Here is a 72,089-nt window from a genome sequence, read left to right as displayed (position 1 = left end):
GACTGTGTTTTTTCAACCCCATGGTGAATTAACTCTTGAGCAGCAGTCTCAGTAGCTGCAAAACAAAACGAATTCTCCAGCGTGGCACGCTGCCTTGGTGCCTCCTAAGGTCTCTATTCCAATCTTTTCTTGTTCAAAATAAATTAGGAAATACGGGCCCAAGTCTTGAGGCTTGGCTCTTGTGCAACGCAAACAGAAATGACCTGGCAGCAGAGCAAAACCAGCATGGCTGTGTATTCACTTTTATCAGATTTCTTTGGGGAGATGAGGCTGATTGGGTTTTATACATATGTACTTCTGACAACTCTGCGGCCATTTGGGTAACTGGTAAGCACCAGCCCGTGCTGGAGGTGATGCAGAGCTGTGCAGCGGCAGCAGGGCTGCTGGGAAACTCGCTTCCGTGGGGATTTGAATGCCTTTTCCCCGCTGCAAGGGGTGATGCACGCCCATCTACTGCTGGCCAGCAAGGCAATGAAAACACCAATCCGTGGCTTTCTGAAGGTAAGCATCTATGGCCAAAAGGTGGATGGCTCCCTGGTGGGCTTGTGCCTAATTTCCACGTGGGTTAGCCAGAAGCACGGGTTAAGGGGAAGGACGCGCCCTGCTGTCCTATCCCATGTCTATCTGTGCCAGCCTCGGCACTGCCACCACTGTGGTGTGGAGACAGTTCCGTGGCCCTTCAAGTTTTGCACCTCTGACCGAAGCTGGTTTTCACTCTCCTCAGACCGACTTCCCCTCCGTTCTGCACCGAACAACGATACTTGCCTGACACCCCTCAAAACACTTGAACCAACCTGACTGCGGCAATCTCAATTTACATACGACCCAAGAAGCCGATGCGCACCAATGTGAATCACAGCATTCTGCGACATCCCCCACGCTGAGCTCCAAAGTTACATACCAACCTAGATTTTTTTTTGACTGCAACCTGCCCCAGCCTGGATAGGATGCCTGTCAAAAAGCAAAAGTGCTATGAAATGAAATTCATAGCACTGAAAGGCATCGCACACAAGCTGTCGTCCCCTCTCACATTTTGCATGAGCAATTTCTGCTCGTTTGTGTTCTCTCACACACGATGTCCTGAAACAGTTACGTAAAATGAATATTTAACTTACAATAGTCAGCTGTATTGAACTGCACTTAATTGCTTATTAAGTGCAGTAAATTATCCTTACCATATTCATCAGAGGTGAAAAACCTACATATATGGCTACATGTAGTGCATTCATTAGTTTACAGACCCCAAATCCCTTGGAAAGTATCAGATATCTACACGGTGTCCCATGGTGCGGCATTTTGTATTTGGATGTCTCAGCTAGCTTGCAGATATGTAAAATCATATACAAACAGACATCTCCCTATTGATTGCCTCTGTGATGAGGCTCGTTTACTCCTGCAAACATTTTCTGCAGTGTATTTCGATCACGGAATCTTCTTTTAAAAATAGAGTTGAATAAGAATATGCAAAATGTGGTTTTGGATAAAACAAGTTACTTTTCGTCAAACTACCCGCAGCGTTATGCCTAAGTCCCTTTCACAGCTGTACGTCTGTTTTGACTAAGATGCTTGTACAGCCGAAGTACCTGCACACACACTCGCTGATGTGGCCCTGACAGTCACTTCAGCTCGCCCCTTGGTGCCAGATGAGTCACACAGAGGTAAAATGCTGGAGGAAAATTATGTAGTAAAACCCAACAAAACCATTTGGCATGATGGTTTTTTTGGCATGATGGTTGATGAAGGGTGAACGTGACGGCTAACGAGAATAGTCTTTCACTTCTGGCTGCCACGAGGAATCCTAGCTGGTTGCAATTGTAATAGACGGGTGTCCACCTTCCCATAAAAGATCACGGCAATGAATATTAATGGATTAATCACATAAACCTTACTCTGTAGTTGCACAGTCTCTACCTGCTATGTGGACAAGACGAGTTCACTTCCTAAATGTATCAGTATTGCAACTTCCACAAACACTATCTATATGTTATTTAATATAAGCCAATATTTTTATGACTATGGATTTTAGAACTACTTCAAATAAAAAGCTTCAACTTAAAGCATTTTGTGGACTATATCCTCTTCCATCCCTAACAGTAGACTAGATCCTTGATGAGTCATGCTCATAATTTCCATGTGGCAGCTACAGCCAACTGCTTCCACAAAAAAGAACAAACAAAAAAATGTAATAGAACTTTATATAATAATATTTAATGCAATTAGGCAGCTGGAAGAAAGGAGGAAAGCTGGCATCTTAGGATCAGCCAAGTTGCCTATGTCATAAGTGTAAGTTCAGCAAGTCACTGATTTCACAGTTTTCTCCCCAGAGGTATAATTTTAAGACCTCTCATGTGAAGATGTTAAATGTGGGACATGGGGAGATGAAAAAAGAGTGGTTCCTGTTAAAAACCTGATCATCACAGCGCTAGATAACTCCTAGGCATGAGACAGGCATATAACCGTTCCCTGAAAGAACAGTTGGTTGATAAGCAGTAATTTTAGGGATGTGTCTGAATAGAAGCTCTATTAATTTAACAGTATGTAAACCATGACCCCCAGACATATAAATCAGTAGAGCTCCAGTTACTTCTACTTGTTAAAAGCAAAGTAACGCCAAGTTGTCTCCAAAATGTTTTGCGATGTTGCTGACTTCCCTTTCTTGACTCCTTCCAACCACCGCATTCCTCTCCCAATCAAAAAAAAAAAAAAGGATGCTTTTAGAAATAGAGAAGTTTAATCCAACAATTCTGGGTGAGGATGAATTTCACACAGCCCAAGCAAAGCTGCACATAAAGGTAGAGAACAGTCTGAACCCTTGCAGTTAGCACTACGGAAGGATTATTCTGGCACTAATAGCTAGAGCTTAGATGCTCGCGCTGTTGAGCTCAAACCGCAGTGACTTGTTATACAGGAATACTTCATCAACGGGACAAGAAATCATCTTTTTCTTTTACCTGGTAGTATGAATAAAATCTACTGATAAAAATTGAAAACATGGAAGAGTTTAAGTCTAAGGAAATGGTTAGAACTGATTGATGACTTGAACTATGTCAAACTTTCATTATGAAACCCAAAACCACATGAAATGTCCTGTTTCCAGTTTCATTGTTAACTCAGAACTCTGCCCAGGTTCTGCTACACTTTTTCTAAGGTTCAAAACCTTTTAAGTAAAACTGTGCATCTAATTACAGCCAAACTTGACAGGAGTCAATATTCATTGTACATAAAATACATGCAAAATGTGTGGTTTTGGTGTAAAACAAATTGAAAGTTGGTGGTTTGGGCCGAATTTGCTTTTTCTTCTAGGGCTCGTTCCAATCTCAAACTCGGGATGATTCCACAGTAACAAAGACTAAACGAATGAGTTTTTCACAATTCTTTTCAGGAACAATTAGCTGTTAATATTCACAGCTCTTTTAAGGAATAAGGTACCTGTTAATATTCAAGTGCTAACATAAAAAAGGTAAAGGTCATTTATACATGTGTCAGAGTATGCTTAGTTTAAATGCAAACAACATAAGGCAAAAAGAAGTCACTTCAAAATGTTACTCCAAGTACCCTGTAAATGTTCAAAATACTTGTCCTGATTTAGAAAGCCAGCAAAAAAAAAAAAAAAAAAAAAAAAAAAAAAGAAATTAACAAAAATGTATTCAAGTTTTTCATGTATGTATTTGCTAAAGCAACTGCATTTCTAGATTTCCTGCAATGGAAACAAACTGAGATTGACAGCAGCAGTTGGTAGCCCACTAGTATATAGTATTTTTAGGGCAAAATGAGGTTAATATTTATGATAGCTCATTTATACTCATGCAAGCCCTAGAAGGAAATGCCTGAATAAGTGTGTAAAAATGAGTTCCTGCATTAAATACAAAAATTTGAGGGAAAAGTGTGTATTTTACATTGACATAAGAATAGCTGAGTAGGAAGAAACTGAGGCACAAACATGAAGTTTCCTAGCAGAGCTTCAGCTGTGATAGAAGAAATAACATTTGAAACTAATTATTTTCACAGCATCCGTGTTCATTTCCTGAGGACCTCTTCTATATAATTTATTTCTGGCAGGTTATACTACAAACCCCTTCCTGTATTAGAGTTTTTTCTTCAGAAGTGTTGGTAAGATGCTCACGAGAAATTTTGAGATATTCTGCTCTTGAAAAAGATGTGGTGCATTCTCTCGACTCATTTTTCTTTTCTAGGTATACAGATGGAAAATCTCTCTGCACCACACTGAAAACGTGCCGCTTCAAAGGTGGGTGGGGCCAGGTGAAGAAATGCTCCAAATTATTGCAGTCATAGAAAAGTAATGTCCAAATCAACTCACCCCCGTGTTTCTGAAACACAGGACACCTTCAAATACAAGAATCCCTCAATACTTTTCCATGAATGAACTACACAAAACCCTGTCATCCAAGTCCATGCTTAAATCTCTTTCACTTTTTGGTTTGGTTTTTTTTTGTGTGTAAAAAGAAAAAGAAAACATTTTAACTCTTCTTTTACTTCACACCAATTCGTTGTTGCTGTGGGCATACCACAAAGAGTTATCGTCTTTTTTGCTTGATTTAGGTCTGTGAAAATCTTTCCATGACCAAAAGAAACACTGTGCCCAGTCCATACTGAACTTTTTAATAAAAAGCAGTAAAGCAATCTGCTTCATTGTCAAATGATTGAAAGAAATTTAATTAATGCCTTTGGAGGGAACGCCTATATAAGTATCACAATCACAAGAATGTGCGTATATGAATACATATGTGCATACATGAATACATATGCACAGCCACAGTCTACCCTGTTGCTTTAATGTCAATGCGCTACAGGCCATGAGGAACTGAAGGCAGAAGTGAACTCATACAATTTTAAATATTTTAAGGTTAAATGACATTGTGTAATTTATTAGAAGACTAAATGCTGGCTGCATTGCAGGACAATTTAGCCCTAGAAAGGGAAGGCAGTACAGAAATGCCAGCAGAAAAACAAATTAAAAATGGTAAGTTAGAAACAGGGTAAAATGAGTTTATGCCACACCGACAAAACCAAAAAGAAACAAAAAAAGCCCAAACCCAAAAAGCAAAAAACACAAAGATGCATGAAAAGCAGTATGCTATGTTAGATGTTTATCTATACATAAGAGACAGGTGTCACAAAAACAAAACAAAAAAATCACGAAGCTAAAGAGAAACTTTAACTCACCAGTTTCCATCTGTTATATCTGAATTCATGCATAATTGATTATCCATGACTGGTAAGTTCTTTTTTTTCACTAGCCTAACACAGTTTTCTAAACATTATGTGTTAAATCACCACCAAAGTAAAGGGTGTTTGAGAAACCGTAAGGGCAGAATAAAAATTTTTTAATGAAAAATAACATGTCAGTTAATAATAGAGCTGACCTATGTTTAAGAGAGAAATTTTAATCATGTGCATATTAAATATTAATAACCTATTCTGTTATTGTTATAATAAGGTTAAGTAAGCTTCTCCATGCTTAAGGAAAGAGAAAAAGTAGGAACATGTAACAGTGAAAAAAAGCGCTGAGAAGCAGAGACATAAGGAAAATGTGTCAACAATAAACAAGAGGAAATGAGAAAGAAGGAAAAGATGAAGGTGGAAACTAATCTCTATGTGTCATTATGACTGCCAGAGTACTGGCAAAGAAGCAGCATCCTTTTATTTCAATTTTAATCATTTCTGAATTTTAATACCCTGCTCCTTTTGTAATTCTCCTGGCATTCCCTATATGCATCCATCCCAGCCAAAACACCAGTGTAAATTAAATGGCACGCAACCACACCACTGATGTAGTTCTCCCGGTAGAACCAATTGAGTGACCAAAAAGCAGAGAAGGTACGACTACTTTGTGTCCCCACAGACCACTGGCCAATTAAGTGACTTAATGTTCTTCAATTCCTTTAATTTTGAAAAGAAGGGCAGTGGTTAGGTAACCCAGCAATATAGAGCCATTAAAAAAAAATAAAGCAAGCCAGTAGTAATACAATAATCAGTGACCATCAGGGCCTGGAAAAATGAGTTTGCTCTCACTGGCACTAAGGAGCATCACATGATTATTTAATTACAGCTCTAATTTTTGTCTCGTGGATGGCAACATATCAACAATTAATAGGGCAAATAGAGGAGACTGCATTTTTAAAGAGACAGAACCTATATGAAATACTGCTTGAAAATGCAATTTATCAGACAGTATAATGCTTCTTAAGGCATATCTGTCATCATGCCACACATATAAAAAAATCCTACTGATTCAGTTTTCCTGCATAGTATCTATAAAATTCCTCTGGAATGCCTAGAAAATAATAACTACACCTATGAGTATCCTAACTGTCATTTTAAGTGGCAATGCAGAAGCCAGTTTTTCATAGGACATGAAGAAGAAAGTAGTGGAATCACAAGTTTCGAATATAAAAATGTTATTATAAAATTATTACACTCTTTATCTTAAAAAGATTATAACAAAATTCTTTAGGAATGGCCAAAAGGCTTATGGTAGTCAGTGAGTCAAGTGAAGAAAAAAAAGAAAGAAAAAGAAAGTCAATAAAATACAGTCAATGGGACAGAGATTGATTTTGATTGATTGATTTTACTGTGAGATTTTCTTACAAAGCATACCGAAACTAGGGGCTCAACAGCAATATTGCACTGTTCCTGCACAATACTGCTAGTTAAGAAGCGAAAAACAAAACCCGAAAGAGGACACACATATGATCGATTGAAAAGCTCTGCTCTAAAATGCTTGGATGTGGTTCCCTTCGTGCCTTGTCCTGCAGTGACCGCAGTGCAAAACACGAGGAACTGTGGGAAGTTCAGTATGTGGAGGAGCACTTTTCACAAGCTGCACAATTACAGGAATCTGCAGATGTATCAGAAGAAAAACTCTCATTTTATGCACCTGATTTTCCTTGCAAATGTACTCGCTTTTCCACAGCAAAGTGAGGACCAAGTTAGGAATCCCATAAATTTACATTATCCAGAACATGTTTCTGACAATATTCAATATCTGACATGGGAAAGACAAGCTCCAAATTTCCTGTAAACATTAGGCTGTACATGTGAAAAACCTACCAAACCACTCTTAGATTTATTTTTTTTAAATCTTACTTCTCAATATACAACTTAAACATTTTCATTTGGTGTTCTAAAACCTATCATTTGAACGAGCAAAGAAACGCTGAGTTTGGGCCCTTGCACAGAAAAAAACCAAACCCGGCTAAACAACACTTCAAGTATTATTGCAAAAAGAAGTTTAACTACTGAAGAAATACTATTACAATAAATGCCCCATTCCTCCTGAAAATGGTGTAAAATTAAGTTGTTTTCATTGAAGACATGAACGTTCTGGATTGGAGATCTTAATCTATAACCTTAAAAAGAAAGCTGGCAAGCAAGAGCTTGTATTTAAAAGTATATATCATTCTTTTTATGCACTGGTTACTATACAGATAACATGTCTCACAAAGACTGTAATTAAATGTCTAGTGCAGAAGTAACACTAAGAAGCATACAGTAATTATTACATTACAATGAATCCTTAGAAGCTAAAACCGTCATTTTTTAAGTTTTAAGATGCCTTTAATTATTCTTGAGACTTCTTACATTTATCAAGGAAGCCCACCTAGGATGAAAAGCGTTAATGATTAAAAATCTTTCTAATACGGCTCTCCACAAAAATATTAATTTAATCTTTGATTATAAACATTTTAAAACTCACTCCGCATTTTCTCTCCACTTCATTTTTTGCCTTTGGTCCTTCTGTGAGTTTGCGTGCATGCACACTCTCTCACTCTCTCCCCCCTCCTCTTTTTCTGTCTTTTATTGAATGTATTAGAATTGGGGATATGGGGCACGTATGATATTTAGAATTTTTATCCTGTTCATTGCAAATGTTTTTAATTACCTGGCTGTTACAAACAGACATATATTCTATGTGCAGTTACTGAAAAGGAAATACCTTTGTCGTGGTACCTTTGCATGTGGGTTTGAGTTCAGAGCAGCAATTCTTTGCACTTGTGCTGTACAATGTTTTCCACCCTGGGACTGATTTACAAATATAAAGAATTAATTAATCCTTCAGTGTTCTATGAAACATATATATTACTAATTTTATAACTGGGTAAATTAACGAGGGGTATATTAAGGCCACATTTATAGAGGGGTTGTGTACTGCAGCTTCCTTTTCTTTCATATGAAGTTGTGAGTGCCGAGCACTTCCAACATCAGGCTTACGGCATTAAGGATTGCAAACATGGCACGGGCAGTTATTTACCGAAGACCACACATTTTTGTCATGGCTGAAAACAGAACCAGGACTCCAGACACTAGAAAAGATTATGAGACAATCCCCCAGGTACATATGATCCACCACTTCTAGCGAGCAGCAAGTGGAACGACACACAAATGATTGCTGCTGGCCAAATAAATCCTGTCAGAGCAGGATCCTGGGAAGATGAGATGCACTCGAGGTTTAAAGCACCTCCCTCATCTCCTCAGGTCATATCATGTCATATAAGATGCCAAGGGAAAGAGATAGAGCAGATAGTTGCTGGGAGTTATGCAAGGCCAACACAGCTGATAGACGTGGCCCATCCTGATGTTCTGCACCCAGGTGCAGTTGGGGTGACTGAGGTCCATCTGCAGGCGAGCAGACTCCTCTGCCTATCTAACCTGCAGTTCACAACAGAAAAGCACCAGGTGGCAAGAGATAACTCTTGTGAACCTACAGAGGTGGAGACAAGTTTCCAGCGATGCTTTACAAGAGCCCAGAGAGAGGAGCTAGCCTATGCTCCAGTGAAAGGAAGCCTTCTTACAGCCTGTCCTAACCCCAGCATACACAAATGCACATGGTCTCACAGGAAGACTGATCTCTAAAGAGATGGCTGCGTATTTGTGTTCTAAATAAATAGCTAAAAGGTAACCCTGGCATAAATACTAAGTGTTAGCATGTCCCTCAGCCCATCTGAACACCTGACACCGATCCCCTACCAGGACTGTGAACACAAAGGTCTACCAACCTCTGCAGTGATACACCAGTGAGCAGGGGAGGAAAGTCAGGCCCAGCAAGTTTAAAAGGAGATATTTACAATTCAGACGGTGCCTGAGGTATGTTACTACGCTCTACTACTGTACTCTACTATTACTATGCCATTCCTACTATATTGCACCAGATTACAGAGATTAAGGGTAGATTACAGTTTGTACACGGCACGAGGACCAGATCAGAGCATATGAACAAAATCAGTACTGGCGAGTCTCTTTAAAAATTAATCTCTATCAAGGTTTATACTTACCGAGAGCAATGCAGTGCAGAAACCATTAGAAAGTCGTTTGCAAAGCAACAAAACGGATATCAATTAAGTAATGAAGTGTTGGTGATAACTGTGGTAAACTTAGGTGCCACAGGATGGCAAATGTGCAAAAACACCTACATTTTTGAAGGCAACACTATAGCGTACCATTTTTGAAGTAACAGTTACAAGTTGTGGTTGGGGCTGTTGAGAGTTCATCATACCGCTCACATGGGAACTGACACAGAAGCTATGTTAAGTATAACAGTTTCAGAATTTGAGGAAAATATGGACCTCTTGGGTAGAGGTTATTACTGGAATCCTCCGATGGAGAATTTAGGGAAGCTATCCGCAAACTGTGGGTTATTCTGACTGCGTTTATCGCTAGTTCAAATGCCAGCTACTTGGACGCATTAGTCCAAAAAGTAACATCAATTGGGGTTTCTGACATGGACTTTACAAAGTTGCAAAATTTCAGTACAACAAGCAATAAGAACTGTAAGTTACTCTTTAACCATCAAACTGTTTTACTTTTTTTTTTTTTTTTTTTTTTTAGAATCAGTAGCAACTTTGTGACAACTAAAGTTTAAAAAATGCACTTGATTGCATAGTGACAGATTTGCAGAACATTTTTCATCACACACACATATGTGCTTTCAGTTATTAATAAAATGCTTCTGCCCTTAATCTGCCGTTGCCTGAATATACAATTTCAGTGACTTGGATAGACAAATACTGTTAAGGAATTCTGTTTTCCCTGTTTGAGATGCAATTCAAATACATCAAGTAGAACTGAATGCTATGTCTTTAAAACTGGCTTCTGCATGCCACAGAAAGGAATACCGAATCACTTTTCTATTAAGTTCCTCTTGAAGTGGAATGATAACACAACTAGCTTTTCTTCCTCACCCCCCCTTCCTTTTTTCCTCGTTTTAAACAAGGAAGAGCCAGCTGCCCTGGATAACACCACAGGTAGATATTAAAATGGAGACAGCCATTATTTAGTGGCGACAGGAATATAAATATATGCACTAACCTATAAACTGGTGTTTACTTCAGGAAAGTAAGCCATATTTTTCTTCTGATTGCTGTGCTGTCAGTTTAATGCAGCGTAAATAAACAGTAGGTGCATGATAGCTTTAAGTAGAAAGTGTTCATTCCACAAGAGGAGCGGATTACTGAAGCCTGATGCCTATAATGGCAAAAGCAGAACTTCCATTTTACCTGAAAATATAGCCTCCCGTGCTAAGAGACTTGTGGCTTTTCTATTAAATTAATTTGTCAGAATTCTATGACAAATATTACATACTCAAAGAACTTTACCAAAACCAGTCATTTTTGCAGCCCTCAACTGGATCCATTTGAAAAAAACAAAAGCCAATCACTCCTCTGTAATTTCATCATCCCATCGCTCTAAATGAGAGCTTTATATAATCAACCTAATATAACAGAAAATAAAGTGATATATAGAATTGCCTATACTTTGAGTTATTTTGTTCTTATAAATATATTCCCTGACTGAAAGTAAAAAAATTCCCCTTTGGAAAAAGCAATGATTTCTGAGAAGATTGTATATACACTCTACATCTATTAACATAAATTATAAGAAAGTAAAATGTTCCAGATGTGTTTAAACTGTTGTAGAAGGAAAGTTTGTGGCTTCATTGGATATATATTAAATATATCTAGAGAGAGCAATGGCAGTTATATACAAGAAGGCAATAAAATGCTTCAGTAGTATCTGTGTTTAAATAGCACAGTTCCCAGAAATATGACTGAAACATTTCAGAAGTCATATTTCCTCCAGTTTTAATTCAGAAATCTACTTTTAATATATTTTTTCTATATATTGCAAACTATTTTATTAATAAAATAATATCCTTGATTTTTTTTTTTTTTTAATGCAACTGGAAACCTTAAGAAGGACTTCAAATTTACCTGACAATGCTTAGATTAAAAAATATGTGACAATAAAAAGGTGACAATACTTCCAAAAATCGAGTAGTTGATACAATTAAAAGATTTGGGATTGGTTGTTTTTTTTTTCCAAGAACACCAGACTTCAGCTGATCATCTTCTGAACGGCAGTCGTGCACATTTAAACCCCTCTCTGTCCCAAACCTGAAATGTGGGCTGAGTTAGTGCTTATTCAGGACTTTCCTACTCTCACGCTGAAAGGGTGTATGTGCCCGTGTTCCCCGCAGGACTGAAGGTGGAGGTGGCCGTGGGATGCTGACAGGCAGGGCTGCAGGCAGGGGAAGCACAGCAACCAGAGGGCAGATGCTCATCAGCCGACCTGCTGGGCCTGTGCTGCAAATCAAAAATGTGCCCTGCTCCAGTACAAACCCGGGCTATGGTGGCAGACCCTCTCTGTCTCCCATTCTGCCAAAGCAGCACCGTCCCAGGAGCAAGTTATAGATCAGCTCTCTCTGCTGTACAGTGCTTTCTCAGGAGCGCGCAGCAGCAGGTTAGGATTCATGTGTATCGCTAAAATAACAGGAGAGGAGAAACTGCGAGAGTTACTTTCCTATTTAAAGTATTAAGAACAAAGAATATAAAAAGGAAACGGCCAGTTTTTCAAAGTGTACACACAAAAAGCATTCCATTTAAATATTTTTTTGTTCCAGTAAACTCTTTTGCATACAAAGGACTTATTTATTACATATTTGAACTTGTGGGAAAAAGGGAAGGAATGCACTGATTCCTGAAATAACTCTACAGTCTTTTTGGAGACTTCACTCTTCTGTGCTCTTGTTCTACTCAGAACAGTTTTATTCCAGGGACAGAGGAATTCCTTGGAGTCAGTTGTTTCTTTTCCACTAGCTGTTTGTATTCAAGAGTGGGCATACATAGCATACTAGCCAGTGATTTTAATTTCTCTTCTGTTGCCTTATTATGTGTGTGTGTGCGCTGTTTAGACGCATGCTTGTATGTGAACACGTTACATTTTTTGCCTGCTCATTTTGTTACCTATTCTACGTTATTACACATTTCTGTGCAAACTATTGCGACTTGAAAAGCAAGGTATTACCAATAACAATCTCAAATAGAAAATGAATTAGAAAATGAGTGTATGTATAAACATATTAAAGAACACATAGGAATATGGGGCTGAAAAGAGCACTCTAAATTTCTACAAATAGTACTGCAGAGTAATTAGAAGATACAAATTGCAGAGAACATCCTACATTCATGTCTTTACGCTTACTGTTTCGAGTTGTTTTTGAATAGTGCGCCTGATTTGACACATTTCTATCTGGTGATTGTGTTAAATGCTTGAAGAGATAGTGAAATATCCAAGCATTCCTTGTGCTAACTACAGCTGAAATTTTACACTTATTGTAACCTTTTCTAACAATGTGAGAAAAACAGAGTAAATATATTAAATTTGTTTCACAACAGATGCTTAGGTTGTTAATATTTAAGATGCCTATTCATGCTATTCCTGTCTGCACATTTGTCAAAAATGTAAGCTTGAATGCTAATGTTTGCCAGCAGACTACAGCAGACAAATATACGAATGCAGCGTACCAAAATAATACAAAGTAGAAATAAGGGACTGTCGCTAACTCTCACCCAAGTAGCACGGACCAGAACGAAAGGGCACTACCAGATCATACGCCCCGGAGTCTCTGCATCTGAATTTGTGAATTATTTTCACAGAAGCGCTGCGGTGAGTTGGGCTCCCTAAAACCGGCGGAGAGCTTGCGTCAGTTCCAACTCAATTTCAGCTTAGGAGCTGCTGCAAAGTATTTCATCAAACTTGCATTTTAGCGAAGTTTCTCTCGCAGTCAGAGAAGCCTGGGGACTGGCAGAGGGAAACCCCGGCCCGGGCAGGTGCCTGTCAAGAGCGCTCCCCCGGCCACCGAGCGGAGACGGCGACAAAAGGACGACGGTTTTGAGCAAAAACCTCGGGTGGCGGGTTTGGAGACGGAGCGGAAAATAAAAATCAAAAATAAAATCCTGGAGCACAGAGGCGAGATCCTGGCACTGCTCCCCGTGACAGCAGCAGCGCCGGGTCGTGCCGCAGGCGGGCGGGTGTGTGTGGGGGGGGGAGTTGGGACGTGAGACCCACCGCCACCGGCGCGCCCCCGGCGGGGCGATCCACCGCCGCCGCCGTTCGGGGGGTGCGCGGCCCCGCGCCGGCTCCCCGCGGCCGCCCGCGCAACCCCCGCGTCCCGCGGAAGCGCCACCCCACGACCCCCCCTCCTCCTTCTGCGTCCCCCCACCCCCGCTCCGACCCGCTGCTTCGCCCCTCGCCCCCCGCCGTCGGGGGTGCTGCCGCCTCGCCGCCCAGCGCCCGCCGCTGCCGGGAGGCGCGCAGGGCCGGGGAAGAAGTTTGCCAAACTTTTAGGTTTTCTGTCGGTTTTTTTCTTCCCCCCATCTGCCCGCCCCCCCTTCCCTCCCCGCTCCCCCCCGTGCCGGCGGCGGGTGAGGCGGCGGAGGGCAGGGGAGCGGAGCGGGGCCGGCGGCCGCCCCCGGCGAGGCGGCAGGTGTGTGCCCAATGCCGGCCGGGAGGCTCCGGCAGCGGCAGCGCCAAGCGGAGCCCCCCCCCCCCGCCCCGCGCCTCCCCCCGCCCTCCCGGGTCGGCACCGTAAATCACCACGGCGGGTGCCCCCGGCGCGGCCCCGTCCCCCGTCCCCCCCCTTGTCCCCGAGGAGCGACGCCGAAGGAGCGGGACCGACTCACTCATGGGAGCGCGGCGGGCGAGGCCGGCGACACCTCCGGCTTCCGAGGCGCCGGCGAAGTTAATTGCACTGAAGTTCAAGTTGTCTTTTCACCCATCAGGAGTGGGCGTTTAAAGGAAGGAGAGCGAGGAGGAGGAGGGGGAGGGGGAGGGGGGAGAGTCTCTCTCGCTCTCGCTCGCTCTCGCACACACACACACACACACACACACGCATGCACACACACACACACAGAGAGACACACACACGCGCGCACACACACACACAACCCCCCCGCCCGCTCGGCTCCGCTCCCGAGCTGCCTCAGCAAGGAGGAGCCCGGACGGAAAACACCAGGGCAGCAAGGTACCGGCGTGGGGCAGCCCTGCCTCTGTGTGTCTGTCTGCGTGTCTGTCTGTCTGTGTGTCCGTGTGTGCCCGCAGGTCCCCCCCCGCCCGCTGCCTCGCACGGCCCCTTCGGGCGGGGAGGTGCGCGCTGCCCCCGGGGAGGGGGCGGCGGTGCCGTCGGGGCAGAGCGGCGGCGGGAAGCCGGCTGCGGCCGGGGGAACGGGGGGGGGTGAGGTGGGGGGGCTCCGCGCCCTGCGCCGCCGCCCGCTCCGCGCCTGCTGCCTCCTCCTGCCTGCGCGGCGGCGGGGGGCTGCGGCGGAGAGGGGGGACGACACCGATCGGCGGCTGGAGAGCGGCGGCTGCGTGCGTGTGTGCGTGTGTATGTGTGTATCCATCCCTGCCGACCCCCCCCGCCTTGCATTCCCCCGGGCACCGCTCCCTCCGGCCCCCCCCTCCCCGCTTTCCCCCTTCCTCCCATCCTTCCTCCGCTCCTTTCTTTCCCCACCTGCCCCCGCGCCCCCCGCCCGCTACTCCCCGCGCCCCAGCGGCGGCCCCTTTCGTGCAGGCAGCGCCCCACGGCCACCAGCGATTTAAGGCGGCTGAGGCAGCAGCTCCGCGGCCGCGCTGGCGGCCTCCGCGGGACGGGGATGCGCGGGGTGAGGGCAGGCATCCCCCGGGGTCGCCGCCTGCCCCGCTGCCCCGTCGGGGTCGGGTCCCGCCGCGCATCACCCCCGGTTCTCTCGCCTGGTGTTTCACCTGGCACTATGTGCTCCTCAGGAACGCTGTTTGAGAATTGCCTTTTTTTCGTGTAACTTCTCTTCGGGGAGGGACTTGTTCCCTCTTCTTTTGTTTTTAAGACCTTTTTTCCCATCTTCGCTGATGCAGGATTTGGAAGTGGAGTTCCTGGAGAGTAAACCTGGCAATGAGTGCAGATTTCTCTGAAAGCTGAGGCTGTTTCTTTATTCCCTAGGAGACTGAGAAGAGAGGGGACCCTGGATGCCAGCCCGATCTCCGTTTTTTGTTTGTTTTGACTTTGAGGCAGATTTCCTCTTTCAGCTCTGGGAATTGACAGGTACAATCCCTGTAGGCACCTGTGCACGTCTCAGAAACAAGACCAAGACCACGAAGCTGATATGTCAGTGCTTTTTCTAGTTAACCAGTGGTACGCCCTTCTATTAATTGCTATTAGAAAGTGCAACCTTGTAGCACAGTTATTGAATAATCATTAATCTGTGGAGGATACACAAGCCCAAAGGTTAATAATAGGCATAACAATTAATAATATTGACCTTGCCAGTGGGGAGAGTATTTTTGTCATAGTTATTAAAAGGCACTCCTATGTATACTATGTACAGTGGTGTAAATTTGGACCCAAGTACCAAATTACTGCAGCAACACCAGAAATTAATTTACCCCATTATCTCCATGTTACCGGGCTTCTGACTTTTTCTGCCTTTAAAATGTATCATCCGCTACTCTCTCATTTTAAACAGAAATGCTAAGTCTTTAATCAATTCTGACATTTCCACTAGAAAATAACATCTAGCTCTCTTACACAGATAAAAATTTATTTGCCTGCAGCTGATTTCTTGTAGGGCTTTGGACCTATTTGTTTCTCAGAGAGGACTTAGCTTTTTATGGTCTTTCGGTACCATGGGGTAATAAATAGAAAGTCAGTACAAAGGGGGCATTCTCACTTTTATGAGTTCAACTATCCGCTCCCTAGAGCTGCCTCCTTGCACAGCTACTCTGACTGACTGACTGACTAACCGGCATCCTTCTATTGTCAAAGACCCATCTCCTTTATTTCTATCTCACTCTTCTGACTGGCTGGTCAGTGAATCCTACTAATAACAATCATGTTTCATGTCTCAGAAATCTAATAATTGAGTTACTCATTCTTATAAATTGCAGCTAAGCTATTTGGGTTAGTCGTGTTATCCCCACTTTAAAGGCAGGGAAACAGAAACAGGAAAAATTAACACATTTGCCTGAGGCCACACATGGATTTAAGAGTAGATCCAAGACTGGAACTGAATTTAAACCAAGCGCCGTCTTAAAGATCCTCAAGTGCACTATGGAAAATGCTTCTTTAAAAAAGAAATGTAACACAAACCTTATTTTTCATAGGTTTTTTTATATTAGTCAAAATACACGCACTTTTTTAGATCACGTTTCCTTTTCTAACGGTAAGCTTTTTAAAAAGTGTGGTGATACCTTTCAACTACATAAGGCAGTTTTACTTTGGAAACAAGAAACATTTAATATGAGATTGTGAGCAGTAAAGGGAAGAGAATTGCTCGTTATTAGGTTACTGTAAACAACGTTCGCTGGATGTTACGGTGTAGTTACAGGCCAGCAAAACATAATGCGAAGTCCGGCGTTAGTATAGGTAAGGTGCTATTGCTTACCTCATGTGCGTCAGTTTTCACCATAATGCTCCTTCAGTGCTTTCAGTGTCAAAATACTTAGCATGGGTCTAAACATTGAAAAACATACGAGACAACCATATACTGTGTTTGAGAGTTATGATTTATGTCACTAAGCAGCGAGTTTTACCAAGTTGTGTCATTCATGTCACTGAAGCAAGATGTATATTGCCTGCCCTTTAGCTGTGGCATGTCATCAAAGCTGTGTTATGGTATGACTGAGCACAGATGGCATGCCTAAAAAGCAGGTGTACAATACAACTTTCCTATTACTGACACGTAGATATTTCCTCTTCCTCAATGTCCACCCCCAGATGTTTGCTTGCCCAACCTTCTGCAGGAACTACAGAAAGTCCTGCTCGTCCTCCTCATCTCTGATGGCTGGAATTGTACAGTCAAACCATATACCGAATAAGTGTTCACATATATTTTTATGTATTTATGCTGAAAGCTCCATTCTGAGTTTTTTTAGAGTCCTAATTTGAGGGAAGTGGGTGCAGATCTCATTCAAATAATCATTCTCCAATACCATTAGCATTACCTGCCAAAAATGAAAGTGGCATATGAATCACAGTAACACAGCCACTCATGAATTCGTGGATTTAGAGCCTGCCAAGGAACACCAGAAATCCACATGATTTTGAAGTCCCATGAGTTTTAGACACTTTGAACAATGCTTAAAAATACCATCTAAAAAATACTAAAGACCATCTAATTAATGACCCATCCTATAAGGACTACAGACATGTCCGATTCAAGTGAAGAACAATATTAACTGAAAATATTTCTGTGCAAATCTTTCTCTTTCAAGTGAGGTAGTGAAAGTGGTGAATCTGCTAATTGAAGCTATGTCAGAGGCCCTTCCTGAGATGCCCCTTATTGGAGTGCTACTGTGACATAATGATGTGGAAATACACTTTTGTGTGAGAAGAGCTATCAGATCCTCTGGGAAATACCACAGATGCTTTGCAGTTCCTTTCAGACATGTAAATACCTTTATGTTTAGACATGAGTAGAGAGGGGTGGGAAGTGAAGTAGAGCGAGGAGTGAAGTGGGGTTAAAAGCACCCACATAGATCCAGGAACCAAATAAATACGAGTGGGGTTTTTTTTCTGTATCTGATGTTAGCTGGGGCTTGAAATGAAATGTTCATTATTAAGAAGAAATGCTGCATGAACGTGTGCATACTTGAGTTATGCTGACCCATGGTTGACAGAGAAGGCCATCTTCTGCCTGAAATTACAGACGATCAGCAGAACTCTCAGTAATGCTCAGATACTTATGTGATTCCCAAGTAATATCTACCTTATCAAGTATGGTTTATTTCCAGCTTGTAGTATATGGCTAATGCTACAGCAGTGAAAAACACTACATGCCACCTAGTGCTTCTTGCTTGCTTTCTTCACGGTTTGCTTTAAGCTAAGCATATCAGAAACTGAAAATAACATTTGAGTCTTTTTTCCCTTTTAACATACAAAAGCAGCAGCCTAAGCTTTGTAATCTATTTATATGTTAGTACTTGTGAAACATAGCAAAAAAACCCTGCTTACTAGCATGGTCTATACATAGCTGTCTCAGCAGCCTGATGAAATGTTAGGACTTGGTTTGAGTAGCTACCAACCGGTAGTTCCAACTGGTATTAGCCTTATTTGTTGTAGATGAAAACGGCAGTGAAAAAATACAACCATGAGTGGCCTTCTGTGCATATTTTAAATGCAAGTGGCCATTATCAGCTGTACCGTAACCTTGTCTGATGTTTCATCTTGCTGGTGGCTCAGTGGAAGACAATCGGATGACTTTTTCTGAATGTGGCTGCTGCTTCCAATGTATTTCGGCAGTCTTTTGATTATTCCACTCTTTGTTCATTAAACACCAACCTCCTGAGCTTAAGCCTGTGCTGCCTCACTACTTGAATGTCTCTGCTGAAAATTTGTTCACTGAAATGGGCATCATGTCAATAATAATAAATTCATCCGTCCGTTTCCAGAGTGGCTAAAGTTTCCTCCAATCATTCACTGAAGCTTCATGTTTCCAGGCCCTGATGCCTCACAGTACCTCAGTCCATTCAGCTTCTTTCCAAGCTGGTAACTACCTTCTGCTCCATGTCTCTGTTACAGGAGATCTTTTGATAACCTAAAAAAGTAAACTGCATCCTGTAGATTTCCTCTTAAAACTTCTGCTTTACAGAAGAGAAGATGATCAACTTCTTGGAGGTGCATCAGTGACATCAAAATCACTTCTGTTTTGCCTGACCGCCCTCTCTATCTTCTGTCAGTCTAAAATTATATTTTTTGAAAGAATTGAAGGAGCTGTATTAATGTTTGTGTGAACTACTTTTCCTGCACATTGTCTGTTCTTCTTTTCTCCTTCCATTTGGTGTCTGGTTCATCTTGGCTGCTTTTAAAAATTCTGTTGCCTCTAGTAAGGGACTGCCAGATTAAAATAGTGAAGAGAAACCAGGTGACTGTCTACTTTTACGAATATAGGTTGTGTATAATAAATTCAGGTTTTACATCTATGCAAATTAAATCATCATATGATTCTGACTACATGCATTTTTTATCAAATATGGCATATATTTCACAAATTATATTTAACTTATAGTCATGTTGCTAATCTGAATACCTAACTAGGAGTTACAAGGTGTGCCACTAGATCTTAGCAAACAGGCTTATGAAAACAGAAGAAATAAGATAAAATCACCTTTTTTTCTTGTATTCCTGGTAAGTCCAGTGGAAAGGCTTTTCCTGTTATAGGTGATAATATAAACACCTCACCACTGAGCTGTTTAGAGACACAAGTACATCTTGTCATTAGAAATGTAGAGATTTTGTAAAGGCCTAAAGAGAACATGCCCAGAATAAGGAAGTTTTAAAGCAATGTGTCTTTGGTCTGGAGTTTACCACATCTAGTTAGTAACGCCTTCCGCTAATGTTTCTGTCATGGAGTGGAAGACATTAGTCACTATGTCAAAATAAACATTTTCCTTCCGCAAAATTATATTTTCACCTCAGGAATATTGGGAAGTGAAAATAGGATTTATGCACAATTCTTCCTTGGGGGTTTATCTCCTGACAGGGCAGTTTTAGTGTAAAGCCCTAAGCCTTGGAATACGGTTCCCAGCCATAGGTGCACCATATTTTAAATAATCAATCTGTCAGCTGAGCTATAACAAGGAGTATGCTGTGAAGGTAGCAACTCAATGCTTTCAATGTTAACTGTCCTCATCAATCGCTGCCGTTTCTTTCATAAATAAAAAGACATTTTGGTGAGCACAAAGATGTCTGTCAATACTTGTGTTTCGGTCAATAAGAGGGTCTGGATGGCGGGAAAGGTGGGACTCCGGTGGGCATGTGAACAAACAGGTGTGATTCAGAAAACCCCTGCTAAGCAGTTGCCTAAACCTCAAAGCACTGTGTCTGTCACGATTCATGCCTTGGAGTTAGTTCCTTTTGCACTTGGGACTCCTGGCCAGCCTTTCAGGAGCGCTCATGGCCAAGTCCTCTGGACCCCAGGATGACAGAATTCCTCTACCCAACTGTCCTGGTCAGCTTGACCTCCTGGCCACTCCTGGAGCGTGCCCCAGACTCCCTGACACAACTGGCCTCTTGACAAAATGCAGCGAAGTCACACCGGTAATGATGGTACTTACTCCCAGGACCTTATTTTTTTTTTTGAGGGGGGTATTGTGTGTGTTCCACAACAATTTAACATAGCAAAGACAGAAATAATCCCAAGAAAATTCAGTGTGTGCGCTGGCCCTGGGAATAACCTAAACATTAGATTATGATCTAAGGAATCTTGAATTTGTTTGTGCTCAAGGGCACTGTTTCAGCAGAAGGGTCGAGACTGCCTTTTCTAAAATAGCTATCAGCCTGATGGTCAGAGTCCTCCCTGGGGTGAGAGGAATTGTGAATTGGGGCCTTTCAGGGCAGGAGAGATGAATCCCATGATTACGTGAGTGCTCTAATCACAGAGTTGTTATATAGAGGGAGATGGGAAGTCAGCTTCTCCTCCAGCTATGTTTTAATAAAACATAAGTTTTGAAGGAAAGATCACAGGAACCTATTTTCATAAAAAGAATCAGGGTGTAGATACTGAGTAGATGGAGGCATCTCTCAGACAGCCCTGGGCAGAGCCCTGTCTTTAGAGGTAACCCTCAGGTAGAGCCCTGGCTTTAGAGGGAGGCAGGATTTTAGATTTGGGACAAACCTCATTTTTACCCTGGTTAATTCCAGTCAGCTTATGTTGAGGTCAAGACATACTGTGCTGGCTGTTTTCCAGGCTCCATGTACACCGCAGGAAAGCTGCACTTTTAAAACATGATTTTGGATACCTGGTAGGGGACCATGGGCTGAAAAAACTGATGTTGGAGCACCAAAGTTTTTTGAGCACCAGAATCCTTTATAGGATTAGGCCATAAACCTTATAAATCAGTATCTGTTTATTCATAACAGTTGGTTTCATATTAACACCAATATGTAGTATTTGCTGGTAACTGTGCTCTCAGTAGATTTTCTGGTCCATTTTTATTTTGTATCACAAAGGACAGCACAGGGAACTTGGATTGCATATTATTTATAATGAAAATTCTCACTGTGAGTGTTTCCCATTAGAAGCTGTAATGGCTAGCATGGCTAGACGCTCATATTGGTTTGAGTCCTGTGGGATAGAAGGCTAGAATTATACTTTCATGGAATTTAACTACATTAAATTGAAAATACATACTAAAATTTTGACTTTTTTTTTAAGGAAAAGTGTAATGATACTCAAAGATGCTTATTTCTCCTTTAAAAATTATTTCATTTTACCTACTTGCGAACTTCCAAAACCAGGGGACACAGGGGACACCTCCTAAAAAAGGTAACAACATGACACTAGTCCGGTGCACAGATTTCTCCTGCCACAGCGTAACTGACTGCTTTTGCTACGTATAGGATGTATGGGCACAGTTCAGTCTGTCCCATGCATGTTTCCTTCCTCAAACCTGCTTGATACAACTGAAGAGGAGGTTACAAAGCCGCCCTGGAACTCTTCCACTTGTGATCTGCATCCTGCAATATGGAATATTCTAAGTATCATGGGCTTTCCCTAGCTAACAAGCTGGTTATTCTGGCTATGCATGAAGATACAGATTTGGGTCTTAATTAACATCTGTAGTTTAATCAAACCATTTATGATCCTGAGAAATCTGAACTGTAGACTTTCTGGTTTTTCTGATGACAGACAAATACCATAAACAAAAAGGATCTAAAACAATATTTAAGTACATAAAGCGTTTGCACTAGCTATGGCTGTGGTAGCTTTCGTGGAAAGCTGGGAATTCTGAAGATCGTATTTTTCAGCATCTGATGAAGATTTTAAAGGTAATAGACATGAGAATAATACATTAGGAACCTCAAAAAAGTTTTTGGTGTTTAAGTTAAAACAGCATTCTATTTAATTTTACAGGGGCTAACTCTCCTACAGTGACAATGCTATAAATCTCCAGGTAGGCCCAGTTTTACTATAAAAGAAGTTGGCCCAAAAGAGAAAATCTGGAATAAATTGCCCTGAAAGTGGATTGGCCTGTTTAGTCTGGTGACCTAGTGAAACAGTGCAGGACTTTATAATCTTCAGTGCAGACAGGTCTTCATTGTTGAAGGAAGCAGGAAGTGTAAAGAGGGCTGTAATTGCATATTCTTTAATAAGAAATATAATTGTTGCTTTCTCCAAACAGATCTCAGACAGATTTTAATAGTGTGCACGCATTGAAAAGCATCTGAAACACACCCTTCTACCCTAATTTGTTCATATACATTGATATATTCTAATGTGTTTACACCCTCTAAAAAATGTAGTCCACGTAGAGCATTTCTGATGGGCAGGATTCCTTATTCTTTTTCTCCTTTTAGATTGATGTACAGGAATATAATGGAGCAAGATTCAGTAGGAGAAAAAAAAGGTCCATTAGGTGTGTTTCTTTTGAAACTTTGAAGTTTCTGTCTTAAAATTAGGGCTTATTGTTGCCATGATTATAGTGGTCAGTCTTTACTGAAATGTCAGGGCCATGCAGTCTTTTGTATTCATTGAAATAGTTTCAGTTGTGCAGCATGTTTTAAAAAAATCCAAAAAAACCCAGTATTGTATTTTGTTTCAGGAAACTTCGAATTAGGGATGTACATTTGTGAAGTAGTATGATTTTCTTTGCTGAATTTGAAGGGATGACATCTTGTTTTAAACTAATATCAATATATATCTTGGTCAATACGAGGAAAAGTGGTGTTGTGCAAAGCCTATCGTGACTTCTGGATACGAAGTTCAGCAAAAGCAGACATGAGCTTCTCCTAACACAGCTTTATCTTTGGTGGCTGAAATTCAGTTTGTCTTTTTTCTTCATGTTCTATACTCTTGTTCTAGTCATTACAAAACAAGTAGTCATCTTAACTGGCATTAGGTGTATGGCTTCCCATGAACCATGGCAACTGAGGCTTGAGAACTATTAACAATTGTTTAGTTTTCATCAAAATTCCCCAATCTGTAGATCTAAGAAAAATCATGCCCTATGTTGGAAATGAGTTCACTAGTGACTGTCCTTCAGCAGTGGTGCTAAATTTGTATTGTTCTGCAGGTCAACTTTTTTTCAGGACTACTGAGATCACAGTTATATATTAAATTATTTTTATGTCCATTGAGTATTATATTTTAAAAGCCATGAATTCTTCTTTCTGTGAAATGCAAAGTTAGGAAAACATTAGCTTTTCATCCCAGGAGACTCATGCCTTCAGTTTATTTGTAAAAAATATACACCATGAATAGTGGACTTGTAAGATTCTCCATGATGACCCAACTCTATAATTATCAGCTCAAAAATGTTAAAGATTTCAGGCTTTGCACCCATAAAGTTCATGTGGTTTTTTTGTTTTCTTACACACACAGATAAAAAAAAAAAAGTGCTACATTCTCTTGTAAATTTGACATTGGCTTTAGAATAGAAATACTCATCTTGATAGTAACTGGTGTGAGTTCATCAACTCCTTTTATATCTTCCACTAATCGGTCACCCGATTAGTGGACAAAGGCTTCACCTGCTCAGGTGACCTACGTGTGAAGTATCCCACTTCTACTCCCTGAGGGATATTCAATATGGTCTATCTGATCAAGGAAGAGTAGGACAGTCTGCAATATCTACTGATATTTATATAACTGGGGTTTAAAAAGAGATTTTATAAAAAAAGGATATCTGCAGAAAGAAGAAAAGGACTATTACTGTTTGTCATAGTTCATACGATTTTTCTTTTTTGAAACCGCATGTTGAGGTAAGTTGTATCTGTGCAAGCAGGAAAATGAAATCGTGGTTTGCTACTGCTTAGCAATATTCATGCAGTGACTCAAGTCAACAATACTGAGGTCGAGAAGAACACAAACCAAGGAGGTTGCCCATGCAAATGATACATCCTCGTTGCTTCCTCATGAACTCTTCCATGAAATCTTGCTGCACCCATCTTGATTGCATATGCTAATCCTGGCTTCTTAATTGACTCATAACAGATTTATCTGGATTTCCAACTTCCTCTTCTCTTTAGAATGTTAATTAAAAGAAAAACGATTACACTTAAGATATTCATGACAATAACAGAGTTTTCTGCTAGAGGTGTTCAGAGCCAAATTTTGCTTTTATTTATATGGGACTATTTAAAATCAATGAGCTTGAGTTGATATGGTGCTAGGGACCTTTTGATACCTACATAGTAAAAAATGGCCTTAGCAGGAATGGAAGACAGTTCATATAGTATATTTTCCAAATTTTACCTCATACAGTAAAATCGAGAAAAGGCTCCCAGCTCTTAGAATAAAATATATACAAGTCGTCAAAACCCAGTTTGTTTGGATGAAAATGAGCCCAGAAGTGCTCATGCAGACTTGTATATTCTCCCTTTCTTCCCCTAAATCAGTCACTGTAACTATTAGGCCTGCAGAAGGCAGGAAAAGGGGGGCTTCGATATTCTCCATGTGGAATATGGAGATTTTGAGGCATGTCCCTAGCTTAAACAGGTAATTGTCCTTTGTCATTTCTTATGCTAGATGCGGAACTTGTTTATTTTTACTCAGAATTTAGGAACTCTTTAAATAATAGTTGTTATGTTTTTTGTCATATGAACAAAATGAGATTTAATTAAAGAAGAAGTAGAATGAAAATAGTCTTTCTTGTTCTTTTTTTTTTTTTTTTTTTTTTTTAATAAATTAATTCCTCTTGTGGACTTGCACAGGGCTTTTTTTGTGTGTTTTTTTGGTTTTGGTTTTGTTTCTCCTTAGCAAGGCACTTTGTAGTCATAGTCTTGCTTGGTAACCCACCATATTGTTGGTGGTGGTTTGGGTTTTTTTATATTCAGTAGATTAAATCATACTATCCTATTTGGGATCTTCCCACCATTACAGCTTTTGCCACCCATAACCTTATTTTATGATCAAAGGGGAAATAAAGGGAAAGCAGTAATGTTAATAGGCTTTCCCATGCAGTCTCCCTGGGAATGGTCTTTTTATAAGTGTCTTGAACTTGACCTCTTCAGGAGGCCCAAAGGTCCAACACACATTTTTAAAGTTGCATTTAAATTTTAATATTTTTATTCTGTGAAGCCATTTAAAACCTGGCCCTCAAAACACAAAGCATAAATCTTTCAGGACAGCCATACAGTAAAATTGATGTGTGCGGAAGAGAAGTTCCGGAAAACCCCTAAAGCTCTGTTGCTTTGCTTTTTATGTTGTTTTATAGATACGTTCCCTACACCACCACCAAATAATCAAACAAAATCCAATGAATAATATTGTGATTTCATCACTCTGGCATTTGAACTTGCAAATACAATTTAGCAATGAATTAGGAGAGGAAAAGTTTTGCATTGCCCCACCCTCATTATAAAAATGTTCTTCAGAGCCAAACATTTGAGGCATTAGAAAGATTTACAGTAATAATATAAGTAGCTATAATGAACTTGGGAACAAGGGAGTCTTGTAAAAGATTCTCAGAATGAGAGAGAGGTTTTGTAAGCAATTCTATCAACACTAAATAAATATTTAGGAAGATTGTCTTCTCTTAGTGAGTCTGTATAATAATTGTAGTGCTAATAGGAAGTATATGATTTGGATATGAGAAGATATGTATCTCTGAGTCCATACAACTTGTTTGTGTGGGTGAATCTCGTTCTCATTAAAGGTACTACTGGTTTGACTGTCCTGATTGCTGCAGTCTTCTTTCCATGAAAATAAGTCAGCTTTGTCACCAGCCATCCCTTAGTTCATCTGAGGGCAATCTTTTATGTCTGCAATGTGTTTTTTTGGGATGGTCAGCAAGGCAGCCAAATGTGACAGGTCAATTTGATAATATACTTAGAAAGGAAAAGAGCACTTCTTAAATGATTCAACATGACCTGTATGTGGGTGTCACACCGTTGCCCATCACTGTAATGTCAGTGTGCACTCCCCAAGCTTGGTAACACACACAATTCCTGTTTAATTTTCCTTTCTTTACTCGTGCAGCTTTTGTAGTTCCGATTCCTGAAGCCAAATCTCTGACCACACCAGAACACAGAGAAAACTGTGGAACAGAGAAAGGCAAGGCATGAGGGAGGCGGGTGAGAGTGGCTACCGGTCACCTCTGTCACGTCAGCCCTGACAGCCCCCTTCAGTGTCCCACTGCAAAGGGAGTGGCAGGGATGGAGCATGACCTCTTGTTCCCGACGCTTGCCCTGGCTTCCTGTGTGCAAGGCTGAGCTGAGGATGTGGGCACAGAAACAGGGAATCCCGTTGAAATTGCTGGAAAAAAACTCTCATTAACTTAATGAGATTTGGAACATTACAAGGGAACTCCAGCTGGAACCAGATCTGAACCCGAGTGCGAAACATTCCTGAATATACTACCACAAACTTGTTTCAAGGAGAATATGTGCTCAGACATACAAATGGCTAGATTCTGATCTCGGTAACGCCAGCGTGAGTCTCTTGACTCATATAAACTGCGCTCAGAGGACTAGCCCTGAAGACTATAAAATGAAGATGCACACATGCCACAGGAGACTGCGAAAGGAGGGTGGAGCTATGAAGCTTTAGCCACACACCTTGCTGGAACACCTTAAGACAGGTAGACCTGGCAGCAGCTGGCTGAGACGGGACTTTCATCCTGCATAATCACTACTTTCCATAATTAAGTGCAGAGTCTGACTGGGTTCACACTTCATTGTGCTATAGTCTAGCTACGCTCGGATCCTCAATACCAGACTTCTTGCCCGGCTCTCTAACAAACACTTTTCCCTTTCATTTCTTTAAGTAGCTGAGCTGCCATGACTGTTGGGCTTCTTGGGGGGAAGAGCACTGCCTTCAGTGAATATCAAAAAGATAGATGGAGGAGAGAAGAAACAGATTCTCCCTCCAGCATAATGCAATAAGGCAGCAGGCTGGGCTCAAAATAGGCAGAGGAAGTGCTGAATGACCCAAGTGATGACAGGCTTGGTGGCATTCTCCTGCATGTATAGAAGACACTTGTTTTGTCCATATGTCTCCATACTGTAGCTGAGAAACTACTGTAGTGTTCTCCTGGAGTGATATTCAGACTGCAAGTTTAGTCTGAAGGGGAAAGCCAGTCTGTTTCCATCTAGTTTATAAACTTTTGAAAAATGTCAGTAGAATAAAGATCTCTACATTAACTAATCTGTATTCTTTTCCATCTGTAGAAGTACCAAAAGCTCTCACTTCCATCAAAGTTAACGTGTGTTTTCCTGGAATAAGAATGGGGCCCTGATAGAGCTTTGACTTGTCACCTATTTAAGAGTGTTTTCATTATTTTCTGATTACTTACCTAGCGTTGCCAAATTTAACTTTTCTTTATTAAGTAATTTAATACTCAGGGCTCACAGAAAACTTAACATGTCATCCATCTCCTTCATTTTAACTGATTCAAAGCAAACTCTTCTTAAAGTAGATCCCTTTTTTTTTTTTTGCATTGCACATCTGAACTTGCAGTGAGAGACTAATACAAAACAAATAAAAACTTTTTTTTTTAAACTTTTGAACAAGTTAAAACACATCCAAAACTCTATTCACAGTAATTGATACTAATTAAAATGCTGAAGCTGCATTAACAAGAAATGAAAAGGAGTATTTTGGTTCTTATCTTTTGCAACGTGAATGTTTTTCATGCTCAGCTTTTCATAAATGCGGAAATATTATACCTTGTATTATTTCCGTGGAAAATGCTGTTGCTGTTTGGCATTTTATGGGGTGTGGTTTATAATTTTATTAACACCATCTGTTGTTTAAAAGATAATATAGAATGTTTAAAAATTACCAAAAATGCTGCTGTACACAGAATCAGGAGCAACATTTGCAGTTTGCTCTTTGCCTGGCAATTTATCTGCACATAAAGCTGATTCATATTGAAGCCAGTTGAATTTAACTCCTTATGGTTCATGTGATGCTTTAAATATCTCCACTGGACTATGCATTAAACACTAGTAGTATCATGAACCCATTCTGTATCTGAAACAGTCTTTACTGCCAGATCACCTTAAAACTGCTAAAGGCTAAGGAGGGAAATGAAAGGCCATATTATGAAAGGACTAAGGACCCTGAAGATCACCTTCAAACAGAATTACATGTCTTTAAAAGGGAAAGGCGGGCCAGCAAGATGAATGAGGAATGGATTTGTTTGCGTGACTTATGTTTCTGCTAGAAACCCTTAGACACATCTAAAGGCAAAAAAGAGTTTTTAATTACTGAATAAACCTTTTTTCCTGAAGCTGAATGGAAACACAGCATCATGGGCAGGTGGTTTTACACATTTCACTCCACCCACAGCCTGAAAGCAGAGCCAGTTAAAATACAAAGGCAGGAGAGGTCATAAATACAGGAGGTAAGGGATGCTTGAGTGAACTTGGAGAAAGATCAGTGATAAAAGAACCAGGAGAGATGCCTGTGGTTGGATTGTGTCTTGGCCAGGTGGACAGCTATTTCAGCTTTGCTTAACAGGCAAACCATCATGGCCTTCTCTGATCTTTGTCTATTACTTAATTGCTTAAAATAAATAGCCAGCTGCATTTAGGGAGAAAGGGGAGACAAAACACCATTAGATAAGAGTTTGCCAGTCACAATTTGACTCTTCTGGATTTATGGGGCAGAGACAATTGCTCTCGTTTGCTAGAGATATACAAAAAAAAGAATATACTTTCCAGCATGATCCCACAAAATAATATCCATTACACTTTGGCTTCCAGCTACAGATTTCCTATCTGAAGAATACGCTGAGGAGGACAAGTCCTCTGTTACCAAGGAACAGAAAAATCATGTCAAGGAAAGACCCATCAGCCTGTTACTGGCTGTCAACACAAATATTTTGGACTGAGAAAAACTGCACTTCAAACTAACAAGAATCCAGGTGACAGACATTTTCTTTCATAACTTTATGTTTAGAGAAAACTGGTCTAACATAGCTATTTCCGGGAAAAAAAAGTTCCAGCTATTCTTGTACAGTATTCGTATTCTGAGGTAAAAATCCCAAATCTCAAACAAAGAGACAAAAACTCCTGCATGGGTGTACACACTTTATCTTGGAATTAGGCTGATTTTTATTCTAGAATAATTATTCCACTCACAATGCAGAGTAATTATTCCTGAATAAAGTCTTTTTTTTATTGCAATGAAGTGTCCACAGGGAGCTATCACAGAGTAGTTATCCCAGAATTGCTATGCTGCTTAACTTCCCCCGTGTAGACAATCCTTAAGAAATCATATCCAAAAGAAGATCGAGAAGAAAAAAAAAATGTGTCTGTGCATGTGTTACAGCATAAAGCGTGAGTGCTAAAAGTTATACATTGTAAAGTAGAAGCTGCAAACCACACATCTATCCCAGGAAGGTGCACCGTAATAGCAACAGAAAAGGCTTTTATGGAAACATGTAATAAGAATTCACGCCTTTTCTTTTCATTTAAAAGTCACTTTCAAATATTTCAAATTGAGCTTTTGTCTTTTTTCAATGCAGATGAGCTGTTTACTAAACAATTTTATGGTATTCCCTCTCTGGATCTGGCGGGAAGCTGTGATTAACAGCAATGTTCAGTCTTTTGGAATATGGTAGCCCCGGTACAGTGCTTGATGATAACTTCTTAAATGAGCTGAAATGTTCAGCCTTTGGTGTGTGCCTCAACAACAAACTAAACTCAAGGGTGAGAATGAGGAGTGCTTTATTATCTGAGCTGTACACCTCCTATTATATTAATACTTTACTGAGATGCATGTAAACTTTAATACTTTAAAAACATTAATTTAAAACATTAAGTATTAAAACATTAATACTTTACTGAGATGCATGAGAGAGTCCACTCTCTCTCTTGCTTCAGGCTGAGTGATGTATAGTTGTAACTGTATTCATTATATTTAGGTCATGTTTTCATGCTCTTGGAACTTGTAAAAAAGCCCCACAAAAACTATGTGTAAGTCACAAGACTCCTGGAGTTAGTGGTCCTGGGTAGGAGTTTGACTATCCTGCCACTTTTTGTCACTCTCGAGGCTTCCTTAATGATGGGTGACCCAGACAGGATCACCTCCTCTGACTCCTATCATATCCTTGTGACAGAGGCACCCTTACGGTATCCCCGGAGTGTCTCAATCTCATTCCTGGGGCATACTGTGTGACGTGCCGTTGGACTTGTCCCCACTCCCACAGTTGCTGTGGTATCTCTGGCAAAGCCCTTCTAGCTCTTGGTCCCACGCATGGCCCAGCACCAGAGGGCCCTGCCCACCAATATGATCTAAGGCACACGTGTTACAGGCACCACACGGCTGGGGAAGGCAGGGAGGAGGAACACAATGTTCAAGCACCAGGCAGAAAGAACTACTTCTGTCAGGAGCATCAAAACAGGCCAACCAGGCACCATATCTACCAGCCAAGGCCCCTTGACAAGCCCTGGTGTTAACTCGGTGCCTGGTGCGCCATGCCTGGCTGGTGAGAGCTGCCACCATGAGCCCAGGTCTGACATTTCTTGGCTGTTCTGGGTACATATCACAAACCAAATGATGCTTCAGTGGTCTCCCAGGCAAGGAATGACTGACCCTGCTCCTGTAGTTTTGGGATAGGTGGAGGGGCACCACTGTGCTTTGTTTTGCTTTTCCTTTTTTTGCCGGGAGCAGGCAGGTTGCCCATCCCAGGGCAAAGGCGGGTGGGCACTGTCTTCTGGAAGGTCACCAGGTAGTCCTCCCTGGATCAGGGGAGAGCAGCTTGTCATCTGCAAACCCACTAGCCTTCCAACTCCAAGTGACTGCGGGGGGGAGAGGGAGCTCTGTAAGGTCTCTGCCAAGCCTTGCCGTGACCTTAGGTGCTGCCTCAGTGGACACGGCTCCGGCAAGGGGAGAGCCATGTGCGGTGCCATCTGGGCCCACGCTGGCGAGGTGACCCTCCCTCCGGCGCTCCTTCTGCGGACACCTGTCTGCCTCCAGAGCCTCAGCCCCTGCTCCTCTCTCAGACCTCACCCTGGGAACTGCTCAGGCATCTCCCCCCCTCTCTCCTCTCTGCGGACAGCAGTGACAAGCCACTGCGTGGCCACCCTGGCTAGTCCAGGGATGTGGATCTCGGTGGCCCCTGTACCAGGGTGGCAGAGATGTCTGTGCAATCTCCTGGGACCCTTGCTTGTCCCCGCAGCCACGCAGCAGGCGTAGGCACCACCGGGGATTAACTGGTCTGCCACTACAAGTTCTTACAGCTCTCCACAGCTGCCCTAAAAATGTGAGGTGAAGTTTGACTTCATGTGCCTTTGATTTCAGTCAGTTTAAAAGGACCATTCCTCAGCAAGTAGGAATAAATAATATTTTTACAATCAGCATTGAGAAGAATCTCTCAAATCCTGTAGGGATAATTTCCTCAGTATATGAACACTCTTCCTAATTTCTTGTTTGGGGAAACGCGGAAGAAAAACACCCACCAAAAAAACAGGGTTGGGAGGGGTTGTTTGTTTTCATGAGTCTTCCAGCTCTTGTTGTGTTTTCATCTTGCTCAGCAGGACTGCCAGACCTTTCCCTTCGCGTTCTGATACTTCTTCTTTGTGATCTGGATGCAAACAGTAATTGCAGAAGCATTTGAATTTTTTAAAAACATGTTACTGAACTTTTTTTTTAAAGAATTGTCAGTAATGTTTGGGCGCAAATTTGAGAGCTGGCTGATGAATCCCATGCTGGAATGATATTATTCCTATTTTTTGGCACCAGATACTTGTTCCTATTGCTTTCAACTATTTTCAGTCAGGAACATAAAATATTTGTGCTGATAATCAGCTTGTTCTTGCATACTTCTTAACTCTGATACTGCTAAGGGTAATCTTGTTACCCTTTCAAACACCATGAGAGGATGTCAGAGTTAATGCCTTTGCAATAAATGGGGCAGTCTGTCCACAGACCGTGGAGGTATTCCCATATTGGCTTGCACTTAGTTTATGTTTTTCATAGTTTTTCCTCCTGCAATCCCGATTGTTAACACTAGGAAAATGAGCTATACTACAACCCAGGCTAATTACCGTGTTTCAACACTCATTTTAAGTAAGAGTAGTGTTGTTTAAAACCATGTCAGCAGGTCGCACACTGATGGGAATATAACACCTTTTTACTCTGTAACACTTGTATTACTGTCCACTCAAACCCTTCTGTGTCGTGTCCTGTGTATCCCACCTTATGATGAAGAGCCTGCCCATAATCCATCAACCTTTGTGACTGTAATAGTAAGAATGTTAGTCATGTAGCCCCGATTTCCCTTGTCTTGTTTTCCCTTAACTTTAGGGTTTCTCTGCAACATCTTTCCAAATCTAAAACCTGGGGGAAAAAATGGAATAAACACTTTTCTTTGTTTTAAAGATTGTTGCTTTTTGTTCTGCTATAAGTAAGGGAAGTATATCATTCTGACAGCTGAAAAGTCTGGGTAACGCACAGACCTGCAAGATAATACCTGCAGTGGTTTTACCTTGCATGACTGAGGGAAAACTCTTTTCCTTCCAGCATATTCCCTGTATTTCTGCAAGGGGCTTATTTTCTGAATGCAGCTTCTGTTGGGATTCATGTCGCCAACATTCCCTTGCAGAGGTGTGCCTGACTTCTCTGGCTCTCCAATTGAATTGAGGGGATTGAGGTTGGTATATATGGAATAATCTTGGCCTCCTGAAGAGCAATATGAGGATTGCAAGTGAGACTTTATTATGTTTTTTTTGTTCTTTCAGAGAACCTTATTGGTCCAAATCCTGTTTTGATCCTGAGATGAAACAGGCTAAGCAGACTCAGCCTACATTTTCAGAGCAGGGAGTGAAGTGGGTGGGCAAGAATCACGTGGTGGTGGCCCTCACACTATTCATGTCAGTCCTTAATTTCTTGTCACTTCATTTTAAAAAAAAAAAAAACCACCAACCAACCTGAATTAAACTCCAACGTTTTCCAAACCACTATGTTGCCATGTAAATCTACTGGAGAGTTACACAGGGAGTCTATGTAACATAGCTGTGTGGAGACAACACAGTCCCTATGGACTGCCAGCCATGGAGCTGAAAATGGGATTAACCCTGGCATGGCGTCTCATCTACAATGAAGTACACGTGTTTTGGTAGAATGTCCATGACTCCCTTTATTCCTCATTACTCTTGATGTTTCACCTCCTGATATTGAGGTGTATCAGAGTATAAAAATAAGTCTCCTTTGTGCACTGGATATAAACAGAATCAATTTAAGTGTGCCATTTCGCTCTCACAGACCCAACAAAAAGTCCCTTAAGGTTTAGGTTTATCAAGTGTGTGAACTTTACCCAAGACCCATGGTGCTGACATCTCTGTATGATTCATAAAGAAACGTTGTGTTTACACATCAGGATGAACCTCAAGAAGCAGAGTTTAGACGTGGCTTGAAATATAGGACAGAAATTGAATGTAATAATGAAAAGCATTTGATTTTCCCATAAAAGTAGCAGATGCAAGGTCAGCAAGTGAAACATGAATATGCGTATTACTGTCAGTACTTCAGTCAGGCTCCCAGTCCAAAGCTTTTGTTCAGAGGCTTGTGACTCATCTACAAATATTTACCAAGGTGGCAAAATTGGCACCAGTGAGCTTGTACTAAAAGAGGAGGTTTTTCTAAACAAACACTTTACCAGAAGAATAGGTGTTCCATCTTGAAGTTTTGTGAATTATGTAGGAAATTTCTGCTCTAAGGTTGAGTATCCTAATGCAGAACATCCATAGAACTGCAAACAACAAATGCAGAAATGGACAGTTTTGTATTTAATTTTTAATTTTTTTAAACCAAGCTGGGGTCAAAACAGATGTCAAAGAAGAAAATAACCAGCTTTCAAATACTTAAGAATAATTAAAGCATAATTCTACTGTATTTTCAGGGAAAAAAAAGTTATAATAAATCTCAGAAGTGTTATTTCACTTGGAAGCACATTTGAAAGAACTGCATGTTCTCAGAAGTGTAGTCACATTAGAAGTAGTTCATTAAAATGGTTCTAACTTTTTGAAGCGTGTTAAGCTTGCAGTATCTATTCATGTGAGGTAAAATTGCAGACTGAAAAACTTGTAGATGTCTGATAGTACAGAAGTTACTGTTGTTATAAATCAGTCTTTTCTGTGGTTAAATGATAGGGTGGAGAAGGGTGAGGGTGAAGCCAGTAACTATCTTTCCTCTCCATCTCATTTGAGGGAACATTAAAAGATGAATGAGAAAAAGATTTTCTTAATTTTACAGCAGCTCCACAGCTCTCTGAGTTTAGCTCCTTTTTTTTTTGTTTAACTTTCTGGTAAAATGGACCTCCATTGATATACAGCAATGTGTAAGATACTGCCTCTTCAGAGGCAGTGTGCTCTTAAACTGAAGAAGCAGGATTTCCAAGCCCTGTCAGGTGCTGTTTGGGAACAGAATCCTACCTCTCTCTGCACTGCCTCCCATATGTCGGCTGCTCATGTTGTAGGACACTAATGAACACTAATGGACCTTAATGATAAGGAAGTTCCGCTCAAACCAAAGGTGTACACAGGGCAGCATCGCTTCTCTCCACAGCAGGACAACAATCAGAATTGATGTGCAAATGGCCACTGGCAGATGCTTGTTAAAGATCGATGACTTTTCCTTTATTTTTTTTTACCTTTGCTGATAGTTTTTATTCTTTTGATTTTTTTTATTTTTTTATTTTTTTGGTCAGTCTTTGGTGGCTTTCTAATTTAGAACACAAAATGTAAATAGGAAATGACTTTTAATTTTCAGGCTGCATGTCCACGATCCTCACTTTTAAAGAACAGCACATGGTCAACGTCTCTGAATATCAAAACAATTTTATTTAGGTATCTCTTTTAGAGAAGCTGTAAGAGCGTTAGCTGATTTACCATGATCTGTGAAACAGCATCCAGGAACTGGCTAAACGTTTAAATTATTATTTTATTTTTTTTTCCTCCAGCACTATATATTTGTTATTTAACTGCTGTGGAGCATTTGGTCAAACAGTAAGATTACATTTGCATTCCAGTAGTGATACGTGGCCTTAGTCAAGGATCAGGGCTGGATGATGGTTTTTTTGCAAGCTGTTTTGGTTTTGTTGAATTAATATGAAAGAGATTATTCTGACCCAGCAAGTTTATAATCAAAGTCTACAACAGGATATAACAAGGGGCTGAGACAAATGAATAGGTAGTAAACATGTCTAGAGAAAGAGGAGGAGGAGCAAAGCATATTTTTTCCATAAGAAATAGCAATTTCCACTCTTTACCTGTTTGGTCACAGTTTCTTCTGGGATATAGATTCCAGGAAAGATTATTTGCAAGCAAATGAGTCCTCCATTCTGCAAACACCTGTACAGGTGACTAAATCCACCCATTTGCTTTAGAGAATTGAGGCTCCAGGGTTTTACACTTTTGTAACTTCAGCCTCATGTTTGATTCTGTTTTTTGATTACCTTCTTGTCTAGTGTCGCAGTGACAAAATGGCAATCAGGCACTTCTGCTTTTATATTTACAGTAACTTTGAGTGATCATATGGGGACTCACACAGGAAAGCATAACTTACTTTGAACCTCCTACCCTTTCCTCATGTATGGCTTAAAATAAGTAGGCACAGTTATCAAACTCTTGTCAGGACTTGTAACTTGTCTGCAATAACAAGGTTAACCAGCAATAGCAGTCTATGCTCTGTGGTTGCATGCCAGTAAAACACTGACAAATTGAAAACTGTAATGAGAATAAACACGTTATGAATATACCAAGCACATTGACACTTTTACATTAGGAACTGTGGTCATGGTAAGTTGCCTTGTCTTAACCAACCCCCGCCTTTTGAAATAGAGCCCCATTTTAAACTTATCATGTGCTCTAAAACACTGGTAATAAATGTGTCCCATGTGCCATAACCCTAGGTTTTCAAGACATGGTTTAAAATGATTTGCCTGCTTGGTGTATTCCTACTTTCCCCAGTAAACAAGATTGAAAGTTAATAACAAGAATGGTTTCATAAACGAAAACATAAATTGTCATGGAGCTGAATAGAGTTATAATTTATAGGCAATCAGAATCTTCAAGCAATAATTGTTCTATTATTTTTGTTTGGGTTTCTTTTAGTATTTTTATTTTTTTTTCCCTGCAGATATGATTTGGCATGTGTTGATTAATAAAACACTCACTGAAAAGCATTTTCCAGCAATGAATTCTCCTAAAATGAGCTCAGTGATGTTCTGCAAAACACGTAGAGGATTCTATGGACAGAAAAATGTGACTTCCTGGTTTGGTGTACAGCACGTATACACACAGTGAGGATGTGAAGGGTGAGTTACCACAGCAGGACTGAGAGCTATAGGTCTAAATTTGACACTTTGCATGTAAAAGTGGAATGAATGGGGTGGTTTGATTGCCCTCAGCCGCATGCATTGTTTGGGAGCATGGAGCAGCGCGGTGGCAGGCAGTCGGTGGGGTGGGCAGCCCTGGCAGGGAGAAGCACAGCTCTCAGCAAGCAGGTGTGTCGCAGTCAGGAGCGAGCTACATTGGCAGAGCTGCGCGGGGAAGTTTGCGCAGTGATTGCCAGCACTGGCTGGAGCAGTCATTATCTTTCCGCTTTGCGTGAGCCTTCTCAGCGTCTGTTTAATTTCCCCCTCCTTCCTACCCTTCCAACAGGTGAGGTTTGGCCGGTACCCGTAGGGGAAATGTCATGCAGGAGAGGGATGGCAGGGGAGGAAGGAAACTTTGGACCCCGGAGTAATTCAGATAACCCAGGGTGATGCTGCCAGTGGCTGGAAACAAAAGCGAGTGCTTTTGAGTCTCCAAAGCTGTTTGTGTTGTGGAGGATCTGCTCCCAGCCGAGCCCTGGCATCCGTGCAGGACCTGACAGGCTGCCTTGTGGGTGTCCTAGGCAGCCCAAGAACTACAGCACTAGCCTTTGTTGTCACTCAGATTTGGGGAGCAGGATGTCAAAAAGGCAAAGGAAAGAGGTGGGGCCATAGACCTATTATCCCTCCTTATCAGCCTGTGGAACAGGGCCAGTACCTGAGGGAACAGCGTGGAGTGTGATTGCTCACCTCCCATGGAGAGAAGGTGCATGCCTTGAGACTGTAACTGGGTGGTTTTACTATCCTGCCAAAAATTCAGAAATTTCCCTCTTTGTATCAGCATGAAACAAGTGTTCTAAGGTGACTCTGGAGAAGCCAGTGACCTAGAGGTTATTAGGGCAATCACATGGAAGATAGAGACCCATGCTGCAAGTCCTGATGTTGCTTCATTCAGATTGGAGATTTGAACCTGCCAGAGGCCGTGTACAACAGATGTCCCCTTTTCATCATCCTAGCATTTTTTCAAGGGTGGGATTTTCCTGACCTTTCTGCACAAGTCTCTTGTCCACCTTGTGTGAATTGTTTAGGCAGTCAGAGAGAGGCCAAGAAAAGGTGAGAGATACCAGCCTGGATTAAGACATCCTGAAGCTGCAGGCTTCAGCTTTAGGCAAAGCTTTGTCATTGCCTCACTTCAGTGAAGTTCCCTCCTGGGGAAGGACAAGTGATAGCAGAGTGAAAAGGACCGTACCATTCCCCAAGAGTAGACTCAGTCCCATCTTAGTTTTGATGGCAGGGGTGACAGGTCACTAATGCTGAGGTGAGGACGTCTATTTGCAAGGGTGAATGGGCAAGGCCACCTGCCTCTGTAAATGCTTTCGGAGGGCTGTAATCATGTTGTTTAACTTCAGTGCCCTGAACTAACCGATGCAGGTGCCTACATCTTCCTGTGGGCTATACGGAGAAATTAGGCTCTCAGATCAGCTGCCTGAATGTAGGAGTCTAATGCCATTTGAGATACCCTTGTGTCACCTGCCTGGCCTGCAGCTGCTGCAGCAGAAAGGCACATCTCTCCTGTGTTATACCTGTCAGCCTTGGGCTAGTATCTTGGCTACCTTAAATTATACCAAGCACTTGATGCTTAATTCTGAACAAAGTAATTGAATCCTGGGCTCCTACTTTTAATTACCTTGAATTGCAACTGGTCTAGATGCCTGGAGTAAAGCATGCCTATATAGAATAGAATCATAGAACCATAAAATGGTTTGAGTTGGAAGGGACCTCTAAAGGTCATCTAGTCCAACTCCCCTGCAATGAGCTGGGACACCTTCAACTAGATCAGGTTGCTCAGGGCACCGTCCAACCTGACTTTGAATGTTTCCAGGGATGGGGCATCTCCCACCTCTCTGGGCAACCTGTGCCAGTGTTTCACCACCTTTATTGTAAAAAATTTCTTCCTTACACCTAGTTTAAATCTACCCTCTTTTAGTTTAAAGCCATTACCCCTTGTCCTATTGCAACAGGACAAGGGGTGGTATCACAATATAGGTGGCATGACAATCTCCTCGCTCCCCAGGGTCTAAGCAGATCAGCCAGGAGCCCAAATCTTGCAGTCCTGGCACCCTTGGGAAGAGCATAAACTTGGTTTGGAAAGCTCATGCAGGGGCTCCCATCAACACTGGGTTCTGCTGACAGAGGTCAGATGGCAGGACTTATACCATGTTTCCATCCAAACTCTTTTCAGTCTCCTGTTTTATTTTCTCATCTCTCCCTGGTGACTGATGACTAGACTCATCTGTGATTCTGGGCTGAGGCTTACATTAATGCAATTTCTTGGATCACCTTCAGATTTGGCTTCTTCAATAGAAATATGGTATTCGCTTCTTTTCCAATCAACAGATTTAAATGCTTTCCATTTCAGTACTTTACAGATTCGGATGACGTTGAACTAGCTCTTGGAAAATACTAAAAAAAAACAGATAAAAGTGTTGAAGTAACAGTCTAAATTTACTCATTTTTCCTTCCCAAGGTGCTAACTATAGAAACAATCCTCAATTATTCTCCAGAATAATTTTCTTTTGAGTGATCTGAGGTTTGAGCTTTTACCCCAGGAACAACTTTCGTAAGAAGACCGAATTGTTTCAACTACCGGCTCTGTCAGGTCATCTGCCATATTGATGCGTTTGGCACACATGTAACCTTCATTGCAGCTAAAGAAAACTTTTTCAGCAATTCTCTGGCTTTTATACAGCACTGCCTTTGGCTACTCTTAGTAGCCAAGCTAAGGGTAAACCTGTGCTGCAGACAGCAGCATCGCATGGAGCTGCGCAATAATGCAGAGCTTCGTGGAGGTTAATACACTCTGCCAAATAGACTTTGGCTGAACTAACCAATAGCCACCATCTCCTATTCCATTTTATGTGATGTAGTCCAAAACCAACTGTCAGTCACAGTAGGGACTGTGTTACTAAACTATCGGTGCACTGTCAAGCAAAAAATGCTTCAGGTGTATGGCAAAGTGGTACCCACTTGGCGCTTTGCTATAATTACATGGATGTAACTAACGAGGGAAAAGGTGTTGTAAGTCTTCTTTTTCATCCAGTATTTCACTGTCCCCTTGTCTTTCTCCAAACTGTAACAATGGCCACAAAAGGCCTGACACCCAGATTAAAATAACAGGTGTTAAAATTCAACATTTAAAAAAAATAAAGTCTACCAGTAAACTGAAATAAAAATTGACCCTTTGTAAATTGCCCCTTTATTCAATGTTTCCTTCCTGGCATTTCACATTATATTAGCATTTTGTAAAGATTTTTGATAAGTATGGATGTGGGAAAGAAATACTGCTAAGGTATCTGCCACATAGAGTTAAGTAAAACCATGTGTGTATTCACGTCAGAAGGATAAATAGACTACCTGGCACTGAGGCAAAGAGTTCGCAGGAGATACAAGTGCTCTAATCTCAGTTCAAGAAATTTTTGATTTAAATATTATTTTGTTCACGTTAGATTAGGTCTTAGAAGTTATGGCTGAGAACAAGACCCTAATGAATATGCAAATAGTAAAATGACATTCTAAAGAAAAAGTTATTATTAAAGCTCAGCAATAAATTATTTTCAAATGGCAGTAACATTTTCAAAAGTTATATTTCTGTTCCAGAAAAGGATGAATTGTTATAAACAGTGAAGCATTTTAGTTACTATATTGCATGGCAGATAAGCTCATCTCTGCTCTTCTTTTACACTAAGCTCTGTTAGGCTTATAAAATTTCCTGCAATCTAGAAGGGTTCAGTAAATCTGGGCTTATTTTTTACCTTGAAAGATATAGACCATCTTTCCCTCTTCTTCTAAAATCTCTCTAGAAAGTGGTAGAGCTTCTCCCACTCCTAATTTTCTGTAGCCAAAGTCCCAGCTACCTACCGTGGGGGAGGAGAGGCTCTAACACATAAACAGGTTAATACTACACCACGCCATCGATAGCGATGAAGCCGAAAGAAAGAGATGGTTGGAACGGTGCTGGTGAAAGGTTGCTTCAACTCAAGGAGAGACAGTTGTCCAAGTAAGTAAGTGAAATGGAGAAGCAGATAGAAAATGATGGTGAAGCTTCTTCAGCTGCTGGAATCAAAATGAAATTTCCTTGAGTAAGTGTTTTGTAACTGTGCTCTCTAACCCAGGAAACGAGACTGAAAGCAGAAAGTTGCAATATTTAAGTTAAGGGTCAAAACTCCCTCTGAGACTACACTTTCTATCGGGGCACTGATAAGGGTGAACTTTTAATGATTTTTTCTGCTAACATATGATCGCCTTGTCTTTCACAGACAACTCTTTAAGAAAGTGTTTTAGCATAAATAGCATAATACACGTTTTGTGAAAGTAACAGAATTACAGTGCATGTTATACTAATAATTTAGCAACCAAAATGCCACTGCTGTTTTATTGAAGGACCTGTCCCATGACCTTCCATCTCTTCTCTTTCGCGTGACATTGAGCAGTGGTGTTTAAAGCTATCCCTGCCAAGCATTTAGACAGGCATTGATTATTAGGTAATCTGCTTATTCTCTTGTTCCTTGCTTCACTTGTATGAAATGCACACTTTTTCATTTCTATTATTTAGCAGGTTTTTTCAACAATCTATTTAAACTAAGTAGAGACAGCTTTAGAAAGCAGCAGTAATATGTTGTGGGATAAATTTATCTTTCAAAAACTTACACTTGGTCTTGCATGTTTTCTTCTTGTTAAGGGTAGCTCTCTCTCTTTCTGTTTTTAAAATAAGCAGTCTTGCGTTTTTAAGTATCCTGCCAATATAGTTGTAAGTTTAGAGTGTCAATTTTTACTTCTTACTCAAAATTCGATTAATTTATTCTCCATGAACTTGAAATCATCTTCATAATGTTTAGTCCCTTCTGGCCGTAAAAGAATCTATGAATTGAAAAAGGCATGATGCACCGCTTTATAATGCTTAACAGTAGTGTTTTTCTGATAAGACAATTAATCACTTTTGTCTTATTTATTTTAAATAAAATAAGCATTAAAATTGGTCTCCAAGAGCTCTGCAGAAGTACTACTTCAGTCATAAGACAGTCAGAAGGGTTATTTTTATTTGGATCATTTCAGGGATCTGGTTTATCTCACAGCCCAACATCTAGTTGTGTTGGCACGACCAGAGGGAGGCAAACTGTGAAGTGGGGAATGGGAAGGAGGAAATAGGAAGTTTCTTTGCCACCAACTCCTCTGTATCATTTAATGAGAACTTGCATCCCTCCCTAATATTTTCTGCACCAAAACCCTTCTAGTCCAAAACAAGTGTTCCTTTTCATAAAATGACAAGCTGGATTAACCAGGGAGCGCAAGTAAGAGCCTGGGCTCTACTTTCATTAACCTTTTCGCAGTCAGAATGCAGTCTCTACCACAAGCGATATGTGCTTTTTCACAGCTCTCCCCACACGTCCACAAGGTCAGATAAAGTTTTTCTCTGGTTACTGGGAGAGAATCACACAGTAGCCAGCTCATCACACTGTAACTCAATTTTTCTCTATAATTTTTAGCCATAAGAACAAGGAGGAAAAAAAAACCTTCGCTTTTCTGCTGCTTTGCAATGTCGTTCTCAGAAAAGCATAGTTTAATCCGAGTCATCAGGTACTGGTCACCAAGACTAATTTTGATGTGGCCTTTGTGAGGGTTCCTACCTCTCAAAGGTACTGATTTAATCACTATTTGCCCTTCACAGACATTTGGAGGAGAAATTTTACATTAAAAACTCATAAGAATGGCTTAACCAACATGTACAGCAACAGTGATGAGCATCACAGAACAAGCCACCTGTGAAACAGTGGAAAATATCTACTTAGGGATCCTGGTTTTTGCACATAGTGGGCAAAACCAGCTGGCTGCTACGCTGCCTTTTTTTCTTGGTAGGTTATTTCTTTGAAATTGCATACATGACTTTGGGTACCTAAAGTACTTTTACTACCACTGCTTTTTGGGAAGCACAGGAGAGAAAGAACTTTTCAGAAAGGACCAGCACAAAATTTATTCCTTGTAGAAGAAATAACAAACTTGTTGGCATTTAGAGATCCTGTAGGGTGGCTTTAAATGAAGCTGCAAAAGAGTGGAAAAACTTTAATTTTATCAGTTTCTGACGACATTCGAAACTTCTTGCAGCAAACAGGGATTCGCAGGAAGAAGACGCTTTCTGTGTTTCTCCATGAAAAGAACAAGCAAATATGCACATAGTTCATTACTTTTAAAAGTCAGACTATCAGCTAATTTTGACAACTAAGTAGCTCCTCTCAAGTATGCAAATATTCAGGCGTTTGCTTAACTTTCTGCAAGCATTTCTGAGCCTACAGTATTTCAGCTTCTTTAAATCAACAGAGCGCCTAGAAATATTTTTTGGAAGAACCAGCTTCTTTGTGTTGTAACACTACCACACTTTCCATTTAAAACCAAATAACAATTAGACTCAACTGTGAATGTTTCTTTACTATTTTTATTTTCCCCATTTTGTTTGATTCCTTCCTTGCCTAAGTGGAAATGAATGTTGGTAATTAAATGTTGCAATGGTATTACTGGTCACTGCGATGCTGAGAAATGCTGGTCTACATCACCTAATCATTTTCTAAACCTAGTCATTGTGATTCACCATGAAGATTATTCAAATAGAGTTTTCCCATGATGACTTTCACAAGCTAGCAACATTATCCCAATAGCAACAAAACCAGATAGAGTTGTTCTGGTTCCTATTCCTATAGTATACACATATCATGTATATAGATACACTGTCTGACATTTCCAGCATAGTGCAATATAAGTGGCTCAACCGGATTCATGTTCTCCTGTGGCAGGTGAAGTACAGTGAGCTAAAAGATCTATGAACTATGAACTGACAACACAGGGATGTGGGCATGGGGCATATCATGGAAAGAATATTATTCACTTCCTACATTCCCAAAGGACAGTGGAAGAGACATGTAAGGAACCTTAGTTCCACAATGCATAGAGCAGGCCTTTGGGAATGCGAGTTTAACACCAACAAAAACGTGTACAGCCCCAGTAATAGAGGAGGCAGGTAGAGATGAGCATATAGATGCAGTCTGGTCAAGGGAAAACCTGACTGTGACTGAGCTGTTATCGAGGGTGCATCACTTCTCTTCCTCATAAAACTAACAAGGTCTTCTCTGACACATGCTGTTGTAAGCAGCTTTTTGATTTCTTGCAGATAAGATTATGCCGTGTGTCTTTTCTAGTGGTTATAGTTCTTCAGTGACCATGACTGAAATTTTATCCTGAACACATACATGTAGCAGTGTGTTTTTAATTATTTTACACCATGCATCTAAAAAAGTTTAATATGCTATATTAAGGTTACAGTACTAATGACCATTCCTGTTTTTCATTGCCTTCTTTTATTCTGGCATATCTGAAACTACAGCTTCATCCACAGTCTACTGAGGTCAGTAAGGGTCTTTCCTTGGCATCAGAGGGCTTTGGATCAGTTGTGTCAGTTCCTCAAGACAAAGACCCTATCCTTTGAATTTATCAGTGTGTGGTTTAAATTGGTAGCGTTCAGCAAACTAGATGAATTTGCTGGGTCAGGGACAGCCTGTTGTGAGTTCATAACTGTTCTTAAATGCACAGTGGAGATCTTGCTCAGATCATGGTTCTACGAATACGACGAATAATAAGTGAAATTCAAACTCTGAAACTATGCAATTAATTTCCGTTCCAGAGAACTACGAGAATCCAGCAAGAATGGATTCTCAAGTACTGAGGTGACCAACATTTGTAAAATACACCAGCATGCAAGCTTTTGCTGAGTAAACTATGAACTTCCACACTATTGCAGAATGACTGTCAGTTCCTGCCTCATAAAATCTAAATGTAACTTTTTTCAAAGAGTTAATCAAAGTACACCACCAAGAATAAGTCATTTCAAGAATTACCACCAACGAACTCATTTGAACCCAGCCCAGCTGCTGCCTGCAACTTCAAACAGATGCACCACTTGTTCCAGGCAGTCTCCCATTCCTTGTTGTCCATCACACCTCTCTGGAAAATGGGGAAAGCAACAGTTACAGCTACAGAGAAGCCTGCAAAAAGGTTGACACCAAAGATGTGTTGTTTCTTTCTCAATGTGCTAATTTTCTTTTTACTTTTACAAACAGTGGCTGGTATACATTTTGGAAGGTTTGTGCTTCTGGCTTGATTTACGTTGTTCATGCCAGTTAAGGAAATTTTCCCCCAAATTTTGCATCATCTGTGGTCAAGGGCCATAGTTATTACAATGAAATAGTGGTTTGGTTTTGTTTATTTACCTCTTTGTTTATTTATCTCTCTTTTGGACTATTTTTACTAAATGAAAATCTCTCTCCCCACAGACAAACTGTAGTAATTTTCAATGGGAAAGTAATTTTCTGCCAGAGGTTTTTCGTATGTCTTCACTTTAAAACAAATGTGTTTTCTTGCAAACCCCACCCTTGCTTACAAAAAAAAAAAAAATTGTAATTGATTCCTACAACAGAGTAACAATTCTTTAATACTTGTATTATTCACTAGGTGCTCATTAGTGTAACAACAGCACATCCCGTGAATCACACCATAACTTTGTCAAAGTTTTTTATAGTAAAATAGAGTAAGGGCGGAGGATTCATGTGAAGGGACAAGACACACATTAGGCAATGATTGTGAAACAAAATGATTCTGGGTAATTAAGTAAGTCTGAAGGTGTTTTAAGTACACTAAAAGAGAGCCAAGACAGTGCAAAATACTTTTGGGCTAAAGAAAGCATAAATCCCAGCAACTTACCCCAAAATTCGACCCAACCATTGTTTAAAGTACAGCACTGTGTAAATCCATAAATCTGGCCCATTAGGTAGCTGTGTGTTTTTTCCTACCTGCTAAGTTACGGCAAGCTAGCTCTGCCAAACTTGTGGACCATAAGAATAATGTAAGATGTTCACAGACGTTGAGTTTGCTCAAGACTAATGATAATCCCTTGTAAAATGCAAACTGAAATTTGTTTGCGTACTAAAACAAGGCCTTTTTCTTATCCCCCTTCCCATTCACAGACGCAGGCATGTGTTGGCTTGTTATTGTAGTTTATGAATGTTGGCCTTTATTTCTGTGAAATTAGCGTTATCAACTTCATTTGACAAAATGTAAAATTATATGTAAAGCTGACAGACTTGGAAAAAGTAATAGAAATTAAAAGGAGATAAACATAGCTTTATAAAGTTGTGTTCTCTTAAATAGTTCATTTACTCTGAAGGGCTACATAATTACACCAAGCCCTAAGTGTATCCTTTTTTCTTTAAAACATACTCCTGAAACTGGACAAGTGCGAATAACATCACTCAGGAAAATGACATCTATCATCCAGAAAGTTCTCATTATAGCTTACTTTATCAGTTCAATGAGGAAAAAAAAATCAGCTATAAATCAGAATCTTCAATTAGTGTTTTAGCTGAACTTAAAATAATATTCTAAGGTCTGACCATAAAAGTGTGGGATCAGGCAAAAGCCAGCTACACTAGTTATCACTTACCTTTAGCTGGAGACCTACATGATGAATTGTACTGTTCACACATAGAATGGGACAGGTGGAATTTGAAAAATACATCCCATAGCACATAAATCATTTGATATAAACTAAACACTCCACAGGTTATGGGTTTTAGTATTCTGGAATCAGATTTCTTATGCCAATTGGTAGATTTTTATGTTCTTCATTGGTCTTCTAATAACATCCTATTTGATATTCTATCTAATTGCTCTCATGTTAATAATTATGTGGGGTTAGGAAATCTCTAATTCTTAACTGTGCATATGGGAGGATGTATAGTTATGACATCCCTGTAAAATCTTTGTGAGAAAGACATGACCCAGGGCAGTGAGGAAACTCTCTCAGAAGAGCTAACAAGCTGGGCACAGTGCCACGCTGACGTAGCTGCCCTGTGCCAGCTTGCTGTGCCGGCCTGGGTGGTCGCCATCCCTCAGAGCTAGAAATCCTCCCCAGAACCTCTTGTCTGAGGGTGGCAGGGGAATTTCTAGCTCCAGTGCTTTTATGGGCTCCATCTTGACTATGTCAGAGTGTGTCACAGTCTTCTGGTTACTTGCTGTCTCAGACAGAGAAGCTGCTTTTTGCAGGTGGCGGGCTGAGGCTCCACGGGGCTTGAAGGACTCCCCGGGAGTTACCAAGGGGACTTGAAGCCACCTCTGTATCACACAGAGGAATGACAGGAACATTTTTCCTATTTATTGTGACTCTGACGGTTCAACAACGGTGGAGACTAGCAGACATTTTGTCTTGGGAAAGCTGGCTGAAGGCTGCTGTCTCTCTGCTTAATCCAACAGCTCCAACAATTGCTCCGTGAGGCAATGCAATGGGTACAAATGTTTTTTGGACAATCACTTTTTTTTTGTTTTCAAAGCATTTTTTAAGGCTGGGCTGTTTCTGTTGCGGCTTTACTAAACAGCTCCACCAACACTTGCACAAGCATGACATAGGGGCAGAGACTGGTAATGGTCTTTAGGGTTTGCAGTATGGGAGAGGTAGAAACATGGCAGACTTGCTCTGTTTCTAGAGTAATGATGTTGGAATAACAAGATCCTCTTTTTCTTGTCTAGCCACATTAGCTGTTGCACAGGGCAAGTTGGAAGTGGAGGGGGAAGGAGAAAATTAACTTCTTCACCTTCTCCCTGCTTGCACAGGAAGCTGAAGTCCCTCATAGGTATCTTCCGCTCCCCTCGCATTTCCATGGCTGTACAGGGGGAGGCAGTGACTCTTTCATTTCCCACTAGACATAATTAAAATCTTGTCCACTGTGTGGAAGACCATGTCCATTTTGGCTGGTTATAGAAGGAATAAGCTAAGGAGGAAGGAGGAAAAAGAGGACAAGGTTGACATAAATATCAAAATAGCGGGTAATCAGCTGCTTCAGACATGCTCCTGTGTGAAGACATAGGGGCTGGGGGACTCCTGTCTTAGCTCTGCCATGTGTAGGGAGCCATGTTTTGCACCCCGGTGCTGGAAAAGCAGGTCTGGCAGGGTACTGGACTGCAATGCTCTGGAAGAGCACAGGCCATGATCTTCCCATATCCTTATGCTTTTCGATTCACCACTCGAAGAACAGGGCTGCAAGCACTCAGGTGTGCTCGGAACTGTATTGGTTTCTGTTTCCTTTCCGCCGGTGGCTCAGGGGTTTGCACGCTGGCCCCCCATGTTGCGGAAAGAGAAAGAGCAAAGGGGGAGCTCCAGGCGCTTCTCTTCCTGCCCTGTTCCTCTCAGACCCTCCCTGCACCCGCTGCTTGTTACTGGTAAAAAAAACCCAACCACACAACAACAAAAAAACCCCAAATAAGCCCTTTTAGCAAATTAAACTCTTTTTGACTGAGCCGTTCTCGAGGTTATTTCCCCTTACAGTTAGTATTTGTCAGCGTGATTACTACTCACTCTCCATGCAAAATACACTGCCTGTTTCGTACCCTTGTATTATTCAGTGTAAAACATACTTCACTTAACAAATACCTTTTCCTTTCCTCCAAATGGTCTTTTCTAAGCCAAGGCTAATCCTTCCCCCAGCATCAGAGAGGCAAAAGGAGGCTTCCCCCATGCTGTGACCCCTCGCAGCCTACCTGGCACGACCATATGATATGTGCTCACCGCTGTGGCAGGTGCCTCTGGCACTGGGAATTCACAATATGGGATGGTGCAAGGGTGGATGTCGTGGTTTGGGCCGGGCCAGCTGCTCAAACCAGGACAGTGGGGCTTGGGAGGGCTCTGTCCTGCCTCTCCCCTCAGGCTGGTGGTGACAGCGACAGGGTGCGAGCCAAGCACTTTACCTGAGGAGAACCACTACCTTTTCCCATCCAAGTAAAAGTGTTTTGTGCCACACGGCTCAGCCTTCCCCTCAGCGTTTCAGCTGGAAAAGCTAACGCGCTGACTTGCACCGTGTTGCCTCTGGCTCCTGCCAAACTGCCGCTGCAGGCCTGAGAGCAGGGTACGCCGAGGGGGACGGCGGGCAACGAGCAGGTACATGGAAAAGCCAAAATGGGGATGGATTTATCCCGTCTCCTCGGGACGGCGACCAAGGAGGGTGGGGGGCCGTGGAGAGGCCGGCGGTGGCGGCCGGGCCCCGCTTGCCGCTTGCCGTTGCCTTGGCGGACCACAAGATGGCTCCCTGCGGGGGTGACCCGGCGTCCCGCTGACAACCCGGGAGGCCGCGCCGGGTGAGGAAACAAATCGGCGTTTCTTGTTCTGTCACATTTCAAAGGCGCTTGCTCATCCCCGGGTCTGCCGGAGGACAGACACACCCCTCCGGCAGCCCTGAAAGCTGCGCTGGGGAAAGAGAAAAAGGCAGCCCGAGCTGGCCCGGGAAGATTGAGGCCTGAGATCAGAGTGACAAAGGCCCGGTGCCCGGGGAGGCGCGTCCCTGCTGCCAGCCTCCGCTCGCCTCTGCCTTAAGCGATGAAGTGGGCAGCGGGTTTTCCATGGCGAGTGTGTTTGCAGCTCAGTTTGAAAAATAAATGGCTATCGGTAGGAAATGGGTGGGGTGGCTGAGCGGGTAAAGGTGAGAGAGGCATTGCAAGGGCTTTTCAGGGCTTTAAAAGTTGGAACAGAAGTTTGGTGGGTTTTTTTTTTTCTCCCCTTGCTCCTTTGAGGTAGGCTATTTCTATGAAGAAAATTCTGCTCACATTACAAAAGGGGGATGTCAGGGGGTTTGACTGTCATTGAGGTTGAAATGAACTTTGTCACCCTGTTTAAATATTTAAGTCTCCTGGCACAGGCAAATACATCACGAAGTGCTAAAAAAATTTATTTAAAAATACAGCTGCCTTTGAGATTAAGCATTCCTATTCCCACTGTATCAGTTCACTTTGCTCAAGCAACCCTGAAGCATAGAGTATGGCAAGAAACCGTGGGCCAGAGAAGCAGCTCCGTTATCAGAATCTGCCTATTTGTGCATTTGAAGTAGTAACACTTTGTTGTAGACTAATAGTTTCAGCCACTTTCTTGATTTAACTGATTTCCAAGAGGTTAAACATCATACTGATATGCATGTGTATCAGTTTTCTTTATGCATCCAGTCATATTAATGTCCTGTTCCCTTAAATGGCTGTATTTTTATTATAGTTTCATACCATTTTGCATACTGGTGATATTTAGGGGATTTTTTGGACCTTCTCTTAACAGCCTTACCTTCCCTGCACAAATACAGGGTTTCCACTGCCACATTGCTACTTTGATTGTATTAAAAGTGCTAATTTAACTTAGAAGTCAGAAAATTGTCTTCAAAACCCACTCTGTAACACATCCCTGCTTTGGATGGAACGTTAAGGAAAGTACTGGATGCTCTTTAAAAGAAAAAGAAATTTTTTTAGATTGAGTTTGGCAAAGTCATGGTTTGGAGAAATTGCTGTAATGAGGTTCCAGGGCAGAAACCAGCTTTATGTTGGTATATTTTGACTGAAGTGATCTCAAAGGGCAACAGCCTGCCGGGCAGCTGTGAGTGTGGAAGGCTGAAGCTGGAGGCACCTGTGTGAGTGGGAGCCCTCAGTCATAACTTGAAAGTCTTATCTCAAGGACAAACACCATATCGACAGCAAAGACAGACTTTCCATTTAGGTTCACCTCTTCCCGTGGAGGTGGAGGGACTCATGGTCATCACACTCTTGTGGGCCTCACAAACCGCTCTCTGTGAGGCTGGAACCAGGAGCTGGAGTGGAAAAGGCTACAAAGAGTTGAGAGAGACTTCCCATCACACACATTGGTGGAAATGATACCATAAAGCTAATGCAGCTCAGCATGAACAGCAAACCTCATTTTCCTGATGGTTTCTGAACCTCCAGCTCTGACTCCATGCAGATTTGGTTGTGATGGGATTACCTGCTAACACACACAGCTTCCAACCTCTAAATGCATGAAGCATGCTACAAAGTCCCACAGCTGATGAGAAGTGGGTCGTTTATACATCCTTACAGATTATTTCATACATTTCTCGAAGGCAGAAAATATACAAGGCAGTTTGTTCACAAACATTTCGAGTAAATCTTCCTGTATCTGAAGGAGGAGACCACTCTGGTTGTGTTTCTGTTCTTACATCAATAGGGCTATAGGGGCCTGATTCTGAGAAGTGCAGGGCATATGCAGCACCTGCCGAGATAAATGGGGGCTGAAGATTCTCTGGGGTATTGAAAAAATAATCACTCGTTTCCCTACTACAGTTCTTTTTTGAGTCTGTGACTATATAAACCATACATCATATATTGACATTTATGTCCTTCAGCTGTATGACATCACTTGTCACTTAATGTAAATTTGTTGAAGCTATACAAAAGCTAAAGCAGATCCCGTGTCTGAAATCTGAGCTGCTAGTTATGAAGGAACATACTCTTACTGACTGACTCATATTTTTTTGCTCTTATGTTCAAGCTAGTGAAAAATGAATATGAAACCAGGAATTAAGACACAAGTTAAAACCTGCGTAAGAGCTGTGCAAATCTGTGTCCAGATCCCACCAGCTTTCAGTCACAGAAGTAGTCAATGCATAAATAAGTACTTTCAATGAGCACAGTGGGATGGTGATTCATTCGGTGTGACATAGATGTGTTTGACCAGTGGTTGGCCTATAGGTATGTGCCCATGTGCGGGCAGCATGGACACTACCTGCATGACAAAGTGTATACATGACAAATATATTGGGCCAGTGGTTTAAGCAAGCTAACAATATGTTTTAGGTATATTTGTTAAATCTTTGTCCTTTGTGGATAAAGCAACTCATGTTTTTAGCCTGCCACTTATACTTGCAAAGATCTCTATTTGTCCATCCATCTTCGGGCTTGCTTTGGTTTCAGACTGTTTTGTTGTGAAGTGTTGCTTTAGGGATATGCGGTGGGATGTACGTTGTGGGAGATATGGTGGGATATATGTTGTGTTTGAGGTGATGAGTCTGTGGTCCCCCTGTGCATACCGGACGTGAATTCCTTTCTAGCTATGCGCACCAGCTGCGGGCCAAGTTCTGGCTCCTGCACTAACACGTTTCTGCACTGAGACACTTTGTTCACATCTGGAGAGTAGCTGATGCAAAGTGTCATAATCACAGAAGACAAAGCAATCCCACACATAATTCAGACTAGTCGTATATGTGGATTTGAATATACAAGCTAAAATCTTGAATATGACCTCGTCTTCAACAGGAAGCCAGCAGAGGAAATGAAGTGATGGTGTGATGTCTTTTCAGCAGAGAGGCTGCTCTCATCTAAATCAACTTTTTTGAGACTGGCTGTTTCAAGCCTGGATACTTGAATGATATTTGTGAATTTTGGCCACCAAATATACATGGATTACTGTAAATAGAAATGCATCCCCTATCCACAGAGGGAAGAAGGCACTTTTGAAAACAAGGATGAGTTGTGAGCAAGGAGACAGGTGTTCAAAGGAAGCCCGAGACTTGCCCCATATGTAGTGATCTGAGAGGAGATGTTCTGGGAAAGGGGGACACTGTTGTGTGGGTGATGGTGATGTCTTCAAAATCCTCTGTTGAGGAATGTGGTATGTGATCACATCGATGTCTCTGCATGGGTGATCTGATTAAAAACATAGGAAACACTTGAGAGAGGGCAGATGTGAGGAGCTCAGTAAAGATAATATTGGGAAAAGAATTAGGAAAATATGGCAAGAGGTCTTCAAATAGGAAAAGAGTAAAGATGTAGAAGAAGTAAAAGTTAGATGAAATTATTTTGATTCATGCATGGTTTGTTTGTTTACATGTATTTATTAGAACAAAAAAAGTGTACAAATAGAAATTCCATTCTGAGCTCAGGAATCCTCATATATAAGACAGTTGCAAGCTGGGAAGTCCCAGATATGCAACAGCACTGTGATACTGGCACAGACAATGTGAAAACCAGTTTTATTTTCAGCTTTGGTCACTGATGTAGATAGGACTGAGTGTATGTGAACATCTCTGTATTTGTGTGGTAAGTATATAAGTAGAAAAACACATAGTGAATTTACCTCAAATTTTCATACAAGTTTGGTCACATAGCTTTGCACAGCAAATGCACATATGAACAGGATTAAAAGTGAACGTAAAACCCTTAAGGTATTTTACTTCATTGCAATTTGAATGTGTGTACTGAAACAGCATACGACATTATGTATCGAACATTGGATATGCAGGGTTTTTTAATGACATATCTTGCTGCAGTTTATTTGCAGAAACCACAACTATAGATTTCCCAGCTTCTGTCCATAAGTCTAATTTCTTGGTTAAAACAACTCACACTATGATAGCATTTTATATTTTTTATTTTAGAAAGGAAAAGGGAAAAGTTTTGACAATACAATCTAAAGAATGTATTTGGATTAAATCACAGACCTAGTGTATTTGAACCAATGTTTGCACACTACTGAGAACACATTGCCTCCTTTTAGATAACAGTGATTTTATCGTCAAATACAAGTTATAAGGGTGGGACCTGGGTACTGTCCAGTATGATGATATGGAACAGAGTATCAGATAAGCTATTCCCCTTCTGATATGATCCTGAGATGGGGGAAATGCAGTCAGTTTATTCAGTCAGTGACCAGGTGGATGTGGTGAGACTTTTGGGGATGAACAGGGTGAGCAGATGTGCATATCTACGTCTGTTTCATATACAGAGTGTCTGAGCAAATGCAAAAAGTCCAAGACACCATTCTTATAGAAAAAAAAAAAAAAAAAAAAGGAGGAAAAAATGTTCTAAAGAAAACCCAGGAGCAATGGAATCTGTTTGGTCTCAGGAAAATTCACTAAAGAGCAAAGGACTGACTTTGTTCATTAATCTGAGTTGGGGGTTTATCAGTGGGAGAGTCTGGTGGCAGGGAATGCGTTTCACATCATGGACATGGGAGATCCTGCTCTGCTCCATGACCTTGGCACCTTGGTGGCTTCATTTGATCCTGAGAGTCCTGCCTTGGTAGCAATTTTGCCTTCCATCAGAAGGAAACCGTTTCTCATAACTCTGTTCATTTCCTAAGGAAAACTGATTGTGGGCTTTTATATTTATGTACAAGCTTTATAGTATGTACTGATAGCCACAACACCTCATATCACTTTGTACACAAGTGCATGAAAGTGAGGGAAATATCCCCAGACTTTGGCTACATGATGTTTTGTGTATTTACCAGCAAAATTGCAAAGGAAGAAGATACTGGGCTTTCACAAAATAAAGCTTCTTGTATTTGGTAAGGAAAGACACAAAACTTTCAGAAGCAGTTGGGCTTGATCCAGTCACGGTTACTGCAAGCATAGATGAGGTGTGGGGTTCGGCACTGACTGCAGTCAGTACAAGCAAATCCTACACTGCAGGGGATAAGATGAAAAGTAAGTATGCCCATAGCGCTAGCCAAAAAGAAGCTTGTGTCCTGGTTCAGCATGTTCCAGCCTTGGCAGCTTCAAGGGCAGAATCCCGCTTCAAGGGCAGGATTCCTACCTTAAAGGTCAGGATTTATTCTGGGTTTTTGGGTGCTCGGTGGGCAGATGATCTGTGTCCTGCTTTCTCAGTTTCTGTACTTCCCTGTTCCACACACACCAGGCTGCGGCAAGGTTACTCTCCCTTTCTTCTTTGCCAAAACATGGAAGCAGCTCTACCTTTGCCACCTCTTTCCTCCTCCACCCATTCTGGCTGAGAGCTGTTAGAGGTGTTGCTGCCTGTCTTCCTCCCTCCCTTAAATGTGATAGCAGGTTTTAGGGATTTTTTATGGGCAAGGATGCGCATCCTTCTTTCCTCCTCCTTCACCCCCATTTCCTTGCAATGATGCGGTCATCTGGTGATTTGAGTCAGCCATGACTTTCTACCCCCAAAACTGCTCCCATTTTCTCTGCGGAAAAGTCAGGATGACAAATGGGAGTTGAGTACCTCTTGTAGACCACCTCTTGGGTCAGTCTAACCATGTGGACATGATACTTATTTGACATGCGAGAGACAGGAATTTGCTAGGAACCCACAGTGAGGTATTTAGATACAAGCTCAGCTCTCAGGATGAGACTTTATATCATCCCTTTTCTTAAAGCTAAGTATTTGCTTCTCAGTAGGGTCCCGTCTTTACATGTTGCCTTCACACAACCTCAGGCTGTGTGACAGTTCAAATGGGAGAGGTGTGTCCTCTGTAGCAGTAAGAGAGGAAGATGGTTTTGGTGAAAATATGGTTACTCTTTAATATTGACTGTACCTGTTGAATCCAGATTTGAGGTGGTCAGTTTGTCATGCTGTGTTGTCTGCCTCTCTTGGCCAGGCTTTTTGCTTTGTTCACAAAGCTTAAAAAAATATGGGAAATATTAATTAAATTATCCTTTCATTTTCCAAGGAGATAAGATACAGTCTTTTTTACTTTGTTGGAAGCTTTACCTAAATAAAAGGACATCAAAGGGCATATTTGTTCTTTTGTTTATTTAGTTTTGTTATATGCTTTATACCTTTTTCTGGTATTCAAAGACCTAAGCAACTTCACTGGGATCAATAAGAAGCACTGATCCATCCCTCAGCCTTCCCCAGACTTCTCCCTCCTGGTGACTCCAGAGCTTTAACACTCCAGGTGGAGTGTGTCTGGCTCCAGGTAGAGTCTGTCAATATTTTTCATCTGATACAGTGTATGTATTTTTCATATATATGAAAAAGGCAGGTTCAGCAGTACCAAACAACTCAGAGAATTTGATTTCATTTTATCAGGGTCCTTGTCGAAACCAACCAATCAAAAAGTAACTTTCCTTAAGCTCCTGAAAATAAATTGGAAAACTTAGTTTTATTTTTTATTGCAATACTTTAAAATAAATAGTATTTTTTCAGTTGAAAATATGATACATGTTCAATTTTCCTTGAAATGTACTTTAAAAAAGTAAAAAATCTCTCAAAATCACAATGAAATTTCTTTTTCAGGTTAAGTATTTTGTGCAGTTAAAAAAAGTTGGTAAAAACCCCTTAGATTTGCTCAACATTTTTCATTTTGTCTGAATGTCCTGTGAATAGAAGCATCAACAATCATACAAATTTAGTTACTGACTCTTTAATTTAACTCTGTTCCTGGAAAAAAAGGCTGGTTTTCTGTCACTTATAAGCAGGGTCCTACAGCCACTACTAGCGCTGTAGGAATTTAAGCAGCCAGGTACATCTTTTTAAAGGACAAATAGCAGATGAAGCATACAGGAGGCAGAGTGCAGATGGCATGTAAATCAAGCTTCCTTCAGTTTAGAAAGTCAAAAGATAGAGAGTCATTCAAAATAGAGAAGTGCCTACCACTATTCCCTGTTTTGATTCTACACTCAAGAGTATTCTTTGGGATGCAGACAGCCTGTTTTTTTGTGGGCACCTCTTTTGATTCTGACCCTTCTACAATTTCCAGCACCATGTGGCTTTTGACTGTCCTGACCAACTCCAGATCTAGGTGGCTTCAGGAAGTTCATTGCTTTGCAATCTAAACTGAAAAAAAGCAGCTTATTGCTCCACAATTCAGATGGCCATACTGATTTTGCCAGTAAGGAACAGATACTAAAGATCATTCTTTTTCAAACTAGTTTGGAAAACAGAAAACACACGCTACACCATGAAGCCATCTGTAGGTCATAGTGTGTGAAAAAATCGATCCAGAATTTGCAAATGGTGTGATGGGTTAATCTTGGCTACCAGCCAACGCCCACCCAGCTGCACACCCCCTCCTCAGCAGGACAGGGGCAAGAAATAAGAAAAAACAAGAATGAGAGAGTTTGTGGGTTGAGGTAAGGCCAGGGAGATCTCTTAGCAGTTACCATCATCAGCCAAACAGATTTGACTTGGGAAAATTAAGTTAATTTATTGCCAGTTTAAATAGATTTGAGTAGTGAGAAACAAGAATATGAACGTTTCCTACCCCCTTTCCCAGGCTCAGCTTCAGTCTTTCATTCCCAGCTCCTCTCACTGCCCCACTGAGTGTTGCAGGGAGGATGGGGAATGCAGGTTATAGTCAATGCACAGCAGGTCCTCTCTGCTGCTCCTTCCTCCTCACACTTTTCCCCTGCTCCAGTGTGGGTCCTCTCCACAGGCTGCAATCCTTCAGGAAAAAACCGGTTCCACTGCGGGCGTGAGCTACAGTTAGTTCCTTCAGGAATATCCATCTGCTCTGGCGTGGTCCTCTCCTTGGCTCCTCTCCCTCTCCTTGGGCTGCTGGGGAATATCTGCCCTGGTGCCTGAGGAAGCTCTTCCTTCTCCTCCTCATCCTCCTCTGACCTTGGTGTTTTCTCTGATGTTTCTCACTCTTTTTTCCCCCTCCTCCTCTGTCAGTCCAGTGTTTTCTACCCTTTCCTAAGTATGTTTTCACAGAGGCACCACAGACTCCCCTGGTGGGCTCAGCTGTGTCCAGTGGTGTGTCCATTGGGGAGTTCACTGGAGCTGGCTGTGTCCAGCGTGGGGCAGCCCCTAGCCTCTTTTCACAGAGGTCACCCCTACAGCCTTCCTGCCGCCAAAACCTTCTCAAACACAACCAATACAATGGTTTGTGTGGCGTCACCAGATCATACTTTCCCGTTCCTTTCTTTTTCCCAGGAAGCTGTAGGGACACTGCGATGAAGACTGGTAGAGCTTGTGATGACTCCATCAGCATACAAAGGGAGAAGCGGTGAGAGAGGCATTTGTTGTATGTGCCTGAGGCTTGAAAGGCAGCTCCCCAGATCTAGGAAAGTTATACCAAAATTAGCTCATGCTTAAAAATACTTGTTCACTAATGGCAATAACAACTGTGTCACGTTTTCAATACAGAGATGCCCAAGGACACTCACCTGTAGTGTATTAAAAAGGAAGAGGCCAGAAGTGTATTAGTGCTGGATAGATAAAATATTTAAATGATTATAGCTAGATGGACTATAGAGATAGTAATCTGATATGTATGCATGCACTGTACATTTTTATACTAGAGTCGCAGCATAAATGACCCCATTAAATCCTGTTATTTTCCTAATCCAATAAGCGCTTAATCTCATTGCAAGTGTTGGAAATAATTATTCATTTATACACTTGTTTTTGCCACACATTTGATGTCAACAAGGAGTGTGCCTTTGACTAATCAGTTAAAACAGCTGGCGGATAAAGTAGTGAATGAGAATCAAGAATATGCTGTTCCTAGGAAGGAGACTGTTGGTTTTTCTTTGGTCTGAGATGTTATTGATTCTACAGAGAAATGTTGTATTATACACAAAGAAAACCTTTTGTAGGACAGGCTCTACTCTGCGTTAACAACCACCAGGACAAGGGTGAAAAGTAAAAAGCTTTGTGGTTCTCAAGCTGCCTCAGCCTGCTGCCTCAGTGTCCCTAACTCACTGCATTTTGTAGCTGTGAATAGGTGGAAGGACTCCACTCTTTTTCAACACTCTTTACTTCTGTTACCTCTCAAATGTCTGCCATACAGAGTTGCGTGAAGAAGGCTGTGTAAAAGTCAGAAGTATGAATTTTGTTGATTGACAATTCTGGGAAACTCTCATGAAGACCATTGCAAGGAGAATCTTGTTCTTTTGTGCTCCTGCATGAGCTGTAGCAGGTAGATCGAGTCTTCTGGTCACCAAGGACCTGTTTGATGGTGAGATGTTTTTAAGTTTATTTAGCTCAATTCTGTCACAGTGTTCCTCTTGGGAAACACTTCACTCCCATCTTTAGAAGCAATTAATGTACATCCTGGGACTTATGTTGGGTTTACTGTTCCACCCCAGCAGTGTTATAGGACACTGAGGTGGAAGTGGGTGCCATGGGGAAGGGTGAGTGCCCCCCAGCCGGGGGCCTTACTGCTACAGACCAACATGGTGCCACTTGTGGGAGAGGGTCATGGCAGCCACACCTTAGGTGAGGACAAGGAGGCAGACACAAAAGGCATAGATGTTGCACCGTGGATTTTTTTCATCCCACCTTACCACACTTCTGCGTGTATTTATTACAGGTGTAGATGCAATTATTTGGCAGTGAAGAGAAGTACCGTCCTTTGTCAGAAGAACAGGAAAAGAAAGATGATGCTATTGCTGTCACAGCTGTGGTATGGAACATAATGCAAGTATTAAAGCATCAGGTAAGAAAGGAAACATTTTAAAGGTTAAGGAATACTTCAGAACAGATAAGCTTGAAGTTATTTTTAACACAGGTGTTTCTGTAATGGTGCTATACTCTATGAGGAAACTTCACAGTTCTCCGTGACACTCATACTAGGTGTTACACCTTTGCAGAATGATGGGTTAGTAACTTTGGCTGTAATGTAATAGAATTAGGAACACTTGTAAAATCTACTCCAGCTAAAGATATTTCCCCCTTCACAGTCTGTGCTTTTCACATAGGTGTTTATTTCTGTATTTATATTTACAGCCTTTCTTATAAAAGGGATAAGCTATATTTGAAATTTTGGGAGGCTACCTGCTACTTCTTAAATAACTACCGAATATGTTAAGAAAAGGAAGTGAAGGGTGTATACCCGTTGAAAATAATGTGTCCCAAGGTATGTTCATAGCTGCAGGGCTTCCTACAGTCAGTCCATCAGTTCCATCATACCTAATCAAGAAATGTAAGGAGAGATCCAAACCTTATCTAATATCTAGGAGTACTACACTAATGGCCACGTTAGAAACGCTGTTGATAGAAGAATACTCTCTTCACTTTCAAGCTCAATAATGAGAGTAGGATAGGGACAATAACGAGAAAAGTTGATGAGAATTTCAGGACATATTAGCAGTGTTCTTAGACCTGTGAGTAGGGAAGTTGTTCTCACGGAGACAGTCCTTAGATTATCCCATCACCTTTAGATAATGTTTGCAAAGTGAATGCTGGGCAAAATTACAGATTGTCTCTTCCAGTAGCCCTTACCTTTCTGCCTTCTGCCTATTGTAGCAAGGCACCTGAAAAGGGGGAAATCATGTGTGACCTTTCCTGAAATTCATAACATGTTGCAGACATGCTTCCTAAGGGTCAGTGGTGTGACAGCAATCACAGCTGCTGGATGCATAATCAAGGGTCTATCTCCATCAAGAGCTGATTGCACTGAGATCTAGGGCAATGCTTTGCTGAGTCACATACGCTCCATGTGCACAAGTATCTGTTGCCAGAACACAATGCTGTGACAGAAGAATATTGAAGTGACACTGAAAACTGTTGAAAGACCTTGCTTAGGCCTTAATATTGTGAAATACTTGAAAAACTTATTGGTATTCTTTGTAGATGTAACTGACTGGTGTCCAGCCAATAGAGGACCAGTTTTGAGTTTTGGGTCAATGAGATAATTCCTCCAAACTCCTCGCAAACTTAGCTGAATTATATTATTCATCATGTGGTCTGTGAATGTTTGCTCCTATTTTAGGATATTTAAATGGCAATTTAAAATAAGATGAAGTTTTAGAGACTTATGGGCAACTATCATGTGTCATCTGGCATCATTTTAGGTCATATTTCTGAAGGTTAGTTCTCCTGTGTGGCATATTTAGATCTGGAAAGGTGTAAGACTTAGTTTTGCACCTTAATTTCTGTTAGGGGTGCGAATGTACAGATTTTATCAATCAGGACTTGTCAGTGTAAGTTACACAATTAAAAAGTCAGTTATTAAATATGTGTATCATTGTGCAAGTATAAGAATCAGGAAGCAAATTATGAAAGCCTAAATTGCATGTGTGAATAAAAAACCCTTGACATTAGCCTATTTAAAGTGATTCCTCTATCAGTGGCTTAACCAAGACTATTAGAGGGGCTAGGTGTTAGAGCCAGTGTTAAAATGGAAAATGGATAAAGCATTTGATTGATTGGTTCATCTACGTAACAACACTGACTGATATTAATAGGGTTAGTATCTTATGTGTGGCCTTAGAAAACCAACTCTGTATTTCTAGCTCTGTCCTTAACCTACTGGATGACCTTGAACATATAGCATTGCCCAGTGCTTGAGTTTTCCCATTAAAAATGGCAGTAATATTTCCTTACCTTTGTAAAACTCCATGAAAACAGTTAATAAAAAGCATTTCACAGGAGTTGGGTATTATTCTTACTACTAATCTATTATTGTGGCAATTCTTGCAGGTTATGAGGAAGAAATTTCCTCAGCTACCATGCAGCCAGGAGGGAACTTGTAGCTGCTGTAGCTACAGCTAATCTGTAGCTGCAGAATGGTTTGAGGTCAGATCAGCAATAGCTATATAGATTTTCACAAGTCTTAAAAGCTGCTTCTGGATAACAGTAGCAGGAAAAACCATGAATATCCCAAGGAAAAAAAAAAAGGTGACAAACTTTCCTTGTAATTGGTTTGCATCAGTCAGAATATCTATGAAACACAAAGGTCAAGCAACTTATTTAAAAAAAACCCCTATGTGAATCTAAGATTAGCCTTGACATTTTCAAAACCTAAGAAAATTAGGGGAAGGGCTGCAGCCCTGAGGATTGTGGTCCCTTAGGCTGACTGGAGGAGAGATTATATTAAACATTTTGAGACCTGAATGATCCATTCTGTATTAGAGAAGATTTACAAGATCCTCAGAGTATGCTTGAAACATCTGACTGAGAGAGAGTCTGTGGACTTTCTGCTTTCTTGGTAGGGATTCTCCAGGGCACTATTAAGGAATCAACTATTGTGATTGATGGAAAAATAAAGAAATTGAAGAAGAAATGAAGACAAACTGTAATGTGGACTTTTTCCTGCAGTCCCATGATATCTTCAACATTAAGTGATTTTGGCAGATAATTTCTACTATGAAGCATGTGGATAGCCAGAAGGCTATTAAGAGAGAATGATGCTATAATATAAGCATGGAGGATTCTTATAAAGTGTATCTTTCTCTCATTCAAAGTACATGATGAAAAATGATGTGTCCAGAGTGCTAACAAATTATAACAAAGTATAAATTCTCCCTATATATATATAATACTGAACCGCCTTTATTATCATAAGCCACCATTCTCCCTCAACACCCCTGCTATGCATTTCCTATTTATAAAAATAATTCCGACTATATCTTTTAGCTAATCACGGCTAGCTCCATATGCAGGCTGACAATATGCCTGAGGTGATAATATGTCTGGTCAGTTAGACCAGTGTGTGGTAGATGTAAAATGATTAAATGGGAATGCAGAATTCTGATGGAGTTAAACCCCATGGTCCCTTTGCGCAGATGAAAATGATCTCATCATGTGCAAGATGACAGGGGATAAGACTCCTCCTTTCTTCCTGGTACAAATTAAATCGGAGTGACGTAATGAATATGCACTTGTAGCTAGATGAATTTGCTCTCTCCCACCCATATATGTAGTTTACAGAGTCTTATTATTAGTTTGTCTTTCCCTATTCTACAAATTATTTGTGAGTAGATTTATTTATTTATTTTAATTCCTAATTGTGTGCGATTCGTTACACCTTTCTGAAGAATGCACGTGAGCCTTTAGATTACTATAGGGCTGTGCTCACTGTGGTGTTACTGGTCACCTCAGAAGCATGGTATTGCTCCCGGTCTCTGCCTGAATCGCAAGCATAATGTAAATATAAAGCTTCTATTTCTATCTTAAGAGGGGTTTGTGTCCCCAAAACATCTGTTTTTTCCATGCTACCATAGGTTTAATAGAAGGCTTTCCTTCTTCCTGTTAACTGTGTCGAGTTTTTATGCTTTGACTATGATCATTATGAGAATATATCATACCCAAGAGCATGTTCATTTTCCACTTTTTCATTTTGCCCAGGGATAGAATACAAGAGTGGTTTGCAGAGCTAGATGATGCAGACTGGCATTCAAAATGCCGTTTTGCTGGTGCTTTTTTTTTAAACCTTGCTCTTCCTGGGCCAAATCAGACAGACTTCAGTCTGTAACCAGTTCCTTTTAAGGTGTATGTACTTGCATCTGTGCCAGTACTCTGGGCAGGAGGATTATGTGGTACTAGCTGCAGTAATGTCAATACCAGTGCCAATATTTTTATCTGCATTAAAGCCAATGCCTTGGCCTTGTATTTAAAAAGCAAAACCCAAACCCCAGTTCTTCCTCATGGTAGAAATGATGTTAGGCACAGTACAGAAATATTTTGAATGCCATTTAATGAGTTTATTGGTACGCATTTTTTTTTCTATTACCATTACAGAACATGTACTGAAGAATACATGTACCAACATTAATGCACAAATACCTAATGTGTGCTTATTTGGAACTCCTAAATAGGAGTAGTTCTGGATAGTAAATAAAGACATATCCAAGACCCTATAGTTGCAGGTGAAGGAGGGATCTGGCTGAAGCTGAGTGAATATTTCACTGCTCCCTTTGTTTAAATCAACCTTGTCTGCTCTGTTCTGTGTATCTAGATTTCCATTCAGCTTCACACACAATGAACAGAAGTACAAGTCTGGGGGAGAAATGGAAAAGATTTATTCTATTTGCTTTCACAGAAGAAAGATGTTGTTGCACACAGAGTTGGGATAGGTTCCTATCGTGACAGAACAAAACTGGCTTTTCAGCTAGTGCCTTACTATGGCAATCTGCTTCAAAGGAACAACTGTCATTTTTGATAAGGATAGTGAGAATTACTGTCGTCTGGAGAGATCACTATGCCTCTGGGTTGTATAGCATATTACAACAGAAGGATTTATTCTTTAAGAGATGAATAATTATTCCACTACAGTGTTTTGTTGCTGGTTTAGAAAAGATGTAGTTTGTACCCTGAGTGATTATAATGTAGCTCTTTAGCTAGCTCTCTTCAAATGTAAACTTGTGATATGCTTGTTTGGTTTTGTTTTTGGGGTTTTTTGGTGGTGTTTTTTTTAATTTATTTTTAATTTTTTTAATAGCAGGTAGTCAGGCAGAAAAAGTAGCCAGTAAGTGGAAACTTTCATAGGGCAAGTGGATTTGGGGAGCGTGCGTGCATGGTGCATGCCTCCCCACAGCCAAGACCCAAAGCAGAAGCTCCCAGTCTCGCAGAAGCTGTGCAAGCAAGCGAGTTATTATGGAGAGTTTATCTGTGGCTGAGCCAGTAAGAGCTGGGTGCTAAACTTGTTTCCGCTTGAAGTTGCTCTTTGCATACTTGTTAAGGCAGAATGTTCTACCTTTTCACCTCTGCAATACTGGGTGTGAAACATGAGCCTCTAGGTGTTTCCTGGCTGGCAAGAATTCAATGGTAATAAAATTACGAGTAGAATAAATGTTTCAGAGGCAGTTATCCTCTCTCACCTGTTTGTAATTTTTTATTAATTATTACAAATGTGTTTAAGTACACTACCTGATTTTAATCTGCTGTATTCCCAGGATTTACATATAAAGGTCTTTTTCCCACAGAATAATGAATAATCGCATATGTCAGGGTGTGGTGTTAAAATCCTGAAGGTTGGTGATACACCTACCAGCAATCGTTCATTTTGTAAAAGGCTAGATTCTATAAGTAGTTTGCTTTTTATGGCCCTGATCCAAAATTCTGTTGAAATCAGACTCTTACTGAGTTAAAAAGCTACGGATCTGGTCCCAAATGTTCTTTTATGGGAAGTGTTTGTAGTGCCATTGTTAACAATATATGCAGCACTGGGCGTGTGAACTGTATAAGTAGAAATTTTACTTTTCCCAAAGCTCTTGCTCACTTTTATGCATTCTTTGCTCAAGCAAACAGCAGGTGGCTTACATGAATAATGGGGTTAATGAGACTACTTAAGTGAGGAACTCTTTATCAGAGCAAGAGTGAAAAAAAATAACCACAAACCTGTCCTCAATATCAGAGAATTTAGGACTTTCCAGGTAGAACTGAGAACTGTAAAGGATTAATATTATTATATATTGAAAAAAAAGCTGGCTGGCATAGTGGTGGCAGGAGGGAGGAGGGGTTGTTGTTCCAAGAGCAGCACAGCTAATGAGATCTAGTGCTTTTGTTTCTTAATCCCTGAATTGAATTAATCTCTCTCCCTTCCCATGTGACATCATCCCCTAGGTGCAAGGAAGCTGCAGGGCAAGGTGCACGCTGCCTGGCCAGCCAAACGGAGGGTGAGGGAGCCAAACTGCATTTTCCTTTAGTAGGGACACTAGCCTTGTCCCTGGTCTCCTTCCACTTCAAATTCTCAAGTTATATAGAAACACATAGTTACCTTCAGCATTTCAGGCTGGATTGAAATAGGACAATGAGTTCAGAAGTTATTTGCGAGAAGGGAAGGAAAGATAATACAATCGCATAGACTCCTTTTACTAGAACTCCACTTGAACAGGGTGGAACTTAACTTGCAGTTCCCCATTCAGATTCCATAACAACGTGGCCCTCATGGGTTTTTGTACACTTTATTTTCAGAATAATTTACCTCAAAAATAGTAAGATGATAAGCTATTTGTATTAGGAAGTGGATCACATGGATCATTTTTGTGATTTCTCATTCGGCCACCTTTGTGCCAATTGACATGTTACCTTTGACTGCTGTCAGACTGAGAGGATGAAAATGGAATACTTCATATAATTTTATGTTTTGTTCTGTGTTTTACTTTTTCTCTTCCATTTCTACATTACCAATTTGACAAAACACAAACAACAGAAATAATGTATTGCAAGAAGTAACTTTTACCCTGGGTCTATGGTATTTGTGAAGGAAAAGGTTTGTAACTAACCAAAGTCTTGACAAACTTTGAAAAGACTAAATTTTGAATGTTGGTGGATCTCAAACTGCAGCTACACAGCTGGGTGCCAGTGTTATCTGGGCAAGTGTCAGGTAGGATTTCACAGCATAATGGCTACTCAAAAAACAGCTAACGCTCTTGTCTAGCAGACAAGATTTATAAATACGAACAGTTAGTGTTTGAAAGTTAAGGAAGTCACAAAGACCCAGCAACAAAGCAATCCAACAGAGGAATCTTCTTCCCACTTTCAAACTCAAAAAGTGATTTCTCTGAAGCAAAAATGACATCAAATGCTTTTTTAGATAAAAGATACTACAAATAAGAAAGATCCTCCAGGAGAGGCTTTAAAGTGTCTTTCAAAATTAGCAAGCACAGAAAGCCCATAGGTCAAGAATCAAGTCCTCTCCTGTAATCCGTATTCACTCAGATAGCATTTCAAACTCAACTGGAACTGACCTTCAAAAAGTCATTTCTTCACGAAATGTGTGTTATGCTATTGTTGCTATTCATCCACCTCTAAACACCTAGCATCAGGCAAAGTTCAAAGGAATCAAACAATGAACTGACCCCTTGAGGGAAAAAAAGTAGCAGCAGCACCAGGGCCGTTCTCGGTGCTGGAAAGTGGACAGGGAGGGGTCCCATGAAGCAAAGGGTATTTTGTGGTCAGCGATCCTGACAATTACTAAGTTTGAAATAAATTGCATTATAAAAACTAATATACTTATTGTGCATATTGCATATAAAAATGCAAGCATTTTCTTGCTGATGAGACTTGCCTAGTGCTTGGAATTAACTAATATAAGAATTAGTAGAAATTGTATCCATAACAGTGCCTCCTCCAATTTTGTGCTTGAAAACAATTTCAATGATTTATGAAGTGGAAATATATAATAAACGTAACTTGTAAAAATTACTGACTCATAGAAGTGAACAGAAACCAAGAATGATTTCTGAATTTTATTTCTTGAATCCTTGTCATGTGAATCGCTATTTCTTCTTATTGGAGACCTTCCTGATGCACAGAAATACAAGCTTCAAGTCTGGGGAAGTCCTGACACAGTTCTCTGAAAATCCCACAGGCTTTCTACTTTCTATTAACAATGGTGACAGCTCTGATCTTCCCCATAATATCACATTTAATTATTTGGTGGCTATTAATAAAAACTTGATGGGATTCTAGTCACAATAGTTGTCATGCATGCAAAGTTTGAAAGCTTTGGGTTAATATGGATTAAGATGTCAAAGGTGGGGAAAGAAACTGAAAACAAAGAAAATTCATCATGGATACAATTTTATTTTCTCTGTAACTAAAAACCATAGTACAGTTATTGAGAAATCAGATTCATGAACACATAAAGAATCCCAGATGACCTGAAGGGCAGAAATCAGGCTTTACTTGCTAAGAAGTTGAGGATGGATAATTCTGAGCTCCTGGCTGGGCAGGCTCTGGAGCATTTAGCCTTAGGAAGACCAATCAGTCAAAACCAGAGCAATGTGTGCTATGTGCAGCTCTTGAAATGGGCACAAATATTGCCATGTATCTCATTGACTTTTAAGCTACAGTAACTTGGGAGGGCTCAGGAATCTCACTTTACTACCTTTGCAGCCATGAATTATGTTAGATTTAGAAGGTGTTTGTGACACTTGTGGACCTGTAGATGTGTGGACTTATGGACCTAGAAGAAAGGATCCTGTCTTGAATAAGGGCCCCTTTATGCCCTACCACCATAAGAAAACTGACTTCTGTACTGGAAGTTTACTTGCCAGCCAAAAGCTGGTGGATGTCTCCTGGATGTAGGTCCAACCCCTGTTGTCACATTCTCACTCTTAACAAGCAGATCTTGAGCTACAGAAGAGAACGTAACTTGGAATATTAAAATAGGTTGCTGGTTGCCAGGTCTGTCTTCCTCTAATGATACAGGGGATGTTCTGGACAGGAACATCTAGAACGCCCTGGAAACAAGTCCTTTAAAATCATCAGGCATTAACTAATTTTCTGTTTTTCTCTCTTTGAAAAGTTGTTCATACCCTGTGGGAATTTGATGAGGTTTGTGGGCACAACCCTGGTTTGTTAATAAGATGGGCACTTTTAGGTTTTCATGAAAATCTAGTGCTTAGTTGTGTTTCTCAGGAGGGATTTAAAGGAGGAATTTTTTCAATGACACAAATAGTATTTCGGTGCCTATATTCCCCACTGAGTAATACATCTGGATTCCTTGTAATTTATTGAGAAATTAATGGCTCTGAAGTATCAGAGTAGTAAATATCAAAATAAATAAAGCTAAATCACTGTTATGGACATCCGGTATCTTCAGATATAGAATGTGCATTAATGTAATCCCATGAAAGGGTGGATTAGATGATTTAACTCAAACTGATCTGTGAAAAATAAAAAGTAACATAGCTGTAATGGGAGTTTTGGATAAAGGCTTAAATGCAGAGTAAAGCTGCTGCGTTCAACGAAGTTGCTGAAGACTCATTTGGGTGTAAGTGGAATGGGAGTCTGGCTCTAAGAGTGACTTAACAGTGACTCAACACGCTGAATTGTTGCTCCAAATAGTAGCTATCAAAGGCATCTTGCCTTTGCGTAAATGACTAATATAATTAGCTTATAACATCACCATAGGCATTGGCAAAAGTAATCATCATTACTATCCATTGTGTTCACAACATCTGAACCATTCATTTGGAAGCCTGTGAAACAGAAACTTCTATCCATCTCAGGAGAACTTTGTTTTCACCCTCCACACATTTTCTGCAGGGGCCTGTTTTCCATGCCTCCCCATCCTCCTGCCCATTCTTACAGTGCTTACAAAATGTAATTAGCATTGTTCCTGCTTGCTTCATCTTTATTTCTTTTTTAAAGGAGAAAGGCGGAGATGGAAAAAAGTGTTTTTACAATAAAAACAAATACAAAATTCCTTTGTACACAAAACCTTATCCTGCTTGGTTAGCTCAATTAAACACATGCAGAAATAGGCTTACAAAGTAGGTCTTGTTTTGCTGTGCGTTTGATTCATAGAATTCTGAAGTTATACGGGTATAACCAAGGTCAGAATTTAGTCCATTGTATGCTTAAAAAGAAAAAGAAAGTACTGGGAGAGTTTAGTGTTTCACTTTTCTAACAAAATGGATGTGTTTCCATAGCTATGAAAATAAGGATGTGACTTGAATGGGTTACCATCACTATGATACTGAGATAACTAATCTGAGACTGAATGCTGCTCTTTTTCAAGAAAAACGAACATAACAATTAATAGTATCATAGCAGCACTATTATTTTGCTACATAGTACTCTCTTTATGTTATTAGATGTTTGTGAAATTGCGATTAAGAGCTTGCTTTATTTGCTAATACACTCTCTACATTAATTAAAGAACTCTTGCTGTGAACCTTGCCTTTTTTGAACACACTTAACTGTGGTATTAAGGAAGCATTTAATCCTTTTAGACAGAGACTCCTGTTCGTAGGCTACTAAAATGTTTCAGTCACATCTGATTTAAGACTATATTACTGAGCACCTTCTACGATTAACTGTAGCCACACCTTCCTCTTTCCGGTTTTAGTAATATGTAGCGTAATAACTCCAGTAATAGCTGAAATAGTGCTTCTTCAAATATCCAGGTAGGAATTCAGGTCTATCAACTCTACCAGCATTGGCAGTAGAGCTACTATCTTTCTGTGGTTATCTACTGCCTACTGACCTGGGTGGTGATCTTTCACTTTTCCTAGGGTTTGGTTCAAGTTGTGAGCTCACAGAAAACTAGCTATGTTTTCACATAGATCACAAACAGTAGATGTGATGAACTGACTCATCGAGCCGTTGCAGATTAGGCTGTGTGTGCAGCAAGCTGGACGTGTTTGGGATGTGCTGAGTAGCTACGTGTGCACAGCATTGCCTGATACATCCTGTGTTAGACTTTCCTGCATGTGCGCAGGTTAACTGCATGTGTGAAGTAGGTCCAGGTTGTCTCCTCTCGGACCTGCTTTTACAGCTGTGTAAGCTCCTATCTACTCTGGACTGTCTTTCCAATAGCAGGTCTGGCTCCCTTCCTTCTCTTTTCCCTTCTTTTTGGGCCTTGCAGGAAGGGAAGATGTGGTGGATTTCTATGGCAGGAGGAGCCCCTCTCAGGTAAGTCCCTTTCCCTGGTGTTGGTTAGTCACCCACAGTAAACTCAAGAGTAAACTGTGTGTGTAGCTTCCCGTCTTTCAGTAGTCTCTGTAAGTTAGAAAGTAAGCTTCATTTGTTTGAGGTCAGAAGATGTCCTTCTTTCCATTATTTATAGTACATGTGTTTTGATTAGACAAACAGCCACTGAGGTGATGCTTCTTTTATTAATAATGTAAACACTGTACAAACTTATTGGTTTGTTTATAATCTGGCATGATTTTTTTAAAGGTCAAATAAAAAAGACAAAAAAAGTTTTGAAAAGTTTTTGAAAGTTCAGAAAAATGACAAACAGGTAGATGCCCAATGAAAAGTTGATGTCTACAGAGCTATCAAGAAACTTCCATTCCTCCCTCCAACTCCCCCTTCTCTGACCTAGCCTTTAAAAGCGAGTGCTTTAAGCTGTGTTCATAGATTATAGACACCTAAAATAAAGACCTTACTTCCAAACTTGCAAAACATTCACAACCCACAGTTTGAGTAATTCTGAAAGGAGCTCAACAGTTCTTTAAACACCCTACAAAAACCTGAAGATTTTAGAAAGTGCATTTTCTCTATAAACATAATTGGAACTTCAGAATGCAGAACTTCCTCTACTCTTTTTTTTGCCTCTGCATCCTTGTTTCCTTTAAATAATAAAATATTAAATAAAACATTATTTAATTATTTACCACGCAGCCCAGTTCATGGCTCTTCCATGGATGGACGTAAGCCAGCAAAACCAAGACTGAAGGATCCCACCAGTTCTGCTCTTGCTTGGTGCTGGGAACTGCTGCAGCTCTGCTCCTGGCCAGCACATCCCTCTGTCCCAGGACACCCAGGCTGAAGACAAGCAGCTGAACTTAAAGCGACCTGAGTTAATGTCATGTAGAGATGGGTTTAGCTCTCAGTTTAAGAGTTGGGAAGTGGCAGTTGGGGTCAATATGCATGGAATACACACAGTTTTTAATCTCTTTTTGTCTTGAGCTGAATTTTTGAATGCAAAATCTGATCCTACATATGAGCTCAACTGTGGAAGTGTAATGCAACAGCATTTAAAAATAGCGACTGCCAAGAAGCAAATTAACACAGAGGAAAACCATTTGGAGGTGTTTGGTGATGCTTTCCACCAGGCAGGATATGCAGCGTTTTTATATAGAGTAGGTTAGCATTTCCAAAGGGCAGAGAGAGATGAAGGATAAAGGATAATCTTTTGTAGCTTCAAGGCATGTGAGCTTTATGGATGCTCGTTTGCAGTTGGAAAGCCCAAGCAGTGCTATCTTTCAGTCAGGGTTTGCTTTACTCCGAGTTTTGTTTAAGGTGTCATGGCAGAAAATTGACAACATTAAGAACATACCTATTTATGTGCTTCTTTTTAAAGAAGTAAATTAAAACCCCATTCCATATCAAGCCTTTTGCCACACCATACACTGTTTATGGCTCTGACACAATGTAGAGATTTGAAACCTGCCCAAAACATGTTTAAGAGCTGTACTGCTGTAGATTAATGCATTTGTAACATATTTTACTTGGATTTATCTCTGCTCATATGGAATGATGTATTTTTCCCCAAGAACAATACAGATAAAAGCTGAAGATTACAGTTTGTGTTAGAGTGGGTAAGCACAGATAAGGGTATTTCTCTTTGTGGAAGATGAAACAAGTAGAAGAAGAGCCTATGAACAACAAAGACACTCTTTCACAGCAGGGGATATATTTGATGACCTACAGTAAATATTATAAATGCCTGAAAGTGCTTTTATATACAAGTATTGCTTTGTAGTAGGCACTTTGTAGTATGTATTTGCTATTCTCTTCCAACACAAATAAATACCAGGCTAGAGGAGAGTTATATAACCACAAGATTAGGAAGATGATGAAATGTAGCATTGTCATTAGTTACTGTCAAAGACACCAGTTGTCTAGCAGAAGGGCACAAACTCCTCATTGATTTGTTTGCTACACTTATCTTTAGGAGTAATGTAAGCAACTGTAATAGGTGGGTTGATTTGGGCAGCAAATGTTAATTACTGAGTGTACGTTACAGTGGAATAGAATACCATGGGGCAATGCAGGATGGCAGAACCCTCCCAGTTAAAAAAAAAAAAAAAAAAAAAAGGGGAGCTCAATTGTAAAGTTGGGGCCTGAACTGCAGAATGAGCTTCTACCTCTGTCATGCAGAAAGTTAAGAGTAGAAGATCCTACCATTCATCCAGAAATCTGGCATTGGTCTTGAAGTCTATTTCTAGGCACCAGCTTGAAGACATTTCACCTTTGGCTTGAACAAGGAGCAGTAAAAGCCAGTAGTATTGTTTGAGAGCTCTTGGAGGGCTTCCAAGCATCTTCCTCAGTGATGCAGGGTAGTCTTTCAGATGCTTTCTTTGCATCGTGGGATATTGTGAATCAATGGAAAAGAGACAGAAAGGAGCCTCTTAGTGCCTCCACCTGTATGACATCCTATGTCTCAGCTTTGTGACAAAGCAGCCTTACTTCTGAATTCATGGAAGAGATACTGCTCACTGGCAAGATACTTCCAGCAATCTAGAAAGAGGGAGCAGGGCAACGTATGCAGACTCATAAGGAGCTGAAGGGCTGGATGGATCAGAGCCTTAATAAAAAATGTCCAGAGTGCTTAAGGATTTGAGGCACTGTATTTTTAGGATTCCCACCTCCTATAGCCAGAAACTCATTATCAGGGCTCCAACCTGGTAGCTCCAGATACATGTTGAAATCCCAGCAAATGAGCCCACTGGGGAATTTTGTCCTCTCTGTTTGCACATGTATTTTAAAATGAAATCACCTATGACCTTTCTTCCTGCATTTCAGACTTTGCT

Source organism: Numenius arquata, chromosome 7 (assembly GCF_964106895.1).
Source record: "Numenius arquata chromosome 7, bNumArq3.hap1.1, whole genome shotgun sequence".
NCBI classification, from domain to species: domain Eukaryota; kingdom Metazoa; phylum Chordata; class Aves; order Charadriiformes; family Scolopacidae; genus Numenius; species Numenius arquata.
Note: the sequence above shows the minus strand (reverse complement) of the source record.